Here is a 72,089-nt window from a genome sequence, read left to right as displayed (position 1 = left end):
ATAGTATTATGCATAGTTAGTCTTGTGCATAGACTCTATGATTAGACTCATGCATAGAGTCTCTTTCTATCTTCTTTGTTAATTCTAATGTTTTCTTGTTTATAATATTGGTTCTTTGTTAGTCAATCTTGTGCATAGACTCTATGATTAGACATCATGCATAGTGTCTCTTTCTATCTTCTTTGTTAATGCTAATGTTTTCTTGTTTATAATATTGGTTCTTTGTTTCTAGGTTATCTTTCAAACTTAGAGGCAAGCAACCTCTCCATAAGCAAGCAACCGCTCCATGGGTGAGGCCTCTATGCATGCTCTATGCATGCATATTAGAGTATACATAAAGCATGCATAGATCTATATGCATGCAAAGAGTGTCATTTTATGAATTTCACCCTCAGCTTTCGTGATCTAGGATTAATTGCTTCGATTTAGTTATGCATTGCAATTTAGCTTAACTATGCAATATAGCCATGCATGGACTCTGTAAATCGCACACTCAAGTGCCACGTTCTAGAATTAATAGTTCTATTAGATATGAATTATATCTATACATGGACCCTATGTATTGAAGCTATACATGTACTCTATATATAGCTCCAATATGCATTCATAGAGCATATGTATGCTATATGCATGCATATTAGAGCTATGAATTCTCTATATACATAATAAATCTAGGAATCCTACAAGTCAAGAAGAGTGCAATCCAAAAAGACCTACAAGATTCAAAGCCCACAAGTGGTACTTGTATCCATGATGATTATACATAGACTATGTATAGGAGTTTAAAGTATTTATGTTTATGCATGTATAGATGGCAAACAACTTGACAGCACAATATTACACGTACACATCGAGTAGTATTTGTAAGAATATTACCTCGAATTGTATCTTATCTTTTAAGAAATAAATATTAACTTGTAATAACATAAAATCAATGTTTATTTCTTTGTATACCTATAGCTTGAAGCAGTGGACCTCCCCTTATCTAGGATAAATTTGATTTTTCATTACATTAGGATCTCTTTGAAAGGGTGTAAGAAGAAGGGTGAATATTTATTTTTGGAGGCCCTTCTTGGCAAGCATGTAAGTATATTCCTAAACCTATAGTATATTCCTAAACCTATAGTATATTTGTTTTTTTCAAACTACATTTCACTTATTAGTTTTGTTATGTGTTAGGATCGTGTTACTACAAACCGTGCCCATGTACAACTGGAATGTAATAGAAATGTAAGAGTAGAGGGTGAAGTTGAAAGGGGAAATAATAATTAGAATGTGTGAGAGTGTGTTTATGTTTTTGGTGAAGATGATGGGGCGAGGCCCCTAGAGTTTTATTATCTTTGTTGTGAGACCCCTACCCTCGATGTGCGGCCTTCTCCGGGGCACTGGCAGCGGAAGTAGCAGCCTCTCGTGTGAGGCAAGGATTCCCACTCAGGGCTTTGCCCACCCACGAATGTCTGGACAAGAGACTAATCCGGCAGTTCCTCCGAAACTGAGACCAGAAAAATTTCCCTCGCCCCAGAAGGCATGGGCGATTCCTCTAGGAAAATTTTCTAACGAGAATCTTAACTAGTGGGTCAAGGCCTTAACTATCCTTTCTATTCCTACCAAACCCGTAGGTCACATGGCCAGATCAAGGAAGGGACTTGCACTTGGTTCATAGAAATCATCGCTTTTTTCCCCTTAAGCAAGGCACAACTGTTGATTCTTTCCCATAGAACAAGAATTTCCTGGGACTTATTCTAACTAACATAACTTGAACGGATCCCTTTATATAAAAATTTGATTGTGTTTTGTCTCTCGAGTACCAGGGAAAAGAGTTCCTAGGCCCCCTAGCCGGCACTCATGCAAAATACAATTTAGACACACCACTTACACACCTAATATAAAATTACCTTTTACAGATTCAGTTGTAAAAGCACAATTGAAATGAAACCATAGTATTTCAATCATAATCCTCCAAAATATCCAGTCCATTGTTTTACAGATTCAGCTGTAAAAGCACAATTGAAATGAAACCATAGTATTTCAATCATAATCCTCCAAAATATCCAGTCCACTTATGCACCTAATATAAATTACCTTTTACAGATTCAGCTGTCTTTAAAGCACAATTGAAATGAAACCATAGTATTTCAATTCAGCTGTCTTTAAAGCACAATTGAAATGAAACCATAGTATTTCAATCATAATCCTCCAAAATATCCAGTCCATTGTTTTACAAATCAAAATATCATCCAGACTCTTCGTAGTAGAAGATCGGCTAGTCAACCACAACGAGATCCAATTTCAAGTTCCAGTTCACATAGATAATTCCTTATCAGTTCATCCATATCTTCCTCAACATACGCATGGGTGTCCTAGTAATCGCGGGCCCGTGCATCGCCTGGTCAGAACCCTCTAGGATCCTCCTTAGGTGTCCTAGCACTTCACTCAAGGACCGCTTCGTCGGCTCTCACCCATCATATCGGAAGTGCACCATTTTAACCATACCGAGGCTTGTCAAGACCTTGGTAGGCTTTGCCCGGGAGACATCCTTCGATGACTCCCCGCCAGCTTACAAAATAATTCTCCTTAGATTAAACCATAAGCTAAATGCTTCCTCCAGCATTCTGGAGTAAGACAATCCTTTAGAAAAAACAGAGTTTCTATGCAAGTAAGAATTTCCCGTTGAGTTTGATGCCACAAGACCCTTTTTCTCAAAATCTAGATTTTCTTAATGAAAATCACAAATCTCGTATTTCAGTAATCCACCCATCAATTACAATGAATTTTTGACTTATTTCTCAATGATTTCAAGTCTTAAGAAAACTTCTCTAAATCAGTCGATAATCCATTCTTCGTACTGAAGAAATGGGAATGGTCACAAGGTTTTGCTTAATTTCTAATTTGAGAGATAGGTAAGTATCTTACTGGCCCACCATTCTCACGTTGTCGTGGTCTAACCATAAATTACTCGGATTTAATCTTAGCTTTTATTCCTAAGGATTTTTTTTCTATTTATCTGATAAATTAATTAGGATTTCCAATCGTAAGAGTAAAATCCAAAATTATAAAAATTTATTCTTTCCTGGCCCAATAGAATTATAAAAAGTTATATTCGAGAATAACGGAATTTTATAAAGATAAATCTTTTTCCAATAATCCATTTATGAATATGCATACATCATTTTATTTATTTATTCATATAAAAATATTCTTTTCTTCATTTTGATCCTCAACATTAATATACCATAATTTTCTACATGAAATTGCTTGGACTCGATTCCCATGCAAGTCGAGGAAAGAAATGGTTCCATTGTGACCAGTGAATGTCAGCGTGATTCTTATATGGAGCCAATCCATTCCAAGGATTCCATCGTAGATTCCCAAAGGTAGGACTCTGAACTGAGAGTTTGTCGTATTCCCATCTAAATTAAATTGAATGCGGTCTGTCTCAAGGTGTGTGAAAAGAATCCTTCCACTAGCCAATTTAACTTGCATAGGTTTCCCTGATTTTTTATCTAGGACTAACTTATGCAGACATCTTGGGAAAATAAAAGAATGTGTACTGCCTAAATCAATCAAAAGCTTAAAGTGCTTACCCTTGTATTTTGTTGGAGTCTGAAGGACCGAGAACTGACGATTTTGCCCTTGATGTTCAATGGCGGCATAAATCTGTCCTCTTTCTTCCTCCATTGCATCAGCTATTGTGAGATAGCTCTGGCTATCTACTGCTACCTGGGGTGGGACTCTCTCTCAATTTTGAGGGGGATTCTGAGACTACTGCATCTTTCTTCCTCTTTCTTCCTCCACTGCATCAGCTATTGTGAGATAGCTCTGGCTTCCCCAATTCTGAGAGGGGATTCTGAGACTACTTGCATTGAGGCTGCAGGCTAAGCTAGCACTCTTTTGGGGTTGCCCTGATTTTGGCGAGGGGGACCCTGATTGGTTTGATATGAAGGAGTCGGTCTCTGCATTCTAGGACCTTGGCTTCCTTGGTCCATTGACATAGAAGGAGTTGGGCAATCCTTGAGCTGGTGCCCAAAACCTTGATAGCCAAAACACATGTTTTCACTTCGAAGCTCTTCCTTCTACATCCTGGAAAGAGCCGGAGTTCCTGAAAAAGTGCTCCGAGGAAAAGGTCTTCCTTCATTTTTGAAACTTCCCATCTCCTAGATCTGATTGGGACCTTGATGTCTTTTTGGAGGCGGAAGGTTGGAAGTACTTCCCGGTGTTTGGAACCTTTTGAAGGACGAAACCTTTTTGGAGGCGGAAGGTTGGAAGTACTTCCCGGTGTTTGGAACCTTTTGAAGGACGAAACATTCTTTATTTACATAAAGTTTGCAATATATACATAGAGTAACATGGCTCCAGAAAATCAAAACCTCCATGGTATATACATGAAACAACGATACTGGGCTCTTGACATGCCGCGATACAATTGTTCCTTTACCACCCGCTAAAGGTGCTACAATCTTACTTCTCGAGATAAAACAACTGAGAAGTCTATAAATATGGCAAGAAATCCTAAAATCTTGAGGTGTGGGGTGATACAGGATAACACCGCGAACCACCTTTAGCCTCAACAGGACCATGGCTAAAGAGATGTTCTCCCTCATCAACACAACTGGCATTGGTTGCAAGAGGCATGGACATATTGCCCTACGTGCCACTTATGCTGTCGTCTCTCAGCCGGGGGTCCAAAAAATATAACTCCTCGAAATGATTTAGCGAGCCTTGCCCTACTCGTTCGAGTTGTAGCAGAGGAGAGGATATGCTCAAAAGTGAAAGCACTCATATCTTGAGTTTGAGTAAGATCAAGGATACCAGATAAACATGGAACGTCCATCTATAAAATCAAATTCATCAATTAAAAGTCTTCATTAATGAAGCTTAATCTTAATGAGAATACAAAATGAAAATGCATCTTTCTAAGTTTTTATTATAAATTTCTGATAAAATTCATTTTTCCTTCTTAAGCTCTTAACAAAGCTCTGATACCAGCTGTGAGACCCCTGCCCTCGATGCGCAGCCTTCTACGGGGCGCTGGCAGCCAGCAGAAGTAGCAACCTATCATGTGGGGCAGGGATTCCCACTCGGGGCCTCGCCCACGAATGTCCAGACAAGTGACTAATCTAGTGGTTCCTTCGAAACCGAGACTAGAAAAACTTCTCTCACCCAAGAAGGCACGGGTGATTCCTCTAGGAAAATTTTCTAACAAGAATCTTAACTAACGGGTCAAGGCCTTAACTATCCTTTCTATTCTTACCAAACCCATAGGTCACATGGCCAGATCAAGGAAGGGACTTGCACTTAGTTCATAGAAATCATCGCTTTTTCCCCCTTAAGCGCGGCACAGCTGTTGATTCTTTTCGATAGAACAAGAATTTCCTGGAACTTAACGTAACTTGAATGTATCTAACTGTATCGTAGGAATCCACCAGACACCCACCTAACCCTAACGGCCCATGGGTTAGCCAACCACCCAACCAGTATATTAGTGGGATCCCTTTATATAAAAATTTGATTGTGTTTTATCCCGGGTACCAGGGAAAAGAGTTCCTAGGCCCCCTAGCCGGTACTCATGCAAAATACAATTTAGACACACCACTTATGCACCCAATATGAAATTGCCTTTTACAGATTCAGTTGTCTTTAAAGAACAATTAAAATAAAACCATAGTATTTCGATCATAATCCTCCAAAATATCCAGTTCATTGTTTTACAATCAAAATATCATCCGAACTCTCTGTTGAAGACCAGCTAGTCAACCAACGAGATCCAATTTCAAGTTCCAGTTCATATAGATAATTCCTTATTAGTCCATCCATATCTTTCTCAACATATCCATGGGTGTCCTAGCAACCGTGAGCCCGTGCATCATCTATTCAGAACCCTCTAGGATCCTCCTTAGGTGTCCTAGCACTTCACTCATGGACCGCTTCATCGGCCCTCGCCCATCGTACTACCGGAAACACGCTAATTTAACCATACCGAGGCTCGTCAACCTTGGCAGGCTTTGCTAATGGGAGACGTCCTTCGATGACTCCCCGCCAGCTGTTACAACATAATTCTTCTTAGATTAAACCATAAGCCAAATGCTTCCTCCAGCATTCATTCTGGCATAAGATAGTCCTTTAGAAAAAACAGAGTTTCTATGCAAGTAAGAATTTCCCGTTGAGTTTGATCCCACAAGACCCTTTTTCTCAAAATCCAGATTTTCTTAATGAAAATCACGAATCTCATATTTCGGTAATCCACCCATCAATTACAAAATGAATTTTTGACTTATTTCTCAATGATTTCAGGTTTTAAGAAAACTTCTCTAAATCAGCCGGTAATCCATTCTTCGTATTGAAGAAATGGGAATGGTCACAAGGTTTTGCTTCATTTCTGATTTGAGAGATAGGTAATCAAATAAAAAAACATTATAATGAAGCATAAAGATTAGCATTAAACCATTTAAACATTATGAATCATTAAAAATCTTGATTTCAAGAAACAACCATTGATTAAAAAGCTTCCCAAGCATTAGAGGGGTTGGGAAGAAGATTATCATTGAGAAAGATAGAAAAACACCATGGATTAAGGCTTACCCTTGATTTTTGGCTTGATTATGTTACAAAGAAGTGAAGCCCACCAGGGAGAACTTGGCCACCACGATGGGGAGAGTAATCTCCAAGAGAGGATGGAGATTTGTGAAGCTCCAAAGCTTCCCAAAGTAGAGGCAAAATAGAGGGATAATAAAATTACACTAAAATGAAGATAATACTGGCATGTAAATACACAAAGATGAAAATACAAAGAAATGAAGGTCTATGTATAGGTGAGGGAGGCCAGTAACCAAGTCCAACTAGGTTTTAGAGGCTTCCAGCTTCAGTTTGACCCAATTTGGACAAGTTTTGGACCAGTTTAGCTCTCTTTTTGATCCAGTTTACACGAGGAGAGATAAAAATATCTCATTTTTTTAATTAAAAATGTAAGGTAATGATGAAAAAAAGGCACCTCCTTCATGATCCCTCTCCCTCCTTATTACTGAGGTGTCAAAATTTGATTTTGTTACTAATAAACCTTAATTTTAACTAATAAACCCAATACTTGGTCAACTCTTCATCTTATGTGAGCATTTACTCATTTTTGGGGTATTTTCTTTTATTCTTTGTATTTTTGTCATCCCAACACTTGGATTAATCCTATTGGCCCTTTAGAACCTTATTTGGACCTTAGTCAAAAATTTCTGAAAATGTGGACCCTTAGGTTAAGGTCTTTAATACACATATTCAATTAATTTCTAATGCACATTGGAAAATTCTTTTTGAACTTCTATTTCAGGGGAATTCATCTTAGATATTAGGAGAAACTTTGTATCCAAAAATATCTCAATTTTGTATTATCTCTCTCTAGAACATTTTCTCTCTCTAAGCCAAAAACAAGGGAAAACAATGTTTTTCTTGCATTTTGAAATAGGGGATGATTACAAGGGACTGAGATGAGATCTTATACATCTTTTAGGACTGAGGAGAAACCTTAAATTTGTGTCTTGCATATGAGAAGGCATTACTCTTTTTTGCCCCAATCTGAGATGTACTTCAATTAAGGACTGAAATTTATTTTTGGCCTCAATCTTGTGTAGAATTTCATATCTTTAACTTATTGTAGAAATTTTTTTTTGCCCCAATCTGAGATGTACTTCAATTAAGCACTGAAAATTATTTTTGGCCTCAATCTTGTGTAGAATTTCATATCTTTGACTTATTGTAGAAACTACAACCATCTGCATTGGCCTAAATTCTATTACATAGTACTAATTGTAGGATGGGATGATAGACTAGGGCTAGGAAAGTTTCCATAGCCTAGTCTATCCCATTCTGCTATTTTTTTAATAGAGTTGATAAGAGCCTCAATATAGCTAGTAATACCAATGGTTCGCACATCTATACCAATGATCCAATACGGATGTAACTTTAATGATAATACCGGGAGGGGAAAAGGGAAAATTTTTTATAGGTCTTAAGACATCGATATGGGATCATTCCCTTGTAGTGATGTACTGATATATATACACACATAAACTTGTTTATATAGCATGTGCAATTAATATAAGCCTTAAGGGGTTTTATTTCTTTCTCGCCTGAAAAGAAATTTTTTATACATAAAGTGTTTTCCAATTTATAAAGTCAAAAAAATCCATATATTTTTTTAATTTATTTGTAGCCTTAAAATAAAAATGTTTATATATAAAGTATTTATACAAAAGTGTTTTCCAAAGCTTAAAAAATCCATATATTTTTTTGGTTCAAAAACTAGTTAATGAGTGTATCTGAAATACCAAAGTCCCTAGGTAAGGGTTTTTACTATAGATGAAGTTCCTATATGAGGTTTTGAAATATTGACCGCCTTGGATGTCATGTGCAATTTACAAAATTATGTTATTGTGATCCTCCTTTCTTCATCTTATTTGGGTCCTCAATGGCTTGACCTTCATCTTATTTGGGTTCTCAACTGCCTGAGCTAAAAACAATTGAAAGATTTGATTTCTTAGCATAGAATTTCTCTAGGCATGAAGACACTATAGAGGAGAGAGAGAGAGCTGAATCCATTTATGGGGTTTAGATCCTCTCTTCAATGTTCCTCTCTTCCGTGTAGACTTTCTCCCAGCTTGAAGACACTATAGAGGAGAGAAAGAGAGAGTTGAATATCTATAGTTTTATATCCTCTCTTCAACATCCGTCTATCCCTTGTACACTTGATGGACCTTTATGGACAAGAGAGGTAACCCACCAAGGTGTGTTGCTTCAAGAACTTCAACTCTTAAGTTACAGGGAAAATTTTAATCATCAAAATCCCCTACTTGCTTTCTTACATGAAGCAAATGCAGCTCCTTGTAGTATATAGCTTGTAAGACTATATTCTAAGATAAACCTGGCATTTATGTAATGAGGATGGCTTTGGAACTCAAATTTAATAATTAATATCATTGATATCCATGCATATTCATAGGTGAATATGTACATGGAGTAATTAGAATATCTCTTTTAGATACAAAAATGGTGGGAATTACTCTTTTGGAATAACATAAAAACAAACTTTCTTTTTCACAAAATTCTAAAAAAAATTTACCATAACCTCCTTTGTATGGCTGACCATTTCTCATTTTTATCTTTCTTTATTTAACTTAATTAACCCAAATTAGAATTATAGAACTTTAATCTATATAATTTTCTAAATTCAAGAGTAAATAATAAGAAGAGTTTAATTAATCACTTAGTTAATCTTTCTAGGATTGAGAAAGGTTGGAATGTGGTGGCCTTTTTATCAAAGGCATAGAATTTGAATTTGATTCAAATGTTTGCAAAACATAAAAATCAAGAAAACCATAGATTTTTCATTAAACAAAGTAAGAAGTTAGCTTACATGGAGCTTGTAAGCTCTCCTTTGGCTTGAGGGATTGAGGGTTCTACTCTTGTTTGAAGCAAGAGTAGAACAAAGTAAGAAATTAGCTTACATGGAGCTTGTAAGCTCTCCTTTGGCTTGAGGGATTGAGGGTTCTACTCTTGTTTGAAGCAAGAGTGGCCACCAATTCACTTTGGAGAGGATTAGGCCAAAAACAATTGAATTATTAAAAAATTCAATGTAGATGGCTCAGGACATAGCAGAGTAACAGTGCATAAACACCATTAAGCTTTTACAAAGGAGGAGGCTTCTATTTATAGGAAAAAGTGAGCCTCTAACCAAGCAAACTGATTCTAGAATTTTCCAGATCAGTTTGGTCAATTTTTGACCATTTTTGGGCCTCATATGTATGTATAATAAGGATATTAGAGAGGTATTTTATGTTTTGTATTTAAAGAGAATTATAGTAGTAACCTAACGATTATTGATTAGATCTACACCAATAGGTTTTATCGCATGAAGGTAGTCTTTTTTTAATGATTTTGTATTTTAGAGGGTGATGAATTTGTAGGTGGTTTTTGCTAGGAGGTAATATCAAGTGAGAAATTAAAGATATGAAATATGATGGCAATATTTATAGTATCCATTGATAACTACTTTAAAAGCTTCCAAAAAGCTACTATTTATTTTGATCGTGCCTTAGTGCAAAGGTAAGCCATCCATTGTGTGAATACAAACAGAGATCAGCAAAATGAACACTTCCAAGCACTTTTATAAGTAATCCTTGAAATCTATGCTCATTAACCTCTAGAATGTTGCTGGAGCATTAGTTAGTCCAAATGGCATGACCTTGTATGCAAAGGTTCCTCATGTTTCAAAATCTCTAGAATATTCCTTTGCAACCTGAATGTTTAAGTAATATCAAGCAATAGGATCAATGCCTCTTTATTTTTTAAAAATTTTCAAGATTTTAAAAAATACATAAAATGGGTAATTCCGTGCATAATCATGACGTGATTATTGAGTTCCCACCATGCAAGTACAGATGCAAATGCTTTGTTTTATTGCTTTTCTAACTCTTAAACAATGCAAAATGTAAGTCCTCGAATTCATGGCTCGCGTGTATGAATCTCCCTTATAAATATAAATATAAATATGTACATCTATATATATATATATATATAGGAGGTGGCCATCCAACACTCTACTGACCACCCCCCTTCACGTTGGCCCATGATTGGACTCCTTGTGCATCGGTACTGGCCACATAAACTCTGCATCGTTCTCTTTTCCACTGGCCAACAACATTATCTCCTCTCCAGATTATCTCTTCTTCCACCAACCAGAGACTGCCGCGTACACCCTCCTCCTTCATGGGTGTTGGTTGGACTCCTCCCTTGCACAACGGCACCAACCATTAATTGCTCGTTGTCTTCTCCCAGCCACGATGGCCCTTTGTCTTCCACCATCGCAACTCTCCCTCACCCTCCCTTCGACTCCATCGCCCACACCCACTCCCTCCTCACCCGCTTTCTCTAGCCTCTCGCAGTTGTTCCACTCACCCTCTTGCCCTCTCATCACACCCCCTCTCCTCTCAAAACAGAGATGTGGCCATTTGTTTGCTTTTGCAAAAGACCACACACCTCCACTACAGTAGGCTGGTCCCAAGCGCCAAGGCAACCATACGAGCGGGATTCTTTGAGTTGGGAGGAAAGCCAACATGGCCACATGCAAGTAGCCGATAACTATGACGGCCGCCAAATGGGCCTCGTCCCCAAGCTATTTAGATTCTTGGATGCCCACTCTAGTGGCTTCTTAGAGGTCGATGAGTACATCACCCCCCACTACTTACTTGATGATGGTCTCCATGACTTTGCTTCTTGCAATGCCCCCATCATGATGTTGGTCCAGTCATAAGACTGGGGATGTGCACTCCTCCCAGTCATAAGACTGGGAGGAGTGCACATCCCCCACAACGCCGGTGATGACACCTTCGACCTCTGTTATAACTGCTATACATATAGAACCTTCGCACACCACCATGATGCCCTGATTAATCTCCTTGGGTTATATCGAATTGTCTATAGTTGTACATTAGAGGATAGAACTCGATTCCTTCCAAGGGTTAAATTGTACTAAGCCTATGTGATTTCCCAAGGCCTGAGATTTGGCTTGCAAATGCCATTTTTCTCTTGAGTACTAGGATAAGATCTTAATTGTTAACCATTGTTTAAAATTAGGATTGTTTACTATATATTATAGAGAAGTGATTGTTCTTCTTATAGAAAGGTGGCTCTTATATGGAGTTATTTTCATGGTGGAAAGCATGGTCTCAAAGTGTAAATGATGATGACGATGAATTTGTGAACTAGGGAACTTCCCTTAGGGTAACCATGCCGACAATATCAGTTTGGGGCAACCATTCCGATGTGATCTATTTTTAGTGATTGGTCCAGGGCAACCATTTCGATGTGATCTTCTATTTTTAGTGATTGGTCTAGGGCAACCATTTCGATGTGATTTATTTTTTGTGGTTGGTCTAGGGAAACTGGGTACTCTCCACCCAAGGCAACCGAACCTAGAAATACCTAGAGATTGGGGTAGCCGCCTTCGTTGGGTAACCCACCACGGGGTGGGCTGAGGGTTCCTTCTAGTAGTTATAAGCATGAGCTAGAAAGGTCTTCTATAGTAAGAAGAGGGTAAAAGGGGGACACTTCTCATTCTACTATGCGAGTGATTTTTTCCACGACGGTGATGTGGCTAGGAGCCCTGCCTCTATAGCCCGTCTGAATCACACCACCGTGAGGGGGGAATCACTACCAAGCACCACCACCCAACATAAGATACCAGTATGTACAGCTGATGTCCTTTGATCCTCAGTTAACATAGGCGGACTCTTGAACACACTCCAGACTCTTCAACTGTATTGCCGATTACTCCAAACATCCTCCCAGGTTAGCTCTGACACCTTCCAAAACTTTGATCTTCACTCCCAAGTCTCCAATTGTCTTCAGCTGACCACCAACTGAACAGGTACTCCCTTAGCTGACACATATCAGTCAGATTCTGTCTCTATACCTGCTTCCAAATACTGACGCACAGTCTTCCTTCCAAAAAATTATCTTCCAAGATCCTCTACTATCCTCCAGCACCAAGTACACTCAAATCCAAAACCCCAGATGCCTCATGGTCCCTTTGCTGACACAAGTCTGACTGTTCTGATTAGACCAAACCCGGCTGGTGCCAGAACTGACTATGCTAACTCAAAAATCCTCTACAGTCAGATGAAGGCCCTTCCGTGTCCACTGACACCTCCTAACCCCTAAACACTTCAAAACTCTCCAAGATTGAACTCCTCACAGTCCCAGCTACTAACAATAGCTGACAGTCCTCTGACTTTGGAACTCCACTCCCTTCAACTCTCTGCCTGACTGTTGGACAGCTGCTTATCAGCCCTAAACACAAAAGTTTTCCCTTTGACCTAAGAGACCGAAACCACTCCTCAACACCCACAACTGACTCCTATTGGGCCTCAACTGACCTAGGCTGACACCCTTCTGACATGACACAGTCCTTATCTCACACCTCGACCACTAACAGAACCCAACCTGTTAGACTGACTTCTGACTGGCTCCCAATTGTTAGCCTTGGCTTCAAAAGTGTTCAATAAACAAAGAGCTATACCCTAGCAATGTCAACTGACCTATCTTGACTCACAGTTGTCCCCGGCTGTCCCTATCAAAACCTACTGACTCAAACACAAGCTGACTGACACAGTTCAGATTCAATCAAAGTCAGCTCTTCACTCATAATTGTTTTCCCTCAACCAAAAAACTCTATTGATAAAACCAAAACAAAAGAACTCATCAATCTCACACAATTAGGCCCTCTGTGCATAAACAAATTGAGCCAAACTCAATACCCCTGAGATTTGGGGATTGAACAAATAAAAGAGAACACTATAAAACCAAGGGATTTCCACACAATTACCCCCAACAAGAATCCTGTATTCTCAACTTCACAAAGATCAACAGCAACAATAAAAGCTACAACTATACTTTACAGACTACCACCAACAAATATTGCAAAAGATTGTTGTGAAAAGCTTGAGCCAGTCCAAGTTCCAACAGTGTTGCTATTTAGAGGTCCTAGGAAACCCACTTCCTACAAGACCCTCTACCAACTGTGTAACCCCTGCTCTAGGCAAACCCAAACTCCTCAAAAACAAAACCTACATCACCGCCTTCTCAAAAAACAAACAGATTCCAAAGCAAGCTATCACTAAAGCTGCTTCACATCACAAGCACGTCTCTCTCCCCGATTCTCCTTCATCACCACTCTCTCCTCCATGCAACACACACACCAAAACCCGGTTCGCCTTCAACCATGCAAAATCTCGACTCTCTTCACAGCTTCCCGCCGCCATGCGATGTTTTCCTACCTCCTTCTATACATGCAAGTACTCTCCCTTCAGTTCACTGAAGTCACAAACGGCTAGTTTTCATTTCTTTAGAAAATGACCATGTAGCGGTCCCTAGCTTCTAAGGTTTCCAACCATACTCTATACTTTATTTCTTATTTCTGGGGTCTTGGGTAGCCTATCATAGTTTGCCCAACCCCCCATGGTTAGAGCACTTATACTCAACCACATGCAATTGGCTCATCAAAACAATCCTCAAAGAAAGGTACATTCCAATCCCAACAAGAATCTATTGCATCAATTGAAACATTTGCCTCAGCAGGCAGGCTTGTATCCGACATCTCTAAATCTTTTTGGATTGTCATAATTTTGCTCCAATATGGCTTTAACCTGTTACCATTGACTCTTCTGGAATACAGCTGATCATCCATGTCAAGTAGCTAGGTACCATTCTCATATATGTGTACAACCTTAAAAGGAACCTCCCACTTAATCTAGAACTTAGTCTAAAAGGTGTTGTCCAGTCTATTGTTGTATATGAGCACCAAATCTCCTTCTTTGATACCTTTGTCTTTGACAGTGTCATGGAACTGTTGAGCTCTCTAATTACTTAATTGAATATAATAGTCCAAAGCTTCCTCTCTAACTCCTGAAGATCTAGCAACCTCCTTGCATATTCATCTAAACCCCTTTCTTGATGCTTTAGAAGAAACTGTAAACTGGGAATCTCCACCTCAATGGGCAACATAGCCTCCTTCCCAAAAACAAGATGGTAAGGTGAAAATTTAGTAGGTTAATTTGACAGTTGTCGTGTAAGCCCATAATGCTGAGGAGACATGCAAATCCCACTGCTTGGGATGCTCTTCTAAACACTTAGTTAGCATTATACACAACATTGAATCTCTCTACCAGCCCATTACATTGTAGATAGTAAGGAGTAGAATACCTATGTGTGATGTGTAACTTATGCATGAGCTCTTGTACAATATGTCCCCTAAATCCAAGCCCCTGGTATGTCTCAACAGCTCCAATGGCATACCAAATCTAGCACATATATCATTTGGCAACCTCTTTAACAGTTATTTGTTTCACACATCTAGCTTCAACCCATCTTGTGAGATAGTCCACTCCAATCAAAATATAGGTATTTCCCTGTGGCAGTAGTGGTTAAAAGACCAATTGCATCTAACCCCCACTTTTCAAAAGCCCCATGTGATACAATAGTTTTCCTCAACTCATAATGCAGCACCTTTCTGCCTTGTTTCTGACACGGCTCATAGCTCCCACACCAACGATAAACATCTCTTCTCAAGCTGGGCCAGACACATCTAGCAGTTAAGATCTTCCTTAGTGTCAGCTTCAAGGCAAAATGTCCTCCACAAACCCGTTCTCATGGCAGGAGGCCATAATAGCAAAGATCTCTTCCTTGTTTGGAACTCTCCTTAAAATCAGGTCCTTTATAACTGATCATTCAGAATAGTGTACTGTAAAGCCTTTCTTATAAAACCATATTTTTGCCTTTTAGACAAATCTGCAGGTACAAGACCTGTGTGCAAGAAATCTTCAATGTCCAGTAAATTCTCTTTTCCAATATATCTAGGATGGTGGGCTATAGTGATGGCATGCACTTCCAGATTCTTGCCCAACCCCCCCTTTGCTAATGCATCTACAGTGTGATTGAACTCTCTCTTCACATGTTGAATCTGAACTTCTTGGAATCTATGTAACATCCTCTTAACTTCTTGGAATCTATGTAGCATCCTCTTAATCTAAAAATTCCATTATTTCAATATGGGGTTCTTGGCTTTCCAAACAGCCTAAAGCTGTCTAATGACCAACAAGCTATCTCCTTTGATGATAAGTCTTCTGATTCCCTTCTTGGCGCATTGTTGAAGACATACTCCAAAGTGGCATATTCAGCTTCATTACTCGTCTAGACTTGCAATTTAATTCCTTCTTGTTTGAAATGCTTCCTTACCCTCTAGATCCAATAAAACTATTCCTCCACTAGCCACTCCTAAGCTTCTCTTGAAAGCCCCATTAAAAAACAAAGTGAAAGCATATCACAACCCTGTTTTCAGGGTCCTTCCATCTGGGCACCTTCTTCTTTTCCATTGTTTCCTCAAGCACCACTGGATTCTGCCTATATGTCAGAATATTAGCTAGGGTAGCCCTTGTGCTGTCCTCCACCATACATGTAATCTGAAACTCTTGCAGCTCAATTAACCACTTAGACAATATTTTAGAAGGAATGTCAGACTAAATTAGATGAGGTAGCAAAGAATAATGGGTAAGAATTGTAAAAGGCTTTGGGAGTAAAATAGGATCTAAATTTCCTCATAGCAAACACCACAGCCACCATCACCTGTTCTACTTCAGAATAAGTCCTCTCCCCTTGTGTCTTTGTCCTATTGCTGACAAAATACACGGGCCTCATATGAGTGTTCCTTCCATTGTTGCAATAGCAATGCTCCCACAGCATCCTCACCCACACTATAGTTCACAAAAAATCCTTTATTCCAATCAAGAGGAATGACTAATAGCAAAGCACTCAGAATTTCCTTCAACTGCATAAAGGCATCTTCCTCCTTGTCTTGCCAACTAAAGGGATCCCTTTGGGATGCATGCTGTAATGGATGTAAAGCCTGAAACAAAAGAAAGATGAACCTGGCGTTGTGGGAAAAAGTCAGTAGCTCTGCTTCACATTTTGAGGAGCTTCCAATAAAAGCAAAGCCTTCACCTTTTCAGGATCAACTTCAATTTCATTCTGTGAAACCACATGACCAAGCAGAGTTTTATTTGGCCTGAGCCAAATGATTTTTTTATGGTTAAAATGCCCACCCAAAACATCCAAACTCTTCAAAGCCAACCTCAACTTCTCATAATGAATCCATCTGCCCACTGTATATACAAAAATCATCAATAAACACTCTCATGAAGGACCCTAGATAGGGCTCAAATACAAAATTCATAAACCTCTAAAAGGTTACATGGGCATTTGTCAACCCAAAGGGCATAACCATATAAGCAAAACAACCCCAAGGGGTAATAAAGGTGGTTTTCCTTTGATCCTTTGGAGTAATGGAGATCTAAAAGTATCTAGAATATCCATCATTTAACAACATGGACAGCAGTGTTAGCTTATTCTCATCTCTATCCTTCCCAAAGTTGAATGCTTCCAACTCCATCCCCGCCCCAAAAACTCCTCTGGATCCTTTCTATCATGTCCATGGAACACCGGGTATGTCAGCTTTCAAATGTTGACGCAGACTTCCTTCCAAAAAATTATCCTCCAAGATCCTCTACTATTCTCCAGCACCAGCTACACTCAAATCCACAACCCTAGATCCCTCCTGGTCCCTTTGCTAACCCTCACACAAGTCTGACTATTTTGACTAGACCAGACCCGACTGCTGACACAATAGACTAAATTGACTCAAAAATCCTCCACAATCAGATAAAGTCCCTTCTATGTCCGCCCCGCTGACACCTCCTAACCCCTAAACACTTAAAAACTCTCTAAGATTCAACTCCTCATACTCCCAGAGCTGCTGTGCTGACAGTAGATAACAATCCTCTGACTTTGGAACTCCACTCCCTTCAACTCTGCTTGACTGTTGATAGCTACCTATCAGACCTCAGCCCAAAAGTTTCCCCTTTGACCCAAGAGACCAAAACCACTCTTGAACACCTAGGACTGAGACCCAGGCTGACACCCTTCTAACCTAACACAATCCTTATCTGACACCTCGACCACTAACAATGCCCAACTTATTAGATTGACTTTTTATTGGCTCCCAATTGTTTAGCCTTGGCTTCAAAAGTGTTCAACAAACAAAGAGCTATACCCCAGCAATGTCATCTAACCTATCCTGACTCACAACTTTCCCCAACTATCCTTATCAGAAACTGCTGACTCAAACACAAGTTGACTAACACAGTTTAGATTCAATCAAAGTTAGCTCTTCACTTACAATTATTTTCCCTCAACAAAAAAACTCTATCCAAGCAATACTGATAGAACCAAAACAAAAGAACTCATCAATCCACACAATCAGGCCCTTTACGCATAAACAAACTGAGTCAAATTCAATACCCCTGAGATTTGGGGATTGAATAAACAAAAGAGAACACTATAAAACCCTCGGATTTCATCACAATTATCCCCAACAAGAATCCTGTATTCTCAAACCCTCGGATTTCATCACAATTATCCCCAACAAGAATCCTGTATTCTCAACTTCACAAAGATCAACAACAATAATTATCCCCAAAAAGAATCGTGTATTCTCAACTTTACAAAGATCAACAGCAACAACAAAAGCTGCAGCTATACTCGGCAGACTACCACCAACAGATATTGCAAAGGATTGTTGTGAAAAGCTTGAGCCAGAGTCCAAGTTCCAACAGTGTTGTTATGTAGAGGTCCTACAAAATAGCAAGCTATCACCAAAGCTTCTTCACCTCACAAGCACGTCTCTCTTCACGATTCTCCTTCACCATCTCTCCTCTCTATAACACACACACACACACACCAAAACCCGGTTCTCTTGAACCATGCAAAATCTCGACTCTCTTCACAGCTTCCCACCACCATGCGTTGTTTTCCTACCTCCTTCTGTACATGCAAGTACTCTCCCTTCAATTTAGTGGTCACAAATGGCTAGTTTTCATTTCTTTAGAAAATGACCATGCAACGGTCCGTAGCTTCTAAGGTTTCCAACCATATTCTATGCTTTCCTGGGGTCTTGGGTAGGCATCTTCTTTGGGCATATTTCCTAAGCACAAAAAATCCTATCAACGGTTTTAAGCTCTAGACTATTTTGTGACTCAACAGTGAGCCGAGGGATTGGAGATAGATGTAACTCAAGATGTCGAGGGTTTGAAATTATGGTTATTCTTATGATGAATTTCTTTCTATGTGTGGAATGACTTGAGTGGAACAGAATGTATTCATTAAGGGATAAAGGAACATATGCATAAGAATAAATAAATGAATCATGTTGGAACTTGTATCAGTGAAAACAATGTGCTTAGTAACATAGGTAAACCTCATAGATGAACGCTCTGGGGATTCACCTAAAAATATGTTAAGATACCATGCGAGTTCAAATGGAGGGGTTTTTTGATTCAATAATTTAAGGTAAATTAATAGAAATACATTAACATAGAGGGGTTTTTTTAAATTGATTTAAAAAAAACCATTAGTCTATAAATGAAAAGGGGTCATTTTATTCATGAAGAATTAATAGGTAAGGGATTTTTTAAATACCCCTTGAACGCACGTTATACATAGGATTTCTTAGTAATGTAATAGTTCTAGTCATTAGGAAGCGAGTGGTCGGGTGGTTAGGTGGACCTGATGAGTCAGATTTCTTAGTAATGCACCCCCTGAGGATGAACGGTTCTAGTCACTGGGAAGCAGGTAGTCAGGTGGACCTGATGAGTTGGGTGTTTCCTTACAAGAAACTAGAAACCGAAATGAGATCCTTGACATATTAGGTAGGACCCCCAACCTTATGGAGATCGCTTATAAATTAGATTATCCAGAAGAGACACCGATGAGATAACTCTCACAATGGGTTGAGATTGATCTTACCGAGTGAGATGCTTCCCTATCCCTGGTGATAGGATGAGTGGGTATCTTATAGGTGCTATCAGAGCTTTAGTTTGTGGTAGTAAGGATTCTCAAACTTATAGTTTTGAATTAACGAGTACGACCTTGTACTAGCATCAGTGACCACATTGGTGTAGTCTAAAGGGACCTTTGATCGTTTGGTAGTCGAACCAATTATTAAACAAAAGGCCTAGGAAAAATACTTCTTAGACCATTACCAGTGACTAGAATGGAATTTTTACTATCCCCATCTACTCGTTAATGCAAGTAGGATTAGGAACCTTAATGCTAAAATATACATGCTTTGAGTTTTAGAAAAAAAAATTATTTTGAAATGCTTTATATTTTTGGAGTCCTTATAAGTGGATGAGACCTTAGAGGTAGTTAAAAAAACCAACCCATGACTACTTTTCACGTGATGCCATTAGGGGTGTATAATAGTAATCTTGGCATGGATTGGTTAGAAGAAAATAATGCCACCCTCAATTGTGAGACTAGAAAAGTCTCAAGAAGTAGTAACCTCAAGAGAATGGGCAAGCATGTTCATAGTTAATTAAAATAGGCAAATTGTAAAAGCACCTTAGGAAAAATCAAAGGGTGTTCGTAGTAGTTAGACTCATAGAAGTCACTCTGCTGATGATAATAAAAAGAGGGACCCAGACTGACAACAAGAGTTAGAGAATCTCTTCCTGGAATGGCTTACTCAGATACCATCCACATAGGGAAATTGACCATGAGATAGGGCTTATTCAAGGAGTAAACCAGTGGCTAACAGCAGCCATATAAAATGTCATTGCCTAAGTGCATGAGTGCATAGAACTCAAAGAATAAATTTGACAAATATTGAAGTAAGGACTCATCAAGTCGAGTGTATCTTAGGGAATTTCGACCCTATTTGAGAAGAAGAAGGATGGAACCTTCCAGTTATGCATTACCTATAAAGGTCTAAATCAACTCATTTGTGAAAAAACAAGTAACCTATTCCTAGGATTGATGAAACTCTAGATTGACTTCATGTAACTTTCAGATTTGAGTTAGGGAAGAAGACATCCCAAAGATAGCATGGAACTTCAGATATGGACATTATGAACATACTTGATACCAATTGGGTTAACTAATGTCCCAACAACTTTCAATAGGCTCATACAAGATATATTCAGGAAAAAGCTAGATAATCATACCTTGGTGTTCTTTGATGATATTTTGATCTACTCTAAGGATGGGAAAGAGCACGAAACCCAAGTTAGAGAATTTCTAAAAATCCTAAAGGAGCACCAAAAAGAATAACTGTATCTTCTTACAAACAAAATTGAATATCTAGGATTCACTGTCTTCTCCAAAGATGGAATCTTAGTAGACCCAGCCAAGGTACAAGATATAGTGAAATGGCCTTAACTGTTAAGCATCAATGAAATTTGAGGATTTCTTGGTATCACAAGGTGGTACTGTATCTTTATTTAGGATTATGCAAAAATAGCCACATCTTTAACCAAGCTACTTAAAAAGAATGCAAAAGTAGTTAGGGACTAAGGAGCATCAACAAAGCTTCGACAAAATCAAGGTGGCTCTCACAACTACACCCATCCTTCAACTACCAAATTTTGATACAAATTTTGAAGTAGTCATTGATGCTAGTGGATTGGCTATTGGCGGAGTTCTCACACAAGAAGGGAAACCTATAGTTACACCTCAAGGAAATTCAAGGATTATGAAAGAAACTATGCTACTTATGATCTAGAACTTTTGGTTATAATTCATGCTCTTAAGCTATGACAACACTACCTATTAGGTAGAAACTTCATGCTTACTATAGACCATAAGAGCTTAAAGTGGATTTTTACCAAGCCAAGTCTCAACATGAGGCAAAGGTGCTAGATAGAGGTCTTATCAAAATTTGATTTTGAAATCAAATATAGAAAGGGAAAAGGTAATGTAGCTATAGATGCATTGAGTAAATGAAGTCCTTTGTGGCTGCAATCTCTATGCCAAGTAACCCTTTGCTTATGGAAGTGAAGGACAAAATAGTCTTAGATGCGTATTTGAGCATATTGTACAACTCATGGCCCAAAGAACTCACTCTGAGAAAGAGAGGAGGATAATAAAAAATTATACTCATAGTGATGGATGCTTATTCTATCAACTAAGGACATACGTGCTAAACATTAATGAGTTGAAAGATCAAATCACGAAGCTCACAATGCACCATCAGCCTGACCTCCAAGATATGTGATGATGCCAAATGTTCTACAAAGGAGTTTCTTTTAACTGTAATTGAAGAAGGATGCACTCAGGTATGTCACACAATGCTTAGCTTGTATGAGGAGCAAAGTTGAAGGAGTAAAGATGCCAAGCAAGCTGATGATGGGAAAATTGGTATGCCATCCCAAAGCACTTTGGAGATTTAACCAAATAGAATCCTTAGCTCTAGAGAAAGGACTCTCAGAAATAAAGTCATTAGGGAACATCTAGTTCATTAGAAGGACTTCCAAGTAGAAGATGCTACCTGGGGAGATGAGTCTAAGTTGTATCAATATTTTCTCTACCTATTTTCAAGATGAGGACATCTTGATTTCTTTAAGGGGGGAAGGATGTAAAATCCTAGAATTCAAGGCTTGTGTGCATGAATCTCCCCTTATATATATATATATATATATATATATATATATATATATATATAGAGAGAGAGAGAGAGAGAGAGAGAGAGAGAGAGAGAGAGAGAGAGAGGAGGTGGCCAACACTGTACCGACCAACCCCCCTTCGCGTTGGCCCATGACTCGACTCCTTACACGTCGGTGTTGGCCATATAAATAGTTTATTCTCTCCTTTCCACTCCATCTTGTATCTTCCACCAGCCGTCGTGTAGACCCTCCTCCCTCGCACGACAGTGCCGGACATTAATTGCTCGTTGTCTTCTTCTCCATCGACTAGCCACAATGGCCCTTTGTCTTCCACCATCCATGTCTGTGTCATCTTCCTCTGTTAGTGGTGATGACTCCTTCTCTCTCTCTCTCTCTCTCTCTCTCTCTCTCTCATGTGCACATGCTCTAGGCCCCCCTCTCACTCTTATAAAACCAGCCCTTGCCACCATCACGCCTGTTCACACCCCCTACGACTTCTCTCATCTCCTTTCCAGCTACCCCCTTGCGAGCTCTCACCCTCTATGGCTTCTCTCACCCCTCTCTCTCATCTCCTTTCCAGCTACCCCCTTGCGAGCTCTCACCCTCTATGGCTTCTCTCACCCCTCTCTCTCACTCCCTTGCCAGCTCTCTCTTGGTTCTTGCCAGCCACATCCTCACCACCCCTCTCTCTGATTCCCTTGCCAACTCTCTCTTGGCTATTTCCAGCCAGACCCTCACAACCCTCTCTCTCTCTCTCTCCCCCTCACCCGTGCTCTCTCTCTCCCTCTCTCTCACTCACTTTTTTGTCAACCTCCTCGTGGCACAACAGGTAGGTGCCTCACTCCCTCTCCCACCTTCGCTCACTCCCCCTCTTGCAACCTCCTCTCCTCTCGTCAATGAAACACACTACCCCCTCTTGTTGCAACTCTCCCTCACTCCCTCACTCACCCTCTCGTCAACTCCATCACCCACACCCACTCCCACTCCCACTCCCTCACCCGCTTGCTCTAGCCTCTTGCAAAATAGTTGTTCCACACACCCTCTTTCCCTCTCAACACACCCCCTCTCCTCTCAGCAGGGAAGCTGATGCGGCCATTCGTTTACTTTTTCAAAAGACCGCCCTCTTCCACTACATTAGGCTGGTCCCAAGCGCCAAGGCAACCATATGGATGAGATTCTTTTGGTTGGGACGAGAGCCGAGATGGCCACATGTAAGTAGCTAATAACTATGACAACATCCAAGTGGGCCTCGTTCCCAAGCCATGTAGATTCTTGGATGCCGACTCTAGTGGCTTCTTAGAGTTCGATGAGTACATCACCCCCCACTACTTGCTTGATGTCGGCCTTCATGTCTGTGATTCTTGCAATGCCCCCATCATGATGTTGAACTCTAGTCATAAGACTTGTTGCTTGGAGGAGCGCACGTCCGCCATAACATCGGTGATGACACCTTCGACATCTGTTTTATAACTGCTATGCATATAGAACCTTCGCACACCACCATGATGCCCTCATCGACAAAAACACCATGTACAACTTATTCTTGTCCCAAGACCATTGTCCCAAGACCAACGAGACCTAAAAACACGACCAGGCTTCTCTTGTAGGGCAGTGCCATCTTTCTTATTATAGTGGTAGCACATAGTGTACAAAACATTCATCTTTATGTTAGATTAGTCCACATTTATCCCTCATACATAATCAAAACACACAAGCGATGATGAACTCCTATCAAATCTCATGATTCTCCTTGTAACCCTTTGAATGTTTATTCACACGTTAAGTAAAAGACCTTTCACACTCGTGGCCAACCTCCAAGGAGACACACACACACACACACACACACACACACACACACACACACACATGCTTTCATTTCATAATCACCCGACGAAATGGCATCTATATCGCATTCAATTTATATGTTTTTACACACATATAGTAATTGCAATGGTATGTGCATTCAAGAGCGCGAGTGTGAGTGAATCTTTTCTCGGGCGTGTTAGCTTCTACTCTAGAAATTTCAAAATTTTGGCTCCTCCTTCTACCATGTGTTAGCTTCTCAGCCACTTGGAACCTTCAGTTAATATATGGATAGATGCTCGATCAACCACGCAGCACAGGCATGCCACGCAGCCGAGCTCCAATTGGTAGTTGCTTTTTGAGCATTTTGGTCATAAAATACTTACAAAATTTTCAAATACCCACCAAAAATTACACTTAAATACAAAAAAACTTGCTATATTTCACCATACCCGCGCCAATTTTGAAGGGCAAGGGTGCACAATGCCGTCACTAAAGGGGGGGGTGAACGAGCATCCAATTCACTCTCACCCTTTTGTGGAGTGAAGGGAGAAACGACGCTGCCGTAAACCTTCAAAAAAATTGGGGTGGGCGGCTTGTGAAATAGACGCGCCCACCCCAATTTTATTGAACGGAAATGAAGGGGTAAGAAAAATGAAGATGTGACTGTTCACGAGAGGACCTGTGGTGGACCTGTGCACAATGCCGCGAGAGTCTGTTAAACACGGTTTTGCGTGAACACCACGCGCTTGAAGCAAAGCCTTGAGCTACCATACGATGCAAGAAGGTATGCCACTGTCTTCCTTTTTTTTTCTCTACCTGTGTTATCTCATTATGAAATTCCATGTCTTTGAAAAGCTGTAACATTCGTAGTTCTGCAGGCCCTGCTCTGTTGGGCAGAGAATAGGAACAGATTTAATCCCTCCCCCTCCCCCTCCCCCTCCGTTTTCTTCTTAGAAAGAAGGATCTACTCAGGGGAGTATCTAAATTTAAGAAATCTGTAAGATTTAAGGTGGACTACGAGGACAAGCTGGTTGAAGGGGCTGTGCACTTGGTTCCTTAAAAACAACGCTGTGAATCCTAACACTTCACAAGTTCACATAGACAAGGTCACTTTTGTGAGAAGGATTAAGTGGCTGAGTGCACAAGGTGGTCTGCGAGGACAAGTTGGTTGAAGGGGCGCTGCACTTGGTCCCTTAAAAACAACTCTCTAAATCCCTTCTCGTGACAACTTTTTCTAATCCAAGCTAAATCTCATGTGGCATTTATAACCGATGTGGCCCTTTCTCATCAACACTTTTTACACTGTTCTCAATAGCATCAGAAAGCGTGTAGCATGTGGAAGCTCTGAGGGTCTTCTTTCAGCCCTAAACACCACTTAGGACATGCTGATGCAAAAACGCAGACAGAAGGGAGAGTAGAGAGAGAGAGATAGTTGGAATTTCGGTATATTCATATGGTACAAAAAGGTACCCAGTCTACAGCCCTAGGCTGCCTCATATAAAAAGTGGAATACACCAAAAACTGTCCTACTCTAAGGACCCAACTCAAAAGGAGTTGAATGATCCAATCAATGAGCATATGCGCCTTTTATAGGCCCTTTCGGACACAAGAAGAGCTGGCCGACTGCTGGTCGGCCAGCTGACTTGGCATTTTCTCCATAAAACGCAGCCACGACAGATACCATGCAGCCGACAGATCCTTCAATGTCCTCCATGTCCTGCTCCAAGTCCAACTTTGGCCACTACTGCACCTCATGCTCCTAAATTCTGGTTCTAGTCATCTTTTCTGGCTGCCCCTTTTAGATTAGCTTTTGAAAATGTCCATGGCAATTCTTGCACGTGACATCCCCCTCTGCTAAACTTGATGACAGGATTCTAACTTGTTCTTGGATGACTGTCATCATCCCATTCTTTTCCCGAAGTCCCTCTGTCATCCATCCCTCTTTGGCAACCCTTTTCTCTGAAAACCCGGCCGGGTCTCCAAAACCACTCTGACTCTGAATAATATCTATGCATCTGTTCCATCCAGTCCCCAATCCGTTCCTGCCCTGACTCTAAACACTGTCTAGGTCTTCATTCCTGAGAAATGACGTCTGGCTTTGTGGAACACCACCAACAAACCTCCTGGGAGCTCTTCCCGATCTCGTGTTCCTTGCCTTGGGCTTCGTACCCGTGCACTTTCGTGTACCTTGGACCTGTACACCATCATATGGGACTGAATCAGTGTTTAGCTTTGCTGAGCCTAATGCTCTGATACCAATGTAGCATGCGGAAGCTATGAGGGTCTCCTTTCAGCCCTAAACACCACTTAGAACATGCTGATGCAAAAACGCAGACAGAAGGGAGAGTAGAGAGAGAGAGAGATAGCTGGAATTTCAGTATATTCATATGGTACAAAAAGGTACCCAGTCTACAGCCCTAGGTTGCCTCATATAAAAGGTGGAATACACCAAAAACTGTCCTACTCTAAGGACCCAACTCAAAAGGAGTTGAATGATCCAATCAATGAGCATATGCGCCTTTTATAGGCCCTTTTGGACACAAGAAGAGTGGTCGGCCAGCTGACTTGGTATTTTCTCCATAAAACGCAGCCACGACAGATACCATGCAGCCGACAGCATTTTTTGCAGCCGACAAATCCTTCAATGTCCTCCATGTCCTGCTCCAAGTCCAACTTTGGCCACTACTGCACCTCATGCTCCTAAATTTTGGTTCTAGTCATCTGTTCTGGCTGCCCCTTTTGGATTAGCTTCTGAAAATGTCCATGGCAATTCTTGCACATGACAAAGCATCAGGTGGTAAGTTGGGATGCGAACTTCCCAATGGGATTGGGCACAGGTAGGGAAGACACTGGAATAGACTAGGAGGCTATCGGCCAGCATCTAATGTCGATTTGATGTGTCAGCTGGCTGCAGCAAGATATGATGTTTGTCTAGGGACCTGGCCGACAGCAGGTTGGCCAGTCCAGATGTGCTTCAAGGGTCTATAAATAGCTTTGGCTTGGCGTGTGTGCATGGGGTGTGTGTTGTCCGTGGGGTGTCTGTGTGTGGGAGCATATATTGATACCAAGTTCTACACCCACTATTGGGCACTGATGATGTTAGTGGGGATGTTATAGTATCTAGTCCATACTATGCGTGATGGAGTTGATGGTTTATTGTCTTGTGGATGACTACCATGAGGTTATAAATTGCACTTTCTTATAAGGTGAATTTGGGCATGTTCTTGGATCCATCTAGGTATATCTTAATGCTGTATTAGCGGACATGCAAATTTCACATTGTGAAGTTTTTGTCCAAGTTGCAGCCAGTTGATATTGTGTTGATTCTTTCTATCTTTAGTGGTGCATATGCCCTATCATCTACCTTTTTGTTGTAATAATTCTTTCTATTTGTTATGATCTTGGCTTCATTGTGATTGAGTCCGCCTTGTATCTCCGGAGCTCTGACAGAAACTCAGTACAGACCTTTGTATGACCTTTTTGTTGTAATAATTCTTTCTATTTGTTATGATCCTGGCTTCATTGTGATTGAGTCTGCCTTGTATCTCCGGAGCTCTGACAGAAACTCAGTACAGACCTCTGTATGAATGTATGCTGTGTGTGTGCGTGGGGTGTGTGTGTGGGAGCATATATTGATACCAAGTTTTACACCCACTATTGGACACTGATGACGTTAGTGGGGATGTCATAGTATCTAGTCCATACTGTGCATGATGGAGTTGATGGTTTATTGTCTTGTGGATGACTACCATGAGGTTATAATTTGCACTTTCTTATAAGGTGAATTTGGGCATGTTCCTAGATTCATCTAGGTATATATATTGGCTTGGCTCTTTGTTATTCAATAGAGTAGGACTCTTTTGAGTCAGATTACCTTTTATGGGGCAGCCTATGGCTTGCCATGACTGTACCTTTTTGTACTATATAGAATATACTGAAAACTCAGCTATCTCTCTCTCTTCTTGCTATCTTCTTCTTGCGTTTTGCGTCAGCAAGTTCTAGGAAGGTGTTTAGGCTTGAAAGAAGACTCCCAGAGCTTCCGCATGTGATGAAATCCATCATGGTATCAGAGCTTGGTTAGCCATCAGCCATGCAGTTGTTGTGCACTCACTTTCTACCAGCACCGCCCCTTGCCAACCCACACGCTTGCCTCTTGATGTCGTCACCTGCCCCTTCGCCTCATCCACTAGCTACGTCATCATCTTCGTCGCGTGCAGCCCTCCGTGCCCGCTTGTAGCTTCTTGTGCTACCGACTATTCTGCCCTGAGCTGTGCTGCGAGCTCCTCACCTATCTCCCACCAATGTGCTGCCATTGCCTAGTGGCATCGCATAGCCATCGTTGTTGCCGTCCATTGCCGTCTATCAGCAACTGTTGCACCAACTCCACCCATGTCAGCAATCAATTTGGCACTTATGTGAAATGCAAAAAATTATCAAATAGAGTTCGTGCAGGCATACAAAATTTGGGGATTCACAAAATTCAGAATTCTTCATCAACATGGAAGTTAACAACAGCCACACAATGCTTGAGAAATTCAATGGGGCCAACTTCCCAACATGGCAGATAAAGATGCATCTCTTGACGGTGTTTGGAACGTGATTAATGGAACAGATGTAAAACCAAGTGAAGGACCTGAGAAAATTTGCTCCTTGTATATATATATATATATGTGTGTGTGCACATGCACATGTGCATACATACAAGTATATGTACATGTGTGTGTGTGTGTGTGTGTGGTATACATGTGTGTGTGTGTGTGTGGTATACATGTGTACGTGTATACATATACATATACATATACATACACGTGCACATGTATATTACACACACACACACACAGACACACACACATACAAGTATATGTACATGTGTGTGTGTGTGTGTGGTATACATGTGTACGTGTATACATATACATATACATATACATACACGTGCACATGTATATTATACACACACACACACACAGACACATTTATGTATATATATACACACATGTACATATACTTGTATACATACACTTACACACACATACACAAACATACATACGTACATACATACATACATACTATCACATGCATAAGCTCTGAGAGTCTTCTTTTAGCCCTAAACACCATCCTAGAACATGTTGACGGAAAACGCACACGAGAGAGAGAGAGAGAGAGAGAGAGAGAGAGAGAGAGAGAGAGAGAGAGAGAAATAGTCAGTATATTCAAATGGTCCAAAAGGTGTACAAATCTTACAGCCATTGGTTACCTTGAAAAGGTAGAGAATACCTAATTCTATATCCTATTCTATGACCCAACTCATAAAGAGTTGAGTCCATAAACAAGAACTCAGAACATGCTATTTATAGCCAAGAAAGAGCCCAACTGGATTGGTTGACCTGCTGTCGGCAAGGTCCCTGGACAAACACCAATCACATGCTGTAGCCGACTCATATAATGCTCCCTAAAAGCTGGCCAACAGCCTCTTGGGTCCCTCTAGTGCCTTCCTTGACCACACCTAGTTGCTGCAGTTCTTGAATCAAGTCCAAACTTGGTTCTAATCTTGTTCTTTATCTGTTGCCCCTTAAGGGATTAGCCTACACATGTCTTGCACATGACATCCCCCTCTGCTAAACTTGATGACGGGATTCCATACTCTGTTCTTGTATGACTGTCATCATCCCATTGTCTATTCTCGGAGTCCAACTTTTCATCCTTCCCTTTCTGGCAACCTTTTCACTGAACACCCGGCCCGATATCCAAATCCACTCTAACTCTGCTGAAGATCTATGCAGCTGTTCCATCCTGTCCCCTTTCCCTTCATGCCTCCCTGAACACTTTCTCTAGTCTTCTTTTCTTGAGTATTGAGTCTGGCACTCTCACTCCATCCCTTGGAGGATCATCGTCCCCTAGAACCGTTGCCTGAAAGCCTCTCCTTGTGTGCCCCAAGTGGCACCCGACTCACAAGATTGCCATTCCCTTGGGTCTTGTGGAACACCACCAACCAAGGTTGCTCTTGGGAACTTCTTCCATGTGTTGTGTTCCTTTCCTTGGGCCTGGTACCTGTGCACTTTACCGTACCTTGAACCTCTGCATGAAATTTGAAAGGCACAGGTAGGCAGCTGACGCCGAGGCTCCCTTATGGCCTAGGTGCTGCCCTTGGTGGGTTGCCATGCTCATGGGATGGCCTTGGGTGTCCCATAAGCACCTAATGCAACTATATGCTTGCTAAATGCAAGACCTAAAGCATGACTACTACATGCACTATCTGATGAATTCTCTAAGTGGGTAAGAGGATTGACACATGCATACTCTCTATGGTTGTGGAGACTGACCTACGTAGCTCGTGTCTGACATGTCTTGGACTAGGGCTCACAATGGGGTCACGACATATGACAAATATTCCTAAAGGGTAAATCCTATTGATCAATGATTCAGTGATGTAGAGTCAGTGTGTCACATAGCACTCCAGTGGAGGGTGCATGTGACATTCCCTCGTGCTTAGCTTGGCGGTAGGTTTATCGCTTCCAAGTAGTCCGCTTGGGGTAATCGAGGAAGAACTATTCGTCGAGCCATATTAGTTCATGAGTACCTTGGTCTCAAAACTTCGTGTAGAATTGTCTTTGTCTTCGATCGGATCCATGCTTCCACCTATGGAGGAGAATCTGTTTAGGCTCAATAACTTCGGCTTCGCCTATCACGTCTAGTTGTTGCTCATCTGTAATATTCTGCAAAGCTAGACCAATGTAGGGCTTCAACCAAGAAACATGGAAAACATTATGCATAGTCCAACTATCTGGAAGCTTAAGCTTCATAGAGACATCATTTATCTTTTTAATGATAGGAAATGGTCCGAAGCTGCGAAAGGATAGTTTTGGACAATGTTTGCCCACTTGCTTCAGTCTTTGCTTCATAATCCGGAGATATACCTAGTCCCCTTCTTTAAAGTTGACATCTCTTCTTGATTTGTTGGCTTGCCTGTTGTATGCTTCCTGTGCTTTGGCAAGGTGCTCTTTGACAGACTCAATGAGCTTTGATAATGTTTTGGTGGTCTTGTTGGCCTCCAAGGAAGGTGATACCATGCTTGTCAGAAGTGACGAGAAACGGCAACCAAATGTTGCCTCGTACGGAGTTCGACCAATGCTAGATGAATGAGTGTCGAGCCAGTTGATTGTATATTTTTGTCTGGCCGTCTATCTGGGGATGGAATGCATTGGATAGATGCAACTTGGTTCGAAAGTTATTGAACAATGCCTCCAAAAATTTGAAGTAAACTTGGGATCCTTGTTTGATGTTATTGTCCTTGGAAAACCTTCGATGGGGTACCAATGTCAATTGAACATGTCAACAATGTCTTCGACTGTGGCCGTTTCCTTGCATGGGACCAACATGCAGAATTTATTGAATCGGTTCACAATGGTCATGCATTGTGTGTTCTGAGATCCAAATGCAGTGGGAAGAGGTCCAACAAAGTCCATACTGATATCCTAGAAAGGACCGTTTGGAATTGGCAAAGGTTAAAGTAACAAATGAAATGAAATAGATGGACACCAGCACTGGGGCCGGAACGGGCCGACCCCCCCCTCAATATATGATATACTATTGGGAGTATTTAACAAATACAATGCTCCATGGGTTCAAAGAACCAGATGATGTCCATGTACAAATGAATACAGTACCAAACAAGAGGTTCGAAGTAGATGTTCGAAGTAGAGCGACCACTTGAGTGGTCCAGTCTCTACGGTCTTGTGCCTTCACTGGACTCCGTGGAGAGCGCCCCACTGGTGTTCCAGGGCCACGCACAAACAGGCGCTCCCGTACTAACGCCTGGCTCTCCCGATCTCGGCACCTTTGGACTGTGGTTCTCCAAAAGCTTGGACTACCTGGCACCGAACGGGTGCTAACCGTAGAGAGAATCCCTTATCAGATTTACAACAAAGTTCTTTACTTAAATCTGAATTCACTTACTTGTAGCTTGCAGATGGAAGACCAATACCCGAGGTGTCTGTGTGCAGCTACTAGGAGTGGACACCAAGACACAGCAGCTTGTCGAGGAGGATGAGGGTAGCTGCTTGTGGAGAAGGTGTAACCACCTGAAGAAAGGAGATGCTGCCTGGGTACAACAAGTGCAGCCAACTTGTAGAAGGCACAGCCGCCTGTATGGAGAAGGGATCGCCTGTATGGGAGGAGTAGGCGCCTGCAGGAGAAGAGGAACAGCCCGCTGAAGTTGGTCACACAGTCGCCTGCAGAGAGAAGGCAGCGTAGCCTTGTTATGAGGGTGGAGCAGGTGCAGTCGTTTGCTGGAAGTGGGCACACATCCGCCAGCAAGGGGCAGCGCAGCCTTGCTAGGGATGAAGCACATAGCCGCTTGCAGAGTAGGCAGCCATCAGCCTATGGTGCAGCCGCCTGCAGGGTAGGCAGCCGTCAGCCTATCCTGCCTGCACAACCTGTATGGAGGATGGAGCGCAGCCTAAGGAGAAAGGCCGCCTGCTGCTGATGGAGAAGTAGCCGCCGGCCGCCTGGCTGTAGGAGCACAGCTGCTGGAGATGAACACACAGCCGCCTGCTGTGGTAGGCAGCGCAGCCTGTATGGTTGCCATACAGTCGCCTGGCTGCAGAGAGGAGATGGAGGCACCTAGTCGCCTGCAGTAGACAGGTGCAGCCAGCTGGACAGAGGGGACGTGCGCAGCTTGCTGGAGATGGCAGCTGCCTGCTGAAGGAACAGCAGAAACAGCTTGATGTGCAGCCGCCTGGGAGTAGAAGCGCAGGCTGATGAGTAGTAGCGAAGGCACCGCCTGTTGGAGAACATGCGCAAGAGATGGTCGCTGGCTGTCCTTACGGCTGGGGTGGTTGTTCTTTTATGTAGAGATTGGAGAGGTTAAACCATCACAGCTGGCCGGCTCCCCACGTTTGCATGGGGGCGGCCAGCTTCATGGTGGTGTGGGTAGGTGACCATGCACCCACCCCCACACACACAAAGGTTAAGTGTGGCTCCCCACCTTGGCCCCTATGTGGGTGCCCAAAGTGGGTGCCCACTTTTAAGTGAATGTGAATATACAACCTTATAAAACAAAAAGTTAGAGATAAAACGATTAAACCAACATGTGCAATACACTTACCACCTGTTCACATGCTACAAAACTTGTCAGAAGACAGAGCAAACTTCACGACTCATTGGCAGGCGTCCCCGCTCAGTAAGTGGCACGTCAAGCAGGCAAACACAAAAATACAAGTCATGCGAAAACAGTTTCAAACATGCAAAACATGAGTGCATGTGCAAATAGTATCATGGACATATCTCCTGTTCACGGAACAAGTACAAAATATCTGTCGGGCACAAAAATGGCACGACATAAAACATAAATCTTGGTCTTCTTATGGAGTGACAGTCCCATAGGTAAAACACAGTTCCAGGCACGAGACTCCCTATGGAGTGACAGTCCCATAGGTAAGACAGCACAAATACTGGCTCTTCCATGGCGTGACAATCCCATGGATAGAACACAGTCCAGGTCATACACGGGTGGCACCAGTCTAGCTCCCGTCCATACGACACCATCCTGCTAACACACGGGTGGCACCAGTCTGGCTCCCGTCCATGTCAAGCAAAAATACTGGCCTCTTCACATGAGACACCGGCCTGGCTTCAAGTGAACGAGACACAAATCTGGAGATGGACCAAATGGTCGGCCAATTGGTGACAATGGTCTCTTTCAAGTCTAAACCCGTTACCGAGCTGGGGAACAAGCACAAAAGGAAGTTCTCCGCACCGATGGCTAGCACGACAGAAGAAAAGTCTTCGGACCAAACTTCGAAGAATTCAACTTCGACCCCAGTGAAGAAAAAACGTCTCCTTAAGGCTTTGAAGCTCAAGAAGGAGGGACGTTGCTTCATCTGCGAAGAAAAGGGATATATGCGTAACGAGTGCGCGAAGCTAAAGGGTGCAAAGACCAACGCAGGACCCAAGCCAAAGGCAGCTAACCAGTTGTCTTTGACAGGTATGTCAGTTACTGTACTTTCTCGCCCTAGTTCATGTTCTGATTATCTGTTGAACTCTAAAGTTTTTGGGGTGCATGATCTTCTCCGAGTTTACGGAGAAGTGAATGGCCATAGAATCCACATTCTTCTAGACCCTGGCAGCTCACACAATTTTGTTAATTACAAACTTGTGCAGAAATTGGGTCTTGACACTACACCTAGCGATTATACCTATGAGGTACGCCTACTTGCAGGTTGGTAATTGTGGGATCGAAAGGTGGAGACGCTACCAATCGGATTCAGGACTACAAAGATACTCTGGAATGCTATATTATGCATCTAGAGCATGTAGACTTGTTATTAGGGATTGAGTGGTTTAAGACTCTTCAAGTCCAGATAGATTGGTCTAGTCATATTTTTTCTTTTGAACATAGGAACACCCAGTATAGTATCTTAGGGATTGTATATATCCCTCTCAGGGACCTCTTGTACATACAGTTGATTTTGGAAATATAATGGATTCTTTCTTGTATACTGCTTTCCATTGTGTCTTGATTCCACTTTCTTCATTTCTCATACCTACTATGGATGTTAATGAATTAAGTGTGTTTGAAAGCAACGAATTAAAGAAGATACTTGATTTGTTTCAAGATGTATTTCCTAAGGAACTGCCATCGAGCTTACCACCCGAAAGGGCAGTATATCATCGTATTGACCTGGTCCCTGGTCCCTGGTGCTCACCCTGTTAGTATTCCACCTTACAGGATGAGCCAAGTTGAGGAAGATGAGTTGGCCAAACAACTCGAAGATTATTTGAGGGTAGGCCAGATCCGTCCAAGTAAATCACCTTGGGGTGCACCTGTGTTGCTTAGGAGAAAGAAGGACAACACCTGGAGAATGTGTATAGATTATAAGAGATTGAACAAGCTGACAATTAAGAACCGTTATCCTCTCCCTAGATCAGATGATTCAATTGACCGATTAGCGAGAGCGAAATATTTCACAAAGATAGATTTACGTACTGGCTATTACCAGATACGTATTCATGAAAGGCATATCGAAAGAACCGCCTTTCGGACTAGGTATGGCCATTACGAGTTTCTCGTATTACCTTTTGGGTTAACCAATGCTCCAGTCACTTTCCAACAAATGATGAACGATCTATTTGGGAAAATTTGTGGTTGTGTTCCTGGATGATATTTTGATATATAGTCGTACTCTTGAGGATCATGTTAGATACCTTACGATTGTCTTAACTATTTTAAGACAGAATCGACTCTATGCTAAATTAAGTAAATGTGAGTTTTTCATGACAGACATCATTTACTTGGGACACAAGATCACTAGAGATGGATTGAGCATTGACTATGACCGAGTTTAGAAGGTTCTGGCCTGGCCTATACTGCAGGCAGTGAAACAACTTCGTTCTTTTCTCGGTTTTGTTGTTTTTCTTCGGAAATCTGTGCAGGAGTACTCTCAGCTCACACTACCGATGACCGACTTGTTGAAAGGTTGTGGACGTAAGTCAAATCAGCCTATCACGTGGAATAACGATCTAGATATGGCCTTCAGACTTTTGAAAGATAAAGTCAAGGAAGCACCTATCTTAGCATTACCCGATCCTAGTCGGCCTTATGTTCTTGAAATTGATGCCAGTGACTATGCAATCGGGGCTGTTCTATTTCAAGATGGTAGACCTATTACTCTCGAAAGTAAAAAGCTAGACGATACTCAATTTCGCTGGCCAACCCTTGAGAAAGAGCTTTATGTTGTGATTCACGCTCTCAAGGTTTGGAGACATTATTTATATGGCTCCAAGTTTGTGGTATTGACTGATCATCAGTCAATCAAGTATGTGTGTGATGTCGATAATTTGAGAGGAAGAAAAGCTCGATGGATTGAATTAATGCAAGATTTTGATTTTGAAATTCGTTACAGAAAAGGGTCCATGAATAGTGTCCGAGATGCGCTTAGTCGAATTAGAGAGGTGAATACTTTGTCGTTCACCGAGATTTCTACTGACTTATTTCAGTCATTGAGAGAGCTTTGTAGGACTGATAGTTATTTTGGTCCATTTTGGCAGAAGATCCAGGACGGGAGCTCATTGATTGACCAAGACTCAATGATTGAGTAGCCTATCATTCAGGCTGACAAAATTTGTGTACCACAGATCCCGGACATTAGGTCCAAGATTCTTAAGGAGTGTCACGACGCGCCTTCTGCTGGACACCCTAGGGTACACAGTACATTATCGTTGGTGAAACACACTTTTTATGGGCCAAAGATATAAGGGTATGTAGAAGATCACGTTCTCAAGTGTCAAGTTTGTCAAGCAAATAAAGCTGAACGCTTTAGACAGGCTGGGTTGTTGCATCCTTTGCAAATCCCAGGTAATAAATGGGAAAGTATTTCCATAGATTTTATTACCGGATTGCCAAGAACAAGTCAAGGCCACGATTCTATTCGGGTTGTGGTAGATCGCTTGACAAAAATAGCTAGATTTTTACCGACACGGAAGACCATTACAGCTAAGCAATTAGCAAGGCAGTTTATTGAGCAATTGTTTAGACTGTACGGGTTACCGCAGGACATAGTCAGTGATAGGGACTCTAAGTTTACAAGTGATTTTTGGAAACTTATTTTTGAGAAGTTGGAAACAACTTTGAACTTGAGTTTCTCAGATCATCCTCAATCTGATGGACAGACTGAAAGAGTGAATTAGATTTTGGAGGATATGCTTCGAGCATATGTATCCAAAAGACAGAGTTCATGGGAGGATTATCTTTCTATGTTAGAATTTGCATATAATAGTACTAAGCATACGAGTACAGGTTTTAGTCCCTTCATGCTTATGTATGGTTTTCAACCTAGATCACTTGTTACAGTGGGATTTTCAAGACTTCAGCATGATGCGGCACGTAATTTTTTGCAAGATATGCAAAACATGTTACAAGTTGCGAAGGAATCTGTTAGAAGTGCTCAAGACACAGACATTTTTTATTCTAATAGACATCATTCACCCAGAGAGTTCTTTGAAGGAACGATGGTGTATTTGCGATTCCGAAAGATTCCGAGACTTTACGGACAGGTCGATCTCCGAAATTATCCCCTAGATACTGTGGACCATTTCATATTACACGACGGATTGGTTCAGTCGCATATGAATTGGATTTGCCTTCTCATGTGAAAGTTTATCCTGTATTTCATGTCAGTAGACTTAAGGAAGTACTGGGTGGAATAGACTAGTTAGTTACTCCTCAAGAAATCATAGATGTCGAGGACATGACATTTGTTCCACACGAACCTGAAAAGATTCTTGGATTTCGTGAAAGAAGATTGCGTAATACGCTTATCACGGAATCCAAGATTAAGTGGAAGGATCGTGTTGAGGAGGACGCTACATGGGAGACATTGACTACTCAACAGAGAGATTACCTTGGCTTTTTAGTGACCTCAGGAGTGAGCTCTTAGAGGAAGGGGAGTATGTCATGTACACAGTGTGTATCTACCGTGTGCTACACGCACACAAGACTAGCTTCGAGGTTTGGGGAAGCTTGGAGCTAGGGAGGCTGATTAGCGAGCTGAGTTAGGGATAGACTAACAGGCGGACACCCAAGTATGGACGGGCTGGCGCCCAAGTGTGAACGTCGGATGACCGGCCAAGAGCCTATAAAAGGGTGGCCAAGGTTAGTCATTAGTTCATAGAGTCTCACGTGTCTTTGTGAGAGCTCTATGGTCAGGAGCCTGGATCTAGTGCTGATGTGCACCTGCTTTATGCAGCCGAGGCCGGCAGGAGTCTTGAGGCCCGCGAGGGTAGCTTCGTGGCGGTATGGGACGTCACGAGGTAGAGATTGGTCGGTACATCCATGTAGTTAGCTCAGCTCGTGGCTCGGTGGAGACAGCCAAGACTTGTGGGCTTGCCCACGATTGTCAAGGGTGGGAGGTGAGTCAGGCCTGCACCCCCTTCACGTTTGTTTGGTTTGTTTGCAGGTTCGAGTCTTGAACCAGGAGCGTTCTACGAGGAGATCCTATGGGGATTTGACAGTTTTGGTACTAGACTGCAGTTGTTTTGGCTTACCTCCGTTCATCTTCATTTCTTCATTTTGAGTGAGTCAAATCCTGGTCATATGTGCTAAGTTCAAAGTTGCGAACCATGAACCGAATGTTTCCAATCCATGCGAACCGTGAACCGAAGGTTTCCAATCCATGCGAACCGTCAACTGAATGTTTCCAATCCACAAATGAAGTGATCCATCTTGGCCCACTCAACTAATCCTAACTGTTGTGCTAAAGTGATAACCTTACCGGAAAACTAAAGCACAGGCGACCCATTCTGTCTGAGTCCATAGAACTCATCTACCAGGTTGGTCATATCTTGGGGAGGGAGAAATCTGGTCTTCAAGTAATGAACGAAGGTGTCCCAGTGAAAAGCTGTGACACTTGTGGTTGGGTCTGTATGTGAACTAGACCAATGCTGCCACCAAGTGACTGCCTCACCTGAAAGGTGGGGAGCCGCTACGGGGACTTTATCTTGTGGATATGTCAGCTTAGCCAAAGGTAAATATGCATTAAATTGATGAATAAATTGATTAACAGCTGAATGATCACATGTACCGTCATACTTACTAAAGTTTGGCTGAGTTCGGATGACTGTTGTTGATGTTGCGGGAGTTTGGCTGGTGTCACCTATGGGCAGAGAGAATGAAGAGAGGGTATGTTGAAATTGCGGATGCTTGGCCTCCCTTTCTCGCTTGTGTTCGAGTAACATTTGCTCATGATCGGTGCTCCTGAGCTGCGAGGTTAGCCTAACACCGATCTTCTTCAAGCCTACATTAGGCGTTCTCATATTCTTGGTTTTCTGCCTTTTCTTGTTGCTTTCTTGCTTTTGCTTCAGCTTTCTCTTCCCGCCGTCTGGCCTCATCTCTCGTCTTTGTTGTTCCACCTGAAAAAAAAGAGAGATGAAGTCGGGGGTAGTTGGTGAAGTGGGTTTTGTTGTGGTGGCCTCCAAGAGTTGGAGACGCTCCATGAGAAGTTGGTTCTGAGCTTTGAGTAGAGCTATGGTATGTTCTGGTGGCGGAAGAGTATTGTCTCCTTCGAGGGAGATGTCTTCTTGATGATGTGTACTCTCCTCTGTAGACATGTTGCTGAAGTCGGTGGTCGTGCTGGAGCAAAGTTGAACCATCCAAGCATGCTCTCACGCTAGGATGCGGTGTGTGTGGACAAGCTGAATCTGATGCCAATGTAACATGCAACGGGATTACGTATAGATGAAAGGATCGTGTCACACACAGTCTCACACCGTCTTCTGTATCCTGAGTTTCGTGAGTCTTTAGCAGTCCACTTTATCACTTCAAACTTTAAGAGAGAGAGAGAGAGAGAGAGAGAGAGAGAGAGAGAGAGAGAGAGAGAGAGATGTACATAGTATTGGGTCATTGAAGGGCCCCCTCCTATTGCTAGGAGTATTTGCTTTATTTCTTTGAAGAGAATGATTGCAAGACTGACTTTGAGACTATAGATGAGTCAAGCGCAAGACTTTTAGAATACCAAGAGTAGGGCTGAGTGCACACTGCTGTAGAAGCACCAATGATGACCAATCTCGATGCCAATGCACTCTGCCAAGGGGCTGTAGGACTGCGATCTGTGGCTGAGAGAAGGGACTGAATTGGAGACTGTTCTAGGGTTGTGAGGGACTGTATATGCATGCGTTTTCCTTCACCCGGGAGGATGGAGAAGAAATGATGAGATATGGAGGCTGAGATGTGCTGCGTTTTCTGCAAGAGATGAGCAGAAGGATGATGCGTTTCAGCCTGGATGTTGTTCTCTTGCTGATTTGATTGCTGAATGCTTGAATGCTTGATGAATGAATGAATGCTGAAATCACTAGGTATTTATATGCAAGAATGGAGCTGGTCGGCTGGCTTCCTACTGCAACACGACTGGGTAAATAGGATATATATGCTGAATATAATGTTTATGCTGCCGACCGGGCATAAAGCTGCTGACTGGGCTATAATGCTATGGCTAAAGGGGATAGAAATGCTAATGGAAGGATATGCACATGAGATGAATGATATGCAATGCAGACCATGATCTAATGCAAACCCTAAGGCTTCTAGACTGACTTCTACATGCATGAATGACTCACTTCAAGTGGGTTAAGGGACTTGACTGATTGACCGACACTCTATGGCTGAAGAAAGACCTATGTAGCTCCCGCTTGACATATCCCGGATTGGGGCTTACAATGGGGCCACGGCATATGACAAAATCATATCCTAAAGGGTTCTACGGATGTACAATGATGCACTGATGATGGACCATCTTGTCACCATGCACTACAGTGCAGAGTGTAGGTGACAACCTGACTGTTGGTTACGCCTAGTTCTGTTGGGTGGTCTGCGTCTGTTGTTGTTGGGGTTTGGGGGCGATTGGAGCGGTTTTGGACTTGCCTCCATTGAGCATCATCTCGTGATTCTGCGCAACAATCAAAGCCCTATCTTAACTCTGGGGTTCGAAGTTTCGAACGGGGAACCAAATGTTTGTATCCAATTCTCGAATGAACTACTTAAGCTTCTTCTCCCCGAACTTCCCTAGTTGTTGAGTTGATGTGATCACTTTGTTGGAGTAAGTGAGCACATGGAAACCTTTTTGGGCGAGGTTGTAGAACTTGTCTTCGAGATTGGTCATGTACCGCGGAGGTAGAAACCTTTTCTTCAGATCGAATGTATCCCAATCGTAATCCGGTAAGCCAGTGTAGGGATCTGGGTGCAAACGACACCAATGTTGCCACCAAGTGACTGCATCACCTGTGAGGTGTGGAGCCCCTAGATGGACTTTATCTTAGGGGTTTGTGATCTTGGAGAGTGGAAAATGGGCAACAAAATGGTGGATGAATTGGGTCACAATCGAATGGTCACACTTGCCATCGTACTTGGTGAAGTTCGGTGAGACGTGGATGACGGTTGTCGAGGCTGTGGTTGCGGTTGTGGAGGATTGAGAAGGGGTGAAATAAGTTACCAGAGTCTGCAGTATTTGTTGGTACTGGTCCCTCAAGTTTGCTCGGGCCTGTTGCTCGTTGTTCACCTTTGCTTCGAGCTCTGCCCGCAGTCGCTTCTCGTTGGCCTTGCGTTTGGCTTTCTCTTCCAGCTGTTCGGCCAGTCTTGCTTCACGGTCTGGCTCTTCTTTTTCGGTCATCCATCAATACCACTCCATTGAGGAACTTTGTTCTTTGGGTGTCTCTTGCTGGGCCAAGGTTGCTTAAATTTATTTTTTCCATTTGGACTCTTTAGAGTTGAATTTGGAGTTGCCTTATCATCTACTCCTTTAACTTCTGGTTGTCTTCGTCTTCTTTTTGCGGAAGTGTTTCTTTGAATGGTTCTTCTTCTTTTGGAATGTCTTCGGGCATGGTGGATGGGCAAGTGGTTTTTCCCGATCTCAACTTTACCATCCACAGGATGCTGTCACCCTAGGTCGCCGGGTTGAATCATGTCCCAAGCTCTGATACCAATGTAGCATACGCCAAGCTAGGAATGTGTGAAACAATGGGGCCTTCTTTATACCTAAGTTTAGTGAGACTTTAGCAATCCTTTAAACAACATACATGAATTGAAAGATGTAGTCGAGACGACACCAGATGGGGTCCCGACTCCCAATTACCCCCGCTAAAGCCGCCCCCTGCAAGTAGGAGTATTTGCTTTATTTCTTCCAGAGAACTGAACACAAGCTAAACTGTGTCCATACGACATAGCAGACACACTGACTGATTGCCAAACGCAAGGACAAAGTGACCAAACGTTGGACAGAACTGTGCATAAGCTGCAGGTGACTATGAAGGTATCTTCGAAGAGAATACACTAGCCTTAGACTGATGGATGGTGCTCTGAGAACTTTGGGAAGAGGCAGAGCTTCTGATGCCTTGGGCTTGAAAGCACAAAGGATGCTGAAGTATGCAAAGGCAGGATGCCTAAGCACACATGCTTGACTGAGAATGTAGACTTGAGATTTATCTGATGATTTTAGACCATGGCAAGATCCACCCTTTTATATGTCTAGGGAATGCTGGTCGGCTGGCTTTACTGCTGTCGGCCGGCTTTTGTCTGCCACGATTGGTATAAAATAGCATTAAAATAATTAATGCTGTTGTGGGGTGTCTAGCTGCTGGCCGACTGTCCACAGTCCATGCCAACTGCTGCCTAGGCCCCTATAAAGGCTGTCGACTAGGTCTTATGAGTGGCTGATGGTGAGATTCACACCATAGCAAGGCCTGCCCTCCATGGGTTGGCCCTGGGGCTGGTCCCTACTATATGGATGCAACTAACATGCTTCTGAGGCATTCTACTCCTAAGGCTGACATCTACATGTACCTACATGAGGATTACTTGCTGAATTCTCCAATGTGGATTAAGAGGACTGAACTGACATTGACTTGATAGACCTCTATGGCTGGGAGATTGACCTACGTAGCTCGTGCCTGACATGTCCTGGACTGGGCTCACAATGGGGTCATGGCATATGACAAAATCTCATATCAAGGTACTACTTCTGTACATGTTTCTTGGACTCTTGATGAGCTAGTGTGTTACCGTGAACCACAATGCATGGGTGCACGTGACACGTGTTTAGAACAACGGGAATTTTGTTTTGGTAAGCTGATGTAAGCTGTCATTTGATGGTCAAGCTCTTATATTAGGTCTCACAAGAGAGTTCAGGTGTTGGTGCCATTGTGTCCCCTTGGAGCATGTGGTGCAGTCTAGAGTCCAGATCACTATTGAAGGATTCTCAAGCATCTCCACCTTTGCTCTGAAGGGGGGGTTTGTTGGGATTTGGAGCCATGTATGTGTGTGAACACTCCCTATGAGTGTGTATGCTGTGTGTGAATCCTCCCTTAGATGGTGTGGAAAAGTGCGCATTCAATAAGGGTCAATGAGCTAGATGGCCTCTTGCCCGATCACTTCATCAAAACATAATTGACTCGTGCAATCTCTCTCTCTCTCTCTGCCTGTGTTTACTTGTAGTGCAACCATCTCTCTATTCCATGAAATCCGTGAGTGAGCACTTTGAAGTATGATAGAGCTTTATGGAGAATGCTGAAATATGAATTCATACTAGCGAATGGATGTTTACATAAAGAGAAAGACTGTATTGAGGAGATTAGAGTGTGATAGAGTCTTTTGCAAAATGTTTGTATTTATCTTGAATAAAAAAGCTTGTGAATGTGATGTGTGCACAAAGTTCAAACATATGTATGCATGTACATTTGTGAGGGGGTTCGATGGTTCTGGTTCGTGCTTGAGCAAGCTGTCTTGAAGAGAGAGATGATAAGAGTTATTAACGCTGACATGTGACTCATATGGCTGCATTGAAGTGCACGGAATGGGTCCTCTGGGATTGCTTCTGTAGAAGCCTGTTGCGTAAATTGCTATACGAGAGAGAGAGAGAGAGAGAGATTACAGCCTGAAGAGTGCATCAACACCTATTGGGTGACGTTTCTTACCTTCCAATAATCAGTATATAACCATTGATGGTAGTGGATGTTCTAACCTTTCTCCAATAGTGATTTGAGACTCATTCATCCTTTCTAATGTTGCAGTTTTTCCTGGCACCGCCTGCTCATGTGAAGCCAATAATAGAGAGAGGTTTCTACATGCAGTTTTGTTTAGGGCCCCAAGAAATTCTAGAAAACCTTTATGGTCCTCAGCTTCACCATTGTAGGGGCTTTGCTAATTGTATGAGGGCTTTGTAGCCTACATACCTCATTGTATCATGTGTTCGGAGGGCTTCTTATCATGGGGAGCTTGAAACTGGTTCTGATTACTCCAGAGTCGAGACAGAACGTTGGGCACAACAGCAGGGATATTTTGGGTGAGAGGGAAGCATTGTACATTAAGGAGCTACAACATATATTTTTAAGAGCGGGTACATGCAAAGGTAGCACTTTTGTTGTTTGATTTGTTAGACTCCTTTGTGCTGGCATCTTAGCCATGGAAAAAAGCAGGTGAAACTTCCTGAGGCATGTCATTGAGAACTTGGCTATGTGCCAAGTTTGGAAATCTCGCTGTATGGAGGTCATTGAGGGCACATAAATCGAAGACCTTTGTGTGAAGTCCTTATTGGCTGTTTGATCAAAGTTGCCCATGATTTAGCCTCTCCATTTGGATTAGGAGACTTGACCCTTTATGGCTTCAGAGTGTAGAGGAGCTGCTTACATGTATGTGCGGGAATTGTTGGCTCTTCCATCAGTGCTCTCATCATTTATTCTCCTTTATAAGCTCTTGGTTCGTGTAATGGTGCCAACATCTATGTGCTCCATAAGTTTATATTGTAGTTAAGGTTGACTGTGGTACTGATCATAATTTCACTTTGGAAGTCTTTATATTGTTTTTTTTTTCTTCTCGCAAAATTTGTAGCTAAAGGTTGCGACCGTCCCCCCTTTTTAGGCTCCTCCCCCTATACATCTCTCCTCTTGTTAAGGCTTATTTCCCATTTTTTGTATAGAATATATCTATATATAGTATATACCCATTGAGCAGCCATATTTTTGGTGGTTATTCACTCCAGGCCTCCCTCTTGATCATTTTGACATACGTAAAGGAGTGGGATTCTTAGCTGAAATCCCAAGGATATTCTTTCTAAAGTTTTTTGATAGACTTATTAAAAAAAACTTTGCTTTACACTTCGTACTGGAAGATTGACCAACTCTCGTGCAGTTCATACTTCTCACTATTCTAATTGGACGTTTTCAAGCTTTCCCTAGATTCTATATTGGGAAGGTCAAGTTCTCTCTTTTTGTGTGTGTACATACATACATACCTGCATGCATGCGTACCTACCTACATACATACCTACCTACCTATGTAGGTACACAGGTGCCTACCTGTGTAGGTACGCTGGTGCCTATCTATGTGCATAGCTATGTAGGTAGGTACCTACCTACCTACACTCTCTCTCATAAATACGTACATACAGACATCCATCCTCTTAAGGTGCTGTTTTATCTTTCTCCACATGTGTCTCAGTGCGCGGGCATGTGAGTGCTCATGTCTAATCATGTTCATCAAATTCAATTGGTTTGTAAAACTCTTTTCATCCAAAACAAGCTCTTGAATCTGCAGGAAAGGAAGAGAGGACAATGTTTCCAATTTTAGATATGAGTAATGAAGGGCAGTTGTTGGATGGGAGGAAGATAGTGAATTCTTTGAAGCGTTTTAAGAGCTTTCCTGGGCTTTCCATAAGTTTGGAACCAGATCCTCGATCAGGGGATCCAGAGGTAAAGATAACGGAGCTCGATAGTGGCACACGCATTGCAACACATCCTACAAAAACTTATCGGCGGCCATCTTTGGAGAGTATAGGCAGGAAGTTGCAACTGGTAGAGGGCTTGAAAGCTGCCTTAAATCCATTAGACTTGATAGAGACTCATCATATATCTTTATTGAAATCGGTCAAATCAAAGGATGTAGAAGGTGATGGCAAGGCTCATCATGATGACAGTGTGGTGTGTGATAGGATGTGTGATAGGATAGTAAGTGAGGCAGTTAAAGAAAAATCAGTGATGCAAGAGCTCCTGGACAGTTCAAGCATGGGCATAAACCTTGCACCTGATCACAAGGATAAAAATGATATGGTTAGCACGAGATCATTGGTAATAAATGATATTACAGTTGATTTGCAAAAGCAAAGCGAGTCTCCAAGCATGAGCAATGATATGGAAGTAAGTGAGCCAATTAGGCTTCCAAGGGAGAATTCCTTGGTCGGTTTGGCAAGAGCAAGAGGGGAGGAGCTGCAAAGGCGTTTGGAGGAAGCGAAGAGTGCAAACGAACTTACCAAGGAGGAGGAGGAGAACTTCTTCTGTTCAAGGGATGCGAAAGGATTAGCGATGGACAATTATACGAGGGTGAGTCATTTTGATCATGAGATGTTGGAAGCTAGTGAGAAGACTATGGTACATGAGATGTTAGAAGCTAGTGATAAGACTATGGTACATGAGATGTTGGAAGCTTATGCTAAGACTATGGTACGTGAGATTTTGGAGAATAATGATAAGACTATGGTGCATGAGATGTCGGAAGCTAAAGATAAGACTATGGTACATGAGATGTTGGAAGCTGATGATAAGACTATGGTGTGTGAGTCTGGTGATGAATCAATGGCAACGAAATGGCATGATGCAAGGGATGAGAACAGGCTAGACATGGTGGACAATCGTACAGGGGTGCCTGTATCCGATAAGAAGTTGGAAGCTAATGATAAGACCACAGTACATGACTCAATTGGTGATGGATTGATGCCAATGAAATCAAATGATAAAGCTAAATCTAATGAGCCACCTCTTATGCAACGAGAGGCTAGGATTGTAAGGCTAGCTCCCACATCGCTCAAGTCTTTTAACTTGGAAGCCTTGCAACTTGCAGGGATGGACAACCTTTACATCTCATTACCTTCCAATCATGTGGATGTTTCCATGGCAGCACCGCTCTGTGGAAACATCATTGAACCTTGGGCTATGTCTAAATGTAGTGAAGGCCCCAACTCATTGCTATGCCGTGACAATTCTCTGAACAACTTACAAAGCCGGCTTTGCATCCTTGAGACAACTCAAGAGTCCCACCTCCTTTGGGGCCACATCAAGTGTCGCAGCTGCCTGATGGCACTGCAGATTTTCCTTTTCATCTTTGTAGTATTCTGGGGAGGAGTTTTTGACATATATGTCTCCCCTCCTCCAACCTGAACTGCAGATTTTCCTTGTCATCTTTGTAGTGTTCTGGGGAGGAGTTTTTGACAGAGATATGTCACCCCTTCTCCGATCTGAACTCATCTTCATGCTGTGACCACTTCCTGTTGTGTCTTGTGTGCCTTAGCAAAATTTCAGACGGGCCTCATTTTGTCTTAATATTGGTTGTGTAAAGGTTATTTGTAAATTGGAGGGCTTACTTCTTTTCTATTGAAACTCGTTTCTATGGCTGATTGGCTTGCTTCTAGAGGACATTTCTGACATAGTTGCTGTTATGTTGTGAGGCAATGAACTCCACAAACTATTTCTGCTTTCCGTGTTCCTTGTGAGAGTGGCCTAAATATGACAAAAGAATATAAACTTTCAAATCTCCCCCTCCCCCTGCACCCCCCCTTTTCCACCTTCCCTTCCCCTTCCCCTTCCCCTTCCCCTTTCCCTACCACCCCTACAACCCCTCCCTACACACACACACACACACACACACACACACAACTCCCCACACACATTCAATGTGAATTTGACATTTGAAAGCTGTGTTTTTGTTTGTGTTGTTAAACACTAAATTTCAAGAAATTTGTCCCCACTTTTTGTGATTCTTGTTTTGTGTTAGTTCATTTGATAGAAGATGTCATGTGCACACATGGACATGGCCAATCTCCATGCTAATCCTTGATAGGGCAGCAGATGTGCATGATGTGCAGTGAGAGGGCTGGCTGTCTGAGTGTCGCAATGAGGGTGCCACATGGTTGTGGTTGCTCTAGTTGTGATTTTGTCGAGTAACTTTGTGGTGTATCCTTGTCCTCTTCATGTGTCCCTCCTGCAGTGTGCCATAACTTTGTTTGGTGTTAGTCCATTGAAAAGGGTTTTGCAATTTGTAACACTGGATTTATTCCAGAATCCAGTGTTACAAATATAAAGGTATTTATAAGAGTGGCTTAGTTCTGACATCCAAAGGGCCCATTATCAAGTCATTTATTATTATTATTTTTTCGTTATTCCCAAAAAGTCATTTATAGAAATCCATAAGTTGGAATTACTCACAGAACCATACAAATCACTATGCTACGTTGGCCCTTGAGACTAGAAGTAATACATGATACGAGTAGTAGTAATGTGATACAAGATGCTAAACGCTTTTCCAAATTCTTCTAGAAAAATAAACCTTAGAGTCACTAGGATCTCTTGTGAGATGAGGGACCTTAGCATCCCATGACATCAATCCTTAATATGTATGCTGTGATACACCTACCCACATGGCCTCGATGACAAACATAAGATTATGCTCACAGATCTAAAACTCCGTTTTTTGAGTTGCATCCGACAAGCGATGTCCTTTCCATTTTGTAAGGAATTCTTGTGAAGAGTATGATTTCACAATCGTCTTTCTCTTCGTTCTAGGATTTGTTTCGGTCCATGATCTTCTTGATCAGGTTACTACGAAGAGAGAGACAATTTTATGTTTCGGTCCATGATCTTCTTGATCAGGTTACTACGAAGAGAGACAATTTTACAATCGTCTTTCTCTTTGTTCCATGATTTGTTTAGGCCCATGATCTTCTTGATTAGGTTACCACAAAGCAATCATAGCATCTGTTGAGTTATCACCATCGTGAACACGCTTCAATTGACTCACATGAAATACTGGGTGGATGCAATAGGCTCATTGTAAGTCCAACCTAGAACTCACATGAAATACTGGGTGGATGCAATAGTCTCATGGTAAGTCCAACCTAGAACTCACATCTTGGACTCGTTTCAAAATCGTCTACAATATTTGGGTGGCAACTTGATGGATTTACCCACACAACGTACCTTAGACTTGTGAGAGATGAGTAGAGACAACACATGTACTACCGCGTACATCTCAAGCTCATGTGTGGGCCACTTGTGTTGTGAACTACTCAGCTTCTTACTTTCAAAAGCCATTGGTGATCGGCCTTTCGGGCCCAACACAACTTGTATGGTGAATGCTACTTGCACCACAAATGATAACGTCGGATCCATGATCTTCAACATAGGAGTAGTTTGCAACCACCTACTTCAAAACTGTCACTGTATGTTAGTCGAGCCATAAACAACCATGACTCACAAAAACTCAATCAGTGGCGTTGTTATCTCTGAGTATAAGATAAAATAAAGTTTCTTTAAAAACCATACAGAGAGATGAGAGCATAGTAGAGTGTCCTCTGTGTTAGGCCGAGCTAATATCATTGCTACTTTCTTCAAGTCCATTTCACTCCTTACGTTGATATAATGTGTCCCAAATATTCAACTTTCTCTTGACGAAGGAAAGTTGTCTTTATTAGCATACAAAACATTTTTCTCGAGCATGCTAAATATTGTAAACAAGTATGGCTCGTGCTCTTGTAAAGACTTTCTATATACCAAAATATCATTAATAAAATCCATAAATTTATCCAGGTCTCAAGACATCATCATTACCATCATAAACATGGCTAGTAGATTGGTAAAGCCCAAATGGCATTACAAGCTACTCATAATGATCAAAAGCAGTATGAAAAGCAGCCTTGGATACACCTTTTGGATTAATCTTCACATTTAATACGAATTTGATGATATCCACTTTTTAAATCTATCTTACTGAAGATCTTTGCTCCTCCTAGTGGATCTATCAAACCATCGATCCTTGGCATCAGATATCAATGTTTTGCAACAATAAGTTTATTTAGGCTTCATAGTCTATGCACTACAGGAGCCATCTTTCTTTTTAACCATCAAAATCAGAGAAGAGAATGGTGACAAACTAAGATGAACGAGTCCTTTTGCTATGTACTCAATATCTTTAACACCGTATTTTTCTCGATTAAACTCATTTGATATGGAGGCCTATTGACCGAAGTTACATTGGGTACAAACTCTATTCGGTGCCACACGTGACTACCCTGATAGCGAGTATTAGTGGTTGGTTTTGGTACTAATGGTGCTAACATATTCGTGACATCCATCATAGAAGAGTTCACATATCATTTATTTGTTAGCATAGGGGTACCGATTTTAGGGATTGTGGATCAACATGTTTGGATTCCATTCCTCGTATCATTTATTTATTGGGATATGGATTTCAGTGATTGTGGATCAAAGTGTTTGGATTCCAAAACATTAATATGAGAGAAGCACCAAAAGTTGAAAAATATCAAGAGGGGATATGTGAGCCCCATTGTCATAATAAGAAGTTGAAACGTTGTAGAAGGTCGATGCAGTGAAAATCCGCATTTCTATGAGCATGAATGAGAGAACCCACCACTAACTAGAGACTCGTGAGAATGCAAGGTAAGTGTCGAAAGGATGCTATGTGGTCTAGCCCCAATACTTTGGAAAACCACCAAGCCTTGAAGATCTATTGGGATTGGTCTCCATGAAAGCCTTGAAGCTTTTGTCAGGCGTGAACAATCTCTTGAAACCTTAGAACTTATGGAACCACACACCATACTCACAAGCCCCTTATGTCCTTGCTATCACCCTTGCTAGCACCCTAGTGCTACACATTTTGGCTTACCACCGTCATTTATGAAGGTTAATTCTTTTACACTTAAATTTCATAAACGATGATGTGCATTTGTATACTTCTTTCACACTTAAATTTTATAAGTGGTGATGTGTATTTGTATTCCACCATTGGTTTTTCCACGCATTACTTGCGTGTCCCAATTTTTGCAAGCATATATTCTCACGTTTTACCCACGTATCCCATACTTTGTTTATGTGATAGCAAAGGACTATGAAAATGCTTAACCAAAATTAAGAAGACCCCCTAATGACATAGAATGTCATCGTACCATAAAACATTTCTTTTTGAAGTTATGTCCAAACCTTCTCCCGGTCCATCAAGTAATCAAGTGAATGGCCACCACAATGAGAACACCCCATAAAGCCATCCATATGAGGGCCGTTTGGCCAACCAACGGCCCACGAGCCATATCATAGATTAAGCGCATCTCACCGACCACTCAATTATAATTAACTGAACAAAGTCTATGCGCGCATAGACGAGTTGGTAGAACGGTTGGGTCCCATTGCGAGGACCCGGGTTCGATGCCATCAGGCTGCACGACGTGGGTATATGTTCTGAGCCCGTGTATATATATATATATATATATATATATATATATATATATATATATATATGTTGTGAGCCGGAAATAATTAAGTGAACAAAACCAGCTCGGCCTTAGAAGTTTTAAATTGTTGACGTGGCACCCACTATTCGAGCCTTAACCCTAAAAGATGTTAAGGTGTTAAGGAAGTTCTTTAAGGGTAGCGGCGGTTCTGCATATGTAGTAGGGTAACGTTACTTATACGGTGGGTGGCGTGGCTTACAGACAGGCGCCTTGAAGAAGGGCGGTGCGGCAACTCTATGTATTAACGATAGAGCAGTGGGCCGATGAATGTGGCGGAGATCTGCCGATTACCTGCATAGCGACGGCCCAGTAGGGCGGCGTTTTGAGACGGCAGCAAAGGAGCTCGGTGGAGCTAGCGGTGATGAAGAGGGCGCATCCATTAGACGCCAAAGCTGATTGACCCTTGCCTTGCTAAGTAGCTTGGGCACGTCTTTTGAGATTTCAAATTCAAATTCTACCTAAACCTTCTCATACCTCTTCCTTTCCTTTCCTTACCTCCAAATTCTTGCCATGTGGCAGCCTTGTGAAACTTTCTTTAAAATTATATAGAGATGATTTCATTGACTTCCATCTCAACTTGTTTTCTTATGTGGACATCCCTCGTTTTTAAATGCTTGTGAATGTCTGGACACCTTGGAACCTATGCTTGAACGTTTTTGAGACCTAACATGTTTATTTCATGGGTTTCGTAGGGGGCAAGCATAATTCTAAGGTCCATTTCATTATTGCTAAGGTTTTATTACTAATGTGTAAGTGGCTTGTTCATGTGACACTTAAATATGAGCGGACAAGTTATAACATGGTCGGACAACTTATGAATTGGGCACCCTAGTTATTTATGAGTGTGGATAGCTTAGGTGAGTGTGGTCAATCCACTATATGTTTGGCTTATTATTTGGACACAATGGAGCACTTGTGAAGTGGCTACCCAAACACATGGCATCTATGATTTTACACCACAGGGACAACCCATGACCAGCTGATTCTTCGAGCAAACTTTGGAGAACCAATCTATCCGGCTTGAAGAGGATATACCCAAGGCACATGCATGTTTGTCGATATGGCTCTCTAATAAGGCTTCTAGAAGGTCTAAGGAACGGTGGCTAGAAGTATTGGTGTCTAAAGGGTAAATGTCTTTTAAGACTTCTAGATGGTGTGAGAATTGGTAGCCATAAAGAATTGTGTCCCGGAGGGTCTTTTGGCCACCTTAGAAGGCTCGCAAAGGAAAAGATAACCTATGGATTTTCAATGACAACAACAAAGTATTGTTTGTTCAATGTATTTATTTCATTTGGTTGTGATGGGTAATATAGCGGTCTATGGGACCACTTTCAAGATTTGTTTGCTTGGTACAAAAAATACCTAAAAGTAAGGGTTATCTTGGGCTTAATGTGGTGTTGGTATTTTTGTTACATTTTTCATTGTGGATAATTGTCTTTAATTAACTATTCCAAAATCCATGTTCCCCGTCTACAAGGATACCATTAATACTTTGTTTTGTTTTCACTTTTGTTTTTTGCACATTCATAAGCAAGCACTCAATATGTTAATTTGAGAAGAGAATTGTATATTCAAGCGAGCATTCACATACTAATACTTGGGCATTTTGGGTGGCTTCAAAACAGTTTGGCCTTTTTTTATGTTCTCAAGACCCTCAAGCAATAATATGCATAAATTATAAATGGAGAGCACAACACTTGGAGCACTTAGCCATTTACTTGTTTTTTTAAAATCTTGGCTTGAAAGTAGAAAGTACACATGTTATCACCCATACACACAAGTGCCATCGCTCGCACAAGGGAGATTCAAACCTACAAGCTAGGGACTCTCAAACTCCATTCTAACCATTGCACTAACATGCGATTGACAAGAAACCTTTTGTACAAGCTTGTGGGTAATCTTTTTTTTTCTCTGGAAAAACGATCCTTCTATTAGTTAATGAGAAAACGCCATAAGGCTACAAAGCTCACCTCGCAAGGAGGGATAAAAAACACACAGTGAACACCTGAGCTCCACCCCCGTGGCTGGCCGCTCTCTGGGGGGGGGCTACCTAGTAGTACATGTGGGAGGTGAGAAAAGCCAAACTGGAGGCCTATAGTGCCAAGTGACATCCTCGCCCCTCGCGATGAGGAAAGGGCCAGGCTGCCAAGTGCGGAGGAAAGCCTTGTGGCGACCTCTCATGCGATCCGAGTCGCCCTGAAGTTTCCCCCATGTCCTCTCAAGGTGTGAATGATGTCCACCTAGAGGGCCTGTATGACCTCCGCTGGTGGAGTCGCCTGGCGGTCAATGGCCTCCCTGCATCGGGCTCTCCATATGTGCCAAGCCGTCATGCTGCTGATCATCTCCCATCTGTGCCCGACCCCCTCCTGAGGGACTGCCGAAGAGAAGTCTGGCGTCGGAACCACCGCCATCGCCCTGTCAGAGACCTGGATGGTCGCACTGCCAGGGACGTCCTCATATCCAAGGGCCGGGCCGCTGTCCGTGGCCCAAGCCACCACACCCCACGTCACCAGCATCTCACCTGGCGAGCCTGCAAAAACCATCCTGAGACCGCGCTGCCAGACCTGCTGTGCCTGTGGGCAATCCCATAAGCAGTGCCGCTGCGACTCCTGTGCATGGCCGCACCGAGGGCAGGACGCTGGGTGTCTGCCAAAAGCTAGCCAGGCCCCCACAGCCAGTCCTCTATGCGCTGTGAGCCAGAGAAAAAGCGTCACCTTCTGGGGTCGGAAGCTGGCCCAAAGGCGCTGCCAGAAGTCCCGAAGAAAGGCAGGGGAGAGCCCCTGTCGCGCTGCCAATGCTCGGCCGTCTCGCCGGGGTGCACGCTATCCTGTGCCTCTGAATCCGCCGCCCCAGCCTCGCTGTGTACTGAAAAAAGGGGATGCCTGGGCTAGTAGGGGCCGAGTAGGGATCTCGCCAAAACCACTCACATGGATCCCACTGAAGGCGAATAAGAGGCCTGCTGTCCCAAGCCCATAATCTCCAAGAACAGTCCTCCCCTATCGAGGCCGGTGAGGGGTCTACATGCCACTGTCTCTGATGAAAGCCGACCACCCGCACCCTCTGAAAAATACAACCCTGGAGCTCATCCAAATCTAGTCGTGTCCTCTGAAGCTGGCCACCCTCTCCCACCTCGAAAGTGAGTGGGGCGACTCTCTCCGCTGTGCCGCAGACCGCTAGAAGGATCTCATGCTGAGTAAAGACGCCCATCCACTGTGGAGGTGGAGGGTCCTATAGTGGGGTCCGCCACTCCCGAGGGATGGCCGCCTCAACGTCCTGTCTCATCAACTCTCTGCCCCTCATCCCACTGAGTCTCCTCTCCTGAGCCTCTAGAGGCAGCTGCTGAAAACATATCCAGTCGTCTAGGGACTGGGCTGGGCCGGAGCTCAACGGGCCCCACGACACGTGAGACCGCGATCCAACCATATGGCCACTGGGAAGTCGAATCAAGGGGTTCCAGATCAATGGCGGCCTCAGGCGCTCCTCATCGGTGCCCGGGGGAGTCTGGAAGAGTGACGGACTCAGATGCGCCCAGGCCCTCAGAAGGCTAGCTGCAAAACGCTCCTTGAAGCCAAGGCCCACTCCTCTGGATCGCTGCTCTGTAAAGATCCACCTGATGCTGGGGGTCCAGGGGCTGCTAAGAGAAGGAGTGCGGCTGAGCATCCTGGAAACAAGAAACTCCTTCCACGGCTCAGCGCCTGGTAGGAGGCCACGAACCACCAACTTGCCAAGCAAAGCTCGGCTTTGGCAAATAGGATCAACAATGCCCAGGCCGCCTCTCTCCCTCGGCTGAGTGATCACAGCCCATGCCACCTTGGCCCTGGTGGGCCGCCCATCGCCACCGGACCAAAGAAAGTTCCTGATGAGCCTCTGCACCTGGCCAATGCACGCCCGAGAGAAGGCCCAGCAAGAAGTGATGTACCACATGGTAGCAAGCAGAACCTGGTTGGCCACAACTACTCGACCAGCCAGAGATAAACGAGCGGTACTCCAATACAGAAGCTTCTTCCGAATGCTCAGAAGAAGGGGGGCTATCTGCTGCTCCGGAGATATGTCAATGCCCACATAGCATCCCAAATAACGCACTGTAGTGCCGGGGGGCAGCCACTGAAAACCATCAACTGGCCTCCAAGTCGGGGGGGCATAGAACTGACCCACAACCCACACGACTTGTGCCAGTTGATCAAAGCGCCCGAAGCTCTGCAAAACCTGTCCATGGCTGAGGCGAAGCGGCGGAGGTTCTCCTCTCCTCCCTAAAGATAGACAGCAGTGTCATCCGCAAACTCCGAGTCTAGGAGCTCCTCCGAGGTGCGGATGGGAAGCTGGAGGCCCTGCAAACCTGTATCCTGTGCCGTCAAAAAAGTGCTCATGGCCTCCGCCACAAAAAGAAAAAGAAAGGGCGCCAAGGGGCACCCCTGCCGCACCGAGCGCGAGAGCTGGAACCTCTCTCCGCGCACGCCCTGTATCAGCACCTGGCTATGAGCCGATGTGTAGAGTGCAGAGACCCCACGGATCCACTGAGGGGGGAAGCCCATCCTCTCCATAGTGCCTTCCAAGAAGGCCCAGTCCACCCGATCATATGCCTTCTCGAAGTCGAGAAGGAGCACTGCCAGATCCTCCTGCCGAAATCTAGCCAAAGCCGTAGCCTCCCAGAAAGAGAAGATGTTATCCAGAATGCTCCTATCCTGGATGAAGCCTGTCTGCGTGGAGTGGATGATGTCCGGAAGGTGAGGCTGAAGCCGCCTGCTGATCGCCTTAGCTAGGACCTTGTAGGCCGTGCCTAGCAAGGTGATCGGTCTCCACTGTCTAATCTCCAGTCTGTCTCCTATCCTGGATGAAGCCTGTCTGCGTGGAGTGGATGATGTCCGGAAGGTGAGGCTGAAGCCGCCTGCTGATCGCCTTAGCTAGGACCTTGTAGGCCGTGCCTAGCAAGGTGATCGGTCTCCACTGTCTAATCACTGTCTAATCTCCAGTCTGTCTCCTCCCTCTTTGGGGATCAAGTGAATCAACCCCTCTGCCATGCTGTCCGGCATGACTCCCGACTCCATAATCTCCTGGAATGCCAATCTGAAACCCCTATGTAAGAGACCCCAGTACCTCTGGAAGAAAGCCACTGAGAGACCGTCCTCTCCTGGGCATTTGCCCCGAGGTAGTGCCTGAAGAGCCTCCTCCAGTTCCGTATCCGAGAAGGGGGAGAGAAGGGAGTGCTGCAAATGGGCCGGCACAACCGGTCTCGTGAAGCTCCAGACTGCCTCCCGAGCCTCTCTCACCCTGTCATTTGCTGGCTCAGCAGAGAGTAGATCCCTGTAAAAATCTGTGGCTATCGCTCGAACCCTGGGGGGATCCACCACAACCTGGCCATCAGCCTGCTGAAGACGCCTGAGACCCTCTCGTCTGATGCGAGGCCCTGTCGCCTCAAAGAAATCTCGAGTCACTCTGTCTCCAGCCTGTGTCCAAAAAGAAGCCCAAGCATGGAATCGAAACTCCACCCTCCTCTCCTCGATGGATCTGATCTCTGTGCGAGCTGACTCCATTTGCTCTGAGATCCAAGGGCTCGTAGGATCCCTCTCCTGGAGTCTCTGAAGGGACGCTAGACTCCTCCGCAGGCTCCTCTCCTGCTCTCTGAGGGCCTCCAGACGGTCCAGGGCAGCCTGTCTGAGCATCCGACTGATCTCCTACAAGCCCCTGGCAAGATCGCTGGCTGCCGATCCTGTCCTGAACTGCAGCTCCTGCCAGACCTGCTCAACTCTGGTCGCAATCTCGGGCTCCTCTATGAGACAATCTCGAATCCGGATGCTCTGGCCCCGCTCTCCTCTCGTAGGGTCCTCGATCTGGAGAAGCACTGGAAACGAGGAGCCTGCAAGTATGCCCACAGTGCCACCTCTATCACAAGCCCACTCATCAATGTAAAACCTGTCGATGTGGGAAAGGTTAACTCCTGTGGCTCGTCTATCCGAGCGCGAGAAAGATAAACTCCCCTGCAACCTGCCAAACTCCGGGAGAGTCCACGGATCCTGGCCTCTCACCTGCAGCACTAGTTCCTCCCAGGCAGCGAGCTCCGGCCCATGAATGGTCTCCTGGCTGCCCCCCATCCTGTCCTCTGCATCCTCCAGCATGTTGCAATCCCCCCCTAGGCACCAGTGGTCTGCCAAGGGGAGGGACTGCCTAATGGTGCTCCAGAACTCGGCTCTCCCGGTCGCCCCATTAGGGGCGTAGAAGTTGAGGAAGCCAATGCGGTCTTCCCCAACCCGAAGGATGATCCACTGCGCTCGACCCTGGACCAGAGTGCCAGAGTCCACAACCTCGGATAGAAGCTGCTCTGACTGAGATGCATACTCCACCCTGGTTCCCCTGGGAGCCATATGCCGGTGACCAAAAAGTGTGACTCCTGCCTGGCAAGATCTTCCCGCAAGTGCGGGTACGCCCGGCAGAAAGGTGGTGCTCCTGGATGAAAAGGATATCTATGGGTCCTCCAACGAGAGCCCTTTGGATCTCCTGGCGAAGTCTGCCCCGACCAATGTAGCAGCGATGCCCACCGAGACCCTGGATGTTCCATGAGAGGATCCTCATGGATGAGCTATGGCAAGTGAAGCAGCCGCCCCACTGGCTCACCTCTCTCAGCCGGCCCGGATGATCTGCCCTCCACTCTGTGAGTCTTGGGCGCCGGCTTGGAGGGAGAATAGTCACTGTCTGTCCGGGTGCGGAGTCTCTCCAAAAAGAGGGTGACCTGTCTCTGAGTCCAGCCCCACTCCGCCTTCGCCCTGTCCAGGGCATAGGTGTGAGACCAATCCTCTGCATATATGTATCTAAAGGTAGGCTGCACCCTCGGGGCGGCATGGAGGAGAATCAGTAGCACCGCCTCAACTGAGGTGTGGACCGGATCCGCCCGCTTATCTCCTATACCAAACAAGCTCATGCGGGCTGAGTGTAATCGGGTCTGCAATAGGTCCGTGAGCCCCAAGTCACTGAAGTGGTGAGAAAACTCCAGTATCTGATCACGCAAAACTTCCTCTACAGAGTTGCAATCCCATGCTGTGTCTGGGGCAACACTGAGAGGAAAGGAGAAGGCCACCATGCTGCTCACCACTGAAGGAGAATGAGAGGGATGGCACACCACGCAAACTCGCAAGGGCGCGACCAGTGTCTCGAACGGGCCAGCATCCAGCTGGAGGCACCTGAAAAAACCGTAATCCACTGGTAGCCCCATCACTCGCGCGGGGCCCCCCAGGGGAGGCTGGAGAGAACTCTGTGGCGCGGGCGAAGCTAGGATCGCCATCTCCATCGGCCCGGAGTGGCGGTGGAACAGCCGCTGGAGACTGAACTCTGGCCTACCCAGCTGCGCTGCCCCGGGGCAGTGGGTGGTCTGGCGAAGTATCCTGGAGAGGCCGAGGGAGGGATGGGGGCTCGAGGAGAGGATGGAGAGGCATCTGCCAGAGGATAGGTGTCAGGGGGGGCCGTCGGGGGAGGCGGGAGGGGGGGGGGGCTGGGGGGGGAGAGGGGGGGTGGAAGGAGTGCTCTCCGGTGAGGGGAAGAGGAGCCGGGGGTCGCAGAGTGCGGCCCGGGATCCTCAGGAATCTGCTCCAAGGAGGGGGCGGGGCCCCCCGCGAGGGGAGGCGGGAGCGGGGTCTCCACGTGGGAGGCTCCACCGGCGGCCTCAACGGACATTGAGTCTGAATCCTCGTCCATCGGGGTGGGACCTGCTGGCTGCCTATCCCTGACTGGAGCATAAGTGCGGGTAGGTGCCTGTACGCCAGCCGGAGTCGCCTGTTCGCCAGCTTGTCCGCCAGCCTGTGCTGCCTGCTGGCGTCTGCGACGGTCCCTGCGGGCCGGGCGTTTCCGCCGGTGAACCTCCTGCCATCCGCCAGCCTCCTAGGTCTGCGCGGCATCCTCCGCCGGGGCCTGCTCGTCAGATGATGGCGCCTGCTGTGGCGAGCCAGGGATGTCCGGTCTCTGAGGTGGATGGCCACCCCTCGGGTCTCCTGCAGGGGGTCCAGAGGCGGCATAGCGTGAAGGATGAACCCCCTTGCGGGGACAGGCGCGTGCGAGATGGCCCATCTCCAAGTGTAGCACTGGCCGGGGAGGCCCGAATACTCCACGCGCTGTATCAGATGTCCTCCAGAAAGACAAGGGAGGAGGATCGTCTTCCGGAGGGACTCCGGTGACGGAACCACAACACGAATGGCCGGGAGTCCTGCTGCCCGAGCTATCATTGAAGCCGCTGTCTGAGGCGTCTCCACCACCTGCCCGAACGCCTTGCCAATGGATGACAAGAGGGGCAAGTACTCCCTACGGAGTCCAGGAAAGCAGATAGTGACGGGAAAACCCTGTCGCGCCTGCTAGCGGGTCAGAAGCGGGGTCGAAACCGTGAGTCCATCGCGCCAGGAACGCCCGGGATGAGCGGAGGGCAATGGGGCTCCGAGCCAGCACCATCTGAGCTGCCTGGGGGGGACTCGAAATCCACCTGGTAGTAGCCACGTCCCAAAAAATCTACGCTGACGATCTTGGCGGGCATGCCAACAAGGCTGCCTTGCAGAAGGTCGCGAAGCTCTCTCCGCAACGGCTACCCACTATCTTGCAGACCAAGGAGGAGGCCTCAAGAGCGGATACTGTGGAAACAAACAACTGATGATCTTCAGCTGTGAACTCCAGACGGAGACCGGAATCGGCAGGGGTAGTCGGAGCGGCTTCCATGGAGTCCTCCAGAGGGAAAAGGCCAGAAACCGGGGTCACCAACGGGAGGGACATAGCCCTGCGAGGAAAAGGAGAGGCGGAGGGTTACAGGGCGGGGGGGGGGAGGGGGGAGCTGAGGCGGGGGAGCTAGCGGTGGGGGGAGGGCCGAGACGGAAGGGGAGGAGAGGGAGAAGGCGGAGGGGAGGAGTCGCGCAGCGGAGGAGAAGGCGGAGGGGGTAGAGATGGCGGGGGGGAGAAGCGAGGCGGAGGAGGAGGAGGCGTGGGGGGTAGAGAGGCGGGGGAAGAGATGGCGGGGGAAGGAAGCGAGGAAGAAAGCGCGGGGGGGGGGGGAAATGGCGGAGGAGGAAACGTGGAAGGAGGCGGAGGAGGAGAAGGCGGGGGGGGGGGGGGAAGAAGGCGGGGGAGGATACGAGGAAGGAGGCGGGGGAGCAATGGCGGGGGAGGATGCGAGGCAGAAGGCGGGGGGAGATGGCGAGGAAGGGTGCAAAGGAGGAGGCGGGGAAGAGGACGGAGGAGAAGGCGGGGGACAGGCGGGGGGGGGAGAGGGGGGCGCGACGGCGAGAAGCAGCGGGAGGGGGAGAGGCGGAGCTCGCAGGCGCAAAACGTCAGTCGCGATCCTGGAGTGCTGTTTTTTATCATCCACTTGCTTGTGGGTAATCTTTGGACCACCATATTTTCAAAACAACAATATGAAAGCAAATGTCTAACAGGAACGTTGATAAATTAGTTCATAGGCATCGTATACATCTTTGAAAGGTTCCCATGCATGGAGGAAGTTGGATCTCCTTAATTTCTACTCACATGCGTATTTGTCTTCAAAAGGAACCCTTCTAGGGAGTATTTTTGCTCTCCTTAAATGCAATCCTAGGCCTATTCCTTTGGCTTGGCCGACTTATACTTGGCTTGGGCATAACCAAGGTGCAACATGCACAACTTTGAGTAATAGACGTGGAGTCTTCAAATCTTCAAGATTCTTCGTGAGTCATCCCGAGATGTGGAGTCTTCAAGTCTTCAAGAGTCTTCATGAGTCATCTTGAGACAACGTGACTCTTCCATAGGCCCATGTGGTTATGCAAATCCATTTGGTTGATCTATGTGTCCGTTGGTTGTTAAATGGTCCAAGATTGCATGATCAATGGTTGCCAAACATTCTAGGGTTGCATGGTCTCTAGCTTGAGGTGGCATTTGGTTGTAGCATATGGTTGGGTGAGAAGTGGTATCCTAACCCACATTTGTCCCCATGGTATTCTTGATGTGTTGGTGACCATGGTTTGTAGGTACTTGGAATTGCTTCACATATATGCTTATGTATGTGTAGATCTTGGGTGGACGCTTAGGTGCTTTGGGGTGTTTCATTTGGATCAAAACTTTATTTACTTCTATAGATTATAAATCTTAAGTTTTAGTATGGGTTATATTTATTTGTTGATGAAGATTGAGCTAGTGAGTCATGTAGCATGGGTTTCCATGAAACCATGAGTTGAGCAACCAAAGTGAGATTCCATGAGTCATGAAAGATTGATTAGGCATGTGGTGTTTGTAGAGAAAACAAAATTAAAAGAAATGAAGATTGAGCTAGTGAGTCATGTAGCATGGGTTTCCATGAAACCATGAGTTGAGCAACCAAAGTGAGATTCCATGAGTCATGAAAGATTGATTAGGCATGTGGTGTTTGTAGAGAAAACAAAATTAAAAGAAATACAAGTATGGTGTGAGACATCGAGCTTGATATAATAATGGAGAGAGAGAGAGAGAGAGAGAGAGAGAGAGAGAGAGAGAGAGAGAGAGAAGGTTTTGCGAACATCTTAGGGGTTTTTAAAGTCCTTGAAATTAGAATTCTTGCTTTCAAATCATTGTAGCACACACACTTGCATCAAATCTAGTTGACCACAATGAGTTTAGTTGACTTTACATGTAGACATTGAGATGAGCACTTTAAGGATTTTTAAAAAAAATTTTGTATAAGAAATTTTTCTTTCTTGAAAGGAATTAGTCAACAAACTTTTCTTTATATTGACATCTACATGGCATCTCCATGGCATTTGCGAGTGGACCCCCTGTATATGCACATCAAAAGAAGATTCACACCCAGGGAGTTCCACGAAAGGTGTGCTTATCATGACTTGAATTTTGTTTATAACTTTGCCTACTTTGAGCACAACACATTTGAGTGCCTTAATCAGTAGTGCCAATTTATGCTCACCACAGTCCATGCGTGGTCGCAGGTCATCCCTGATCCAGCAATCGTAGAGCCAAGATTAAATTTTTTAAGTTCATAATCCTTCTCATGGACATTCAAGACGATTATGTCCATAGCAATAACAGGGAAGGTATGAAATTCGACCACAACGAAGGGCTCTCCAATAGCGGCATAATGTATTATTATCATGGCTTCGTTGCCTTCCCTCTTATATGTACATAACATTTGAAGACATGATTGACACAAACTTCTGGCGGTCATTGTACTTGCGTCGTACACTGCATGTCCTCCAGACATGAAAGAGTCGCTCTACAATGAAAACTTGGGATAGCCAGCTCTATGGCAATGATTTCAAGGATGGAATCTTGATAAGTAGAGGGGATGTTAGCCCCATTTTGGGATTAACCAAGCATATCTATATTACACAGGAGAGATAGCATAATAAGTGTCATGTAACGGCACTCTAAAGGTTGTAATTATGAGAATAGTTGGATATGTCACAAAACCAAGCAATTTGTAACTATTGAGTCCATCTTTTATTAAGTTTTTGGGTGTCCAAGTGTGAATAAGGGCCAGATGTATGAATAAAACTATTCTCATAATGAAAGACACAATCCCCCTTTGTGTCAATTGAGTTTAGTCTTCTTTCCTTGCTTTCTTGCCTGTCTATGGTGTTTGAGAGAGAGAGAGAGAGAGAGAGAGAGAGAGAGGACAGAGCTATATTCTTGGTACATGTTCCTTTCATGCAAGTTGTGTACTTGAGTGAGTGTCCTTGTGAGAAGCATGGCAACCTCATGGTGATAGGTTGAGGAGGAGGCAATAGAGTGTTGCTAGCTACCACTAGGAAAGCTTGGAGTCTACCAAGATACGACCTTGGATACTGGCAAGTACCCTGCAACAAGTTAAGGCGAGCATTGTCCTTTGCATTAGGGGAGGGATGGTGTAGCATGTAACAGCTTGCCAAGCAAGCTCGCTAAAAAATCACATCCACACTATACACTCTCTCAAGCACACTACACACTCTCTCACTAAAAAAACACATTCACACTACACACTCTCACTGCATACAAAGCAGTGATATGTGGAGTACAAGGTGATAAACATGACCAGCATCCATCTAGTACCGAAAAGGTGATCCATGAGAAGTTATTGGCTACACGAGCGCTGTATGAAAGACACAATCCTCCTTTGTGTCAATTGAGTTTAGTCTTCTCTCCTTGCTTTCTTGCTTGAGAGAGAGAGAGAGAGAGAGAGAGAGAGAGAGAGAGTTGAGAGGACAGAGCTATATTCTTGGTACACGTTCCTTTCATGCAAGTTGTGTACTTGAGTGAGTGTCCTTGTGAGAAGCATGGCAACCTCATGGTGATAGCTTGAGGAGGAGGCAAGAGAGTGCTGCTAGCTACCACTAGTAGCAAGGCTTGGAGTCTACCAAGATACGAGCTTGGATACTGGCAAGTACCCCACGGCAAGTTAAGGTGAGCATTGTCCTTTACATTAGGGGAGGGATGGTGTAGCCTGTAATAGCTTGCCAAGCAAGCTCGCTAAAAAATCACATCCACACTACACACTCTCTCAAGCAGCACACTACACACTCTCTCACTAAAAAAACACATCCACACTACACACTCTCTCAATGCATACAAAGCAATGATATATGGAGTACAAGGTGATAAACATCACTAGCATCCATCTAGTATCGAAAAGTTGCTCCATGAGAAGTTATTGGCCACAAGAGCTGTATGTAATGAGTGGTAGAACCATGTTAATCCTAGGGTTAACATAGTACTATTAACCCCCATGCTAAATTGCATTAATTACATCCCATGCTAAGTCTCATTAGTTACATCCCATGCTAAATCTCATTAGTTACATCCCCATGCTAAATATAACTCTTAGAAATTCCTTGTCATCTCTATACGACCTCTGTATTTAGGCCATTAGCATGTAGAAGAAAACCTTAAATAAATATTTAGGCACACTACAATTTCATTAAAAAAATTATTAGAATTACATCCCCATGCTAAATATAACTCTTAGAAATTCCTTGTCATCTCTATACGACCTCTGTATTTAGGCCATTAGCATGTAGAAGAAAACCTTAAATAAATATTTAGGCACACTACAATTTCATTAAAAAAATTCTTCTACATGTACTTAGGCCATTAGCATGTAGCTTCCATCAACTAAAGACATACTTTTTATACATGTATCCTATAATTATTTTTTGCTATCTTTTGAGAGTTTAGAAATTATAGATTTATTGATTAAATATTGGTTTTTCTAAAACTTTGTCCATAGGTACCTCCTGTTAACTAAGAATTTTCTAATTTTTCCTTTCCATTTCTTTAAAATTCACAAAATAACCTCAAGCCACTATTTCATTTCAATTTTTACTATGAGAAAACCTTAAAATAAATATTCAGGCACACTACAATTTCATTACAAAAATTCTTCTATATGTGTTTAGTCCATTAGCATGTAGCTTCCATCAACTAAAGACATACTTTTTATATATTTATTCAATAATATTTTATAAATTTTTTTGCTATCTTTTGAGATTTTAGAGATTATAGACTTATTAATTACTTCTAAAACTTTGTCCATAGGTACACCTCCTGCTAACCAATAATTTTCAAGTAGTTTTTCCTTTTCATTTCTTTAAAATTCACAAATAACCTCAAGCCACTATTGTGGTTGAAGTCACTAATTCACATGGTGCATGGTGGATCCTTAGTAACACAGCCCCAAAGAAATATAAGAGTCATTAGGGGACCTACTAGCTAGATGCTTGGTTGCAACATCCATGTGGTTGAAAGCTACACAATTGGAAGTTTGGATTTGATAGTATGAGCCACAAGGAAAAGAGTAAGGTAATACTTCTGCACAATTTGACTCATTTGCACAACAGGGATTGATTATTTCTCATTATTGAAAATTAATTTGTGTACATGGTCTCATCATGTAAATTGGCCATTGGGGTGCCTTATTCTTTTGATCTACTGCTAATCTAGCCTATGTATATTATGTTTGCCGATTTCTCTACATTAACATTATAAGTATGACAACCCATTGTTATAAATTTAATACCAAAAACTAATATCTTTGCTGGCACACATTGCACATTTAAAAAAAATTGATGTTAATACCTAGTGATTGTCATGGTTAATATGGGCTAAATCCATTTCTAGGAATGGAATTATCCACCTATGTTTTCTTGGCATGAAATTGTGGACATGTGGAACTCCTTCTACCCATTAATCTAAACGCGTACCAAACTTATGCTTTCTATAAGTTTTATTGTTTTTGGAATAAGTAATGTAGATAAAGAGGGATGGATTTTAAGGTCATAAAGAGATGACAAGGAATTTCTAAGAGTTAGATTTAGCATGGGGAATTTCTAACTTAGATAAAGGGGGATGGATCTAGACTTCTCTTCTACATCCTTGGTGAGTTGGTCCATCTCCCCCATTAGGTGAGCATTCAACTTTGTTGTGATGCTGGCATGCTTCTTTAAAAGTCTATTTGCCGAGGCTTGCATGTGGAAATTGCGCTCCATCATTTGGGTGGAGAGAATATTGAGATTTGGAACATAAATAGGACTCCATTTCATAGTCCTCACGTTCCCCTTGCTTAATGTACTCCATCATTTGGGTGGAGAGAATATTGAGATCTGGATCATAGGACTCCATTTCATAGTCCTCACGTTCACCTTGCTTCATGTACTCTTTGACTCTTGTATACTTTGGATTCAAGAAATGCAATATTCCCTTTTCTAATTCATGCACAACCACTCGCTTGGCCATGACATCCATCTCCTGCAACTTCATGCAAAGAGGCTTGAGCAGCTCTTTATTGCTTTGGGATGCTTCGGTCTTTTGCCTTTTTGCTGCAGTGTAAGAAACTTCCTCCAAGCTTACAAGGATGGGTTCTTTTGAGTTCTTTTTGGAGGAGGATGGTTGGATGGAGGCATGGGTTTGAACTTGGGCAATGAGATCCTCTAGCTCAAAAGGGTCAGCTGATTCCCTTGGGGGCACAAAAGGGATCTGGCGGTGAGGCAGAGAGAGACTTGCGGGCTGGCATAGTGGCTACTACCACACGGGTTCCTGTGGAATCATGCTTGGCCCGGAAAACTCATGTACGACCTCAAGAAAAGAAGGCCTCAACATAATAATTGGTGAAGGAAACCCAAATTACAGGTTACCCCAAAATGGATACCCAAATGCTTATTGAAATCTCAAGGCTACTACAAGGGTAATCATTGTATTTGGATACCGAAACATGAATGCATACTGCTAGCCTCACTGCTCTCTCTTACAAATTTCCAAGTCTCCTTAGTGATGGAAAGAAGCTTTAGTAGCTCAAATTCCAGAGCAAAGGGAAGACTATTGTAAGGAAAACTTCACCACAAGCACCCAAACAAGTCTGGATTGCAAAGAGGAACCCTATCACATGAGACATGGTGATTGATGGTGAAGCTTCTACATCACAAAATGTTACAAAACCATTGTTGGATATCTAAGCCCCAACCCCATTGGTTCCCTAGAGTGACCCACTATGCAAGTACACATTGACTTACCTGCTGCAAGTGTCAACTCCATTACTCACCTATAAGGGAGAACCCATAAGCTCCATCCAAAATTATGAAAGCTCCTTACCACACATAAAGCTAGAGATTGATATGCCGCAAGAGGTAACAAAGGGCGCTCCTAGCCAACAAGCACTGATGGAGAAAAGTTAGAAGGGATGGTTATAAAAAACCTACAATACATTGTGCAACGTCAAGGTATGATAGGAAGTAGGACGGGGAGACTTATGCAAAGATGTGCATCATTCACACACTCCTCTATAAACACAAACGCATTCCCTTGCCCAATCTCTATACAAACACTCCTCTACAAACACATTCCCTTGCCCAATCTCTATACCCCTGCAAAAACAAGTTGGATCTACTCTAGACACACAACCAATACCAACGCATTCATTTGCTAGCATCATATAGACCTTGACTCCATATTGAACATCCATCCTTGTAATTTTAATGTAAGACTGTCATAAAAAATAATCATAGAACATCCTCTACATGTCCATGTGTAATATATCAAGATTATGCATGGTAGAATGGCCATATAGCCAACTTTGCAAGCACAATATGTTTTAGAATGGCCACATGGTCATTCTACCATGCAATATGTGATTGAAACAATGGCCATAGGTCCAATATAAAGCACATTATGTATGGTAGAATGGTCTTGGGGCCATTCTAAAGTGGAATGTGCATGCAAAATGGTAAATGGCCATTCTTAATCCCATGCATGCATAATTTATCAAGAATATGCATGTTAAAATGGCCCTATGGTCATTTTACAATGCATAATGTGTTTGAAAGAATGGCCCTAGGGCCATCCATGATGTTCTTTTAGAATGGCTTTAGAGACATGATACAATGTCCCTAGGGACATTCTCTATTCCCTCGTGCCAACTGCTGGTGTATAATAGAATGGCTTTAGGGACATCCTCTACATGTGCATGTATAAAATTTCAAGATCGAATGGACATAGGGCAATTCTTGTAAGCACAATCAGGTAAGAATGGCCTTAGGGCCATTCTAACCACATCATGGATGGTAGAATTACCCTAGGGCCATTATTTTAAGCACAATGTGTAGGCAGAATGCCCCTGGGGCCATTCTATCATGCACGATGTGCTTGAAAGAATGGACCTAGGGCCATTCTTACCACATTGTGGTTGCAAGAATGGCTCTATTTCCATTCAATCTTGATATGTTATACATGTGCACATGTAGAGAATGGCCCCAAAGACATTCTACTATACACCAGCAGTTGTGGCACGAGAAGGTAGGGAATGGCCCTAGTGCCATTCTTGCAAGCACAAGGTGTTTTGAGATTGGCCCTAGGGCCATTCTACCATGCACGATTTGCTTGAAACAATGGCCCTAGGGCCATTATACCATTCATGATGTGATTTAGAATGGCCATGTGGGCCATTCCAAATCATATTATAGAACGGCCCTAGGGCAATTGGCCCAAGGCCATTGTACCATGCACGATGTGCTTGAAGTAATGGATGAGGGACATTCTAAAGAGCATCATGAATGTGTAGCATTATGGGGTAGTGATGTGTGTGAACACACTTAGGACCACCGGGCCTCACTAGGAGGTTTTTTCCCCCATGCGTATGTACACCCTCTTATCTACTCATTTTGGGGTGTGTACTTATCTTTGGTATCTGGCACACATTTGTTCATTCTAATCTAGTGAGTTTGTGTGCTCTCAAGCTTCTCTATCTTGTGTGTGTGCATTGTTGTAACCCTAACCCTAATTCCAACAATTGGTATCAGAGCTAGCTTCCTTGACACTTGGGATTGAGATACCCTCTTAGGAGAAGAAGGTATATACTGTTGTGTGCTGTATACAAAGTTTAGGCTTTCTTTACAAAAAAAAAACCTTTTTCCAATGTTCTAAGGCATTAACAAAAAATAATAACCTTTTTCCAACAACTATGTACATGGGTGCTTGGCCATAATGAATTGTAAGAGTGAATTATCATGAATTCATCTAATAGGAACGTCACTACCTCATTCAAGAAATGGGTGCCTCTATCACTTATAATTTATAGGAGACATCTAAATCGTGTAGTAGTAACATTTTTATACAAAAACTTGGCAGTCGATTTGGCATCGGAGCCCACATTGTTACTTTAGCTTCTACCCATTTGGTGCAATAGCAAGTGGCTACAATGATGTAGCGAGCTTACGTATAGCAAGATGTTGGACTTATGGGTCCTACAAAGTCAATGTCCCATTTGGCAAATTGTTGTAAGGACATAATAAAGGTTAGGGGCATGCGGTCCTTGTTTTGAGTCACTGAAAATCTTTGACATGCTTGACACGCCTTGACAAACTCAGTTGTGTCACTAAAAGAGTAGGCCCACCACATCTTAGGGCTAGTGGCCTCCACAAATGCCTGCATGGGTTCTTCCAAAATCTCGATATAATGATCTTCATGAGTACATAGCCTCAAAATTTCATCCTTGCCTTGCTGATATAAGTTTTTGGCTATAAGTGTTTATGGAGATGCTGCCTTGATTAACTTACGAGCTTGGTCTCATTAAGAGTGATGTCATCATCCATTGGCAAAATAGTGGACAAGAAATGAGCTATTTTATGGCCACACTCTCAATCAACACTCAAGGAAATATCTCTTTCTCATTAGAGAAATTCACTTATATACACTTAGGGAGTTGTAAGTTCAAGCATCCACACCAAATAACTAAGTGGGTGCCTACTTATTGTTTAATCTTATCTAGGCTCGTCTAAGCACACATTGGGTAGATGTGTCAGCTCTTCACTTGGCTTGGTCATCCCTTGAGTACAGTATTAAGCGTAATTATGTGGAAGCAAGTTATTAATTTGTGTTTAGGTAGACAACACATAAGTGAGGGTGGAAAAGGATCTTTTAGGCGATGCCCATTATGTGTGTACATCCTTTAATGACTCTGCATTGCTTGTGTATACTCTTGGCTCATTGTAGATGGCTCATCTCCACTTGTGACTGTTAATGTCACTTTGGATTAACAATTATGCTTCTCCATTTGAGGACATTAATAAGTGTCATGCCAAGGCACTATAAAAGTTGTAACATTATGAGATACTGGCCACCCAAGGCCTTAGTTAGTAAGTTTTGGGTGCTCAAGTGTAAATAAGGGCCAATTGTGTATAAGGTATTTTCTCATAAATGAATGGACACAATCCCCCTTTGTGCTATGAGAGCTCTTGCCTTGTCTTGTGTGAGAGAAAGAGTGTACTACTCTAGAGCATGTGCATTCTCTATGCATGCTTGTGTAGAGGAGTGAGAGATAGATTACCTTGTGTAGAGGAGTGTGAGAGAAATTGCCTTGTGTGGTGGTGTGAGCGACTCTACAGCAACAGTGTGGAGGTGGAGCTTGGAGGATTGGAGCTTTCAGAAAGCGATCTTGGAGACCTCAAGGGACGTGAGCTCGGAGCATTGGTAAGTCTCCACAATGGTTGTTGTGTGCTACTTCTTTCAATGGTGTCACCCAAGAGGAAAGCTACACTGTTTTTTCTTTTAATTTTGATATTTGTATCACCAAACTTGCTAGCGTGAACGAGCAGGTGTGATATTCTATTTTTTATTTTTTTTAAAAATCCACAAAAATCATAAAAATAAGGATCCATTGGTTGTGCTTTGAACTTGCATTACACTCCTTACTTCTAGCACAACCATTTTGGAGCATCTGGATAGGTAATTTACACCCAATCTTCATTCTGTCAAAGTGGGAGCTTAACATGTGAAAGTGCAAGAAAATAGTTCACGACGTGAACCATTCCTTGGTATCTCAAATGGATTTACATTTTACATCAGTGCTGCAAATTGTGGGATTACCTCGGTAAAAATAGGGTACCTTGTCCTGACACCTTTGCCACAACAGATTCTACAGAATCTTATCTCGTGAATTAGCAAAAAATAGTTCACGATCTGAACTGTCTACCTTTTCATAGCGTGAACCATTTTGATTTCACGATGTGAACTACTTGCCCTTTCATGGAGTGAACTATTCAATACTTCACGATGTGAGACATTCTTGGTTTCACGGTTGGGGATTTTTTGGTCTCCAAACCAGCAACGATGATGAAGCGCAATCTGCGGGGTAGTACAAGCCTGTCAACCAGCGTCGGACAAGGTCTAAGACTAGAAGTACCAACCCAGCCTTCGAGTTCTCGGCAGAAAAATACTGTGAGGATCAATGGAACTCCCAGGGTGAGGAGAGACAAGGAAAGTGTGGCCAGGATCGATCGAGTCTTCTTCCCAACCTTAGAAGAAGTAGAATTAGACTTGAAGAGGACTGAAGTAGAGCGACAAGTGCAAGTATTGAGATTAAGGAAACAAGAGCTCCATACTCGAAGACCAAGGGTTGAACAAAAGGAAATGGAAAATGTAAATCCATTTAACCAAAAATGTTTAGGAATGCCATTGATGGTATGGAAATGGGTATGATTGAGAAAGCAATCCCAAATCTAGAGCCCATTAATGAAGAGCCAAGAGCGGAGAAAGAATTTGATACCTAAGGTGAAGGGGATAATTTACCCGGGGAAACTGTTGAAGTTGAGAACCGTCTGTACACAAAGGAAGACATAGAGAAAGTGATCAATCATCCCATATTCTTGCAGGACATGGAGCTCTTAAGTCAGCAAAGATGGGTGGAGGCTGCTAATAATGAGCTTGGCCATGATGAGCTGGTGGGACCTATCCATAGACCTGAAATGCCTAGAAGAGGCAATGCAGGAAGAAGAGGACGAGGTCTAGGTAGGGGGGAGTAACTCCTCGAAGACCAAAGGTGGATCTGAATGTAGATCTTAATGCGCAGCCACCACAAGGGAAGATTTGCTTAATATGGCTATGAAAATGGTTGAGGAATGGTTAGGGAACTAGGTACTGCTCTAGAATCGAGACCATCCCAAATGAAGCCACACAACATTTCCAAGCTTATTAAAAAATTTTGAGGGGATGGGGACCCGATCCAACATGTTGAGATCTTTGAATCCATATGCAAAACCTATGGGCCAGTGTGAGTGACGTGACCAGGATTCATGCCTTTTCATCACTGACCTTAGAAGAACAGGCTCATCAATGATTTCAAACCCTAAAGCCAGAAGATAAGATTAACTTCACTTGGCTCAAGAATGTGTTCGTGCCAAGCTTTGCCTGAAGTGGTGACAGATGGAGTCCTGTGGCACAACTTCATAATATCAAACAAGAAGAAAATGAGTCTATGTGAGATTATGTATCCTAGCAGCTCAAGCACTTGAATTCAAGATGAAAGCTATGGGGGAGGCTAAGTGATGATTAGTTATTGCGTTGCTTCTGGAGAGGAGTCCGAGATTAAAAAATGCATGATTCTAGATGCATGCTGTAAGTTGGCAATCGAATATGAAGACAATATGCTTGAATTGCCACAACTTGAAGATGTCAAGGTAGCTTCTACAACAACATCATGAGTCTCGAATCACCAAGACATAGGAACCCAAAGTAAACAAGTTGGGAACATGATTGTGGATGAACTCAGCAATGCTATACTGGACAAAATTAAAAAGATGCAGGGGAGAATAGAGATTGAGCTCTTGCAAAAGCACACACACACTCACAAAACCCTAAAAGAGAACACACAAGGTGAGAGGCTGAAAATCTTCTTCTTCTTCTTCACACAACACTCAACACACCATATACAAAGATAAGAGTACACACAATATGAAAAGGTACTCAACACACCATATACAAAGATAAGAGTACACACAAGGTGAGAGGCTGAAAATACACTCAACACACCATATACAAAGATAAGAGTACACACAATATGAAAAGGTACTCAACCAAATACATACTAGGGTTCTCTATAGTGCGAACCCAACTAAATGAGCTAGCGCTATAACTATGCCAGTCTTCAGAATGGCTGTCACACAGCCTGTCATCCCACTGGCCGCATATCACCCATAAT

General features: G+C 43.4%; 1 protein-coding gene and 1 non-coding gene across 4 annotated transcripts; both read left to right on the top strand.

Annotated features, from left to right (window-relative positions):
- Window positions 1-24,349: 24,349 nt before the first annotated feature.
- On the top strand, window positions 24,350-52,001 carry LOC147610477 (uncharacterized). Of its 3 annotated transcripts, none has more exons than XR_015264038.1 (2): window positions 24,350-24,621; window positions 51,631-52,001. XR_015264038.1 is itself a non-coding variant. In XM_086786299.1 (2 exons), exons 1-2 carry the CDS (start codon window positions 24,612-24,614, stop codon window positions 46,524-46,526), a joined length of 1,626 nt encoding a protein of 541 aa, XP_086642425.1. In that variant the 5' UTR covers window positions 24,354-24,611; the 3' UTR covers window positions 46,527-46,886. The 3 variants fall into 3 exon arrangements, 1 of the variants encoding a protein (XP_086642425.1); XR_015264037.1 differs by lacking the exon at window positions 51,631-52,001 and adding an exon at window positions 43,389-44,169; XM_086786299.1 differs by lacking the exon at window positions 51,631-52,001 and adding an exon at window positions 44,911-46,886 and having other exon boundaries at window positions 24,354-24,621.
- Window positions 28,561-28,761, top strand: LOC147610478 (small nucleolar RNA SNORA23). The gene has a single exon (XR_015264122.1). It is a non-coding gene; the product is annotated as a small nucleolar RNA SNORA23 (small nucleolar RNA).
- Window positions 52,002-72,089: the final 20,088 nt, after the last annotated feature.

This window comes from Cibotium barometz, chromosome 49 (genome assembly GCF_041138505.1).
Source record: "Cibotium barometz isolate CiBa-2024 chromosome 49, ASM4113850v1, whole genome shotgun sequence".
NCBI lineage: Eukaryota > Viridiplantae > Streptophyta > Polypodiopsida > Cyatheales > Cibotiaceae > Cibotium > Cibotium barometz.
This window is presented reverse-complemented; position numbering and strand designations above follow the sequence as displayed.